At 40.5% G+C, this 72,089-nt stretch overlaps 1 protein-coding gene across 1 annotated transcript; it reads right to left on the bottom strand.

Annotated features, from left to right (window-relative positions):
* Positions 1–39,168: 39,168 nt before the first annotated feature.
* Positions 39,169–70,509, bottom strand: LOC115462892. Its single transcript, XM_030192963.1, has 10 exons — positions 70,438–70,509; positions 69,605–69,652; positions 64,745–64,978; positions 61,789–61,995; positions 57,212–57,442; positions 53,703–53,820; positions 52,105–52,154; positions 46,831–46,944; positions 42,717–42,860; positions 39,169–39,976 (listed from the first exon to the last, which is right to left on the bottom strand). The coding sequence occupies exons 1-10, from the start codon at positions 70,471–70,473 to the stop codon at positions 39,749–39,751; spliced, it is 1,410 nt and encodes a 469-aa protein (XP_030048823.1). The 5' UTR covers positions 70,474–70,509; the 3' UTR covers positions 39,169–39,748.
* Between the last annotated feature and the right edge of the window lie 1,580 nt (positions 70,510–72,089).

Here is a 72,089-nt window from a genome sequence, read left to right as displayed (position 1 = left end):
CCTTTGACTATCATTCCCACAGAATTTAATTATCCATAATTGTCTGAATATTATTGCAATTCATTCCCAGACCAACCAGTAAAACTCCTCCAACAGCAAGAACAGAGAAGAAGTAGGATATATCACGGTATAACTCATCATTCTATTTATATTCTGGTGTCACATCAAAGACAGCAATCTAGACTGCCAAACACTGTCGTGATGCAGCACAAAACTTAACAAACAGACATGCAGAAGTGTACCATACTACACCAGCACCAAGACCAAAAACTCGAATTGCTCAAGCCCTACCAATGAAAAGCAGCACTGTAAATATTCTAGGACACCAGTACACATATAGTGGGGAAAAGAGAACAAGCTGGAATGCTGCAGATTCCAACACAGAACCCATATATTTAAAAAAAAGTCTTCACGTCGGTTACAGACCATTATCTATTAAAGAAAAAGAAAACACAAAACATGCAGACAGAAAAGTGAAAATAGGAAACCTAAGAAACCAGACTCTATGAGCAGTGGAACACTGAAGAAAAGAAACCGAAATGCATTTTCTTCTTTAGAGAACAAAACACAAAGAAATGCACATTTTCAAAGCTGGGATATTTCATTCACTGAAAACTGTAAAAAAAATTGTACCTTTGTTGTCTGATTTTTCGATTTTGGGTTGAGGTTGGTCCTGGTCTCTTTCTCCAGTTAGTTTCCCCTCAGGGCACAATGCTCAAAGATCGCCATTAAATATGGCAGCTGGGGTTGAACTTACTGATTTGCAAACAGTGACCAATTTAATGGAGGTTTCTTCTAGTCACAGAGTTAACTGTGAAGAGGAGGAGTGCTCTAAGTGGGAAGTAGGGGATCTCAGCCTGGGTGCAGGAACAGGAAAGAGCCTGTTTGGAGCCAAAGGAGGTAGCCCGGTGAGGTCTGGTCCATAGGAAAGATCACTTGCTGTACCAGGCACAGCCTTAGGTTGTTTCACCCAGAAAGGATAAATGAATGGACAGGAAGAGCTGTAAATATGTACATACTGTAGAATTTTACAAAATTTGGACTGGAGAACATACATCATACCCCTGAGTTTGACTCCGACTTAGTTGTACAAGATATCAAGTTGGATTACAAATTAAATTGGTTTATTTCTGTAAGGATTTGAACTGCCTGTTGCAGAAATTCAGTAAAGTTCTTGCTGTTTGCATACAAACCTTGGAGTGGAGGTTTTTGTTGTTGTTGTTGTTTTTTTTTAGTGAGAGTGAAGTTTATTTGCTCCTGGACTGATAACAAAAGGTGAACAGCAAGGTATAGAGAGTGAAAGCCCAGCTCAATACCCTATGGTCCTCCAGCCCCGGTCCTGGCCTGCACCCAGCTCAGTGAGTCAAGACTAAGAAAAATCTGACCCGTGAAGAGCTAGCTGGTACCCAGACTGTGAGTGTGGTGAGACAGGGTTACATGTGTTATTTGCCTTCCCCTAAACATGCCCTCAGAAATGCCATCATGTTAATTTAACTATTGCTTGGAGTAAATTACCTTAGATTTATTCATATGACCAAGAAACTGGAATCTGATGTCAACTTGTTTCTTTGGGTCATCTTCTGACAAATAGCGCTTCAGTATAACTTCAGGTTCCCCAGATTCTCTGTCAAGTTTTGAATGTCGAGCATAGACATTGGACAGTGCCAGGAATCCAACAACTACACCAACTAAGCATGTCAAGAAGCGAACCAGAAAGACTGCTGATTTAGAAAAAGAGCTTTTTCTCCACTGTAAGAGACAAAAATAAATACAAGAATGATTGCAATACATACATTAGCAAAGAATGTTAGCAGTGAATCTGAGAGATTGCAATCACCTTTAGCATACCCAGTCATAGATTAACCCATTTGGGTCACTATCCCTAATAAATGATTATTACCAAAAATGCCATCTGATTGATATATTTATAAACATACAAAAAACATATACTGTATAAAACTACATATAATTTTTCTTAAAACAAATGACCTATGTAGCTTCATTCCATTTCTTCAGATCACAGGTTCAGCAACATCAAATGCCTTTTGAAATAAAAGTTTTTAAATTCTTCTTAAAAGCATCAAGGGGGTCTTTTACAAAGGCGCAATAGCGTTTTTAGCACACACTAAGCAATAAAGATGCCCATAGGAATATGTTCTTTAATTTTCAGTGCACGCTTATTTGTAGTGCACACTAAAAACTCTAGCGTGCCTTTGTAAAAGGCCCACCTAGTTTCCTCACTGATCTTAAAGAAGATGGTAGCACATTCTACAATTTTAGGTCCAGTGATCGAGAAAATGGAGGTTCAGAAATCATCACACTATCACAGATTCCTTTAATCCTCAATAAAGAGCCAAATAAATTAGTTAGCATGTTAGAAAATTATTGTTTTTTACAAATTTTTTAAAAGAATATATTAATCATATGCAGATATATGAAAATGTAGCACATAACCCAAGGCTGTGATTATACCTCACCGAGGTGAATATATATATATATATATATATATATATATATATATATATATATATATACATATTTGGTTGTAGTTTATCTACATGATAATAATGAATTGCTTTGCAGAACTTTGCATTGCAACAACTAATTACCTATTAATTTGAGAAAAAATGTGCGTACTGAAAACTGTGAAATTTTATTCACTGCAAAGTAGAAACTTTGCAAAATGATGTGTAAATCCCCTTATCCTAGGGTTATAGTTGGCAAATTGAAATATTATTTTCCTTGATAAAACAAAACTTAGAAATCAAAATTATGGAAATGTGGTTTCAGAGATATATTTATTTTTCAAAATGGGGTACCTATGTTAATGTGCAAAAGCAGATCGTTTTTAAGCTTGAAGAATATTAGTGGAACTGACATTTTCCTCAGTTCCGTAGCTCATTACCGTTCAGTTAGTATATCAAAAGTACTAACCTGTTTTGCTTCATATACAGAGATTCCCATTTGGGACTTCTTGAATCATAGAAACAAAGTAAAGAAAATACAGCAATGACTTCTTCTTGGGGAGTGTTGCCTTTTTATACCTCAAAAACAAGGAAATGGCAAAGTGTATTTAGCATGCTCTGTATTTCTTAAGGCTAAGCTAGTTTCTGGTTTTATTCCCACCTTCTACACAAAGACACAATAAAGCTTATCTCTTAGATATGATATTTTGACATTAAATAGCATGATGATGTAAAATGTGTTTGCCAGTCAACTGAAGTACTACACATAACACATATTTGCATAGTCTTAGATGAAACTGTACCTATAGTCTTAGATTAGACTATACCTTGTAATAACAGGACTACAGGGGTATTGTGCCTTGATTGAAATTTGTTAAATGAGATTATACTTGCAGTACAAGTAATCCATCAGTGATTACTTTAAGTGCAGTGTGTTGAAATGTTCCAGGAACAAAAACAATGTTAGTTTACTTTAGTAAGGGCATTTTATTTACTATTTGTTTTAGATGTCTTTCATTTACCATGCATAGTCAAAGCAGAAGCCTGAAATGTTTCCACATGGATGAAGTGACCTGTTTTATACTGCTATGTTTCCACAACGGAAGAAAATGACTTTCAACTAGAAGCATTTCATTTTGGTACTGGGGGCTTCACTGATTCCTTGCAGTGATTGATCATGTATGTACATGCCGCCTGATATTCAAAACTACTTAACTAGCCAGGAATATTTAAATACCAAACTACAAATATTCTGTGGGAGATAACTGGTTATCACGTGGCATAGCCAGTTAGCAGTGAATATTCAATGCCAAAACAGCTATGTTGAGTGGTCAAAATAGGCTGCTTATATAGCAGGCCTATCTTTGAATGCATACTGAAGTGTTGATTTTGTACATTTCAAGGCAAATTATTTTCCAGAAATGTGGGGCACTATCAAAGGCTTTCTTATAATCGATTTCTGCTCTATGTCAACCTCAGATGTTATACTCAGGTCCATTAGAACAGCATGCAGGTCCCTGGAATAGTCTAGTGGTGGGTGCAGTACACTGCAGACAGGTGGACCCAGGCCCATACCTCTCCTTACCTGGAGGAGTGGCCTAGTGGTTAGGGTGGTGGACTTTGGTCCTGAGGAACTGAGTTCAATTCCCACTTTAGGCACAGGCAGCTCCTTGTGGCTCTGGGCAAGTCACTTAACTCTCCATTGCCCCATGTAAGCTGCATTGAGCTTGCCATGAGTGGGAAAGCATGGGGTACAAATGTAACAACAACAAAAAATGTCAAAATGCAGATTTATGCCACTTTTTGGACATTTTTCTCTTTTAAAATGAGCCCATCTATTGACACCTATTGCAAGGACAGCTTATAGTTATCATTTATAATTTTTAGGAATATTACTTGGATCTTCGTTTGGAAGAAGTGTTCTTCCCAATATCAGCCAATGTGGTGTCAGATCTGGCTGCCTGATCAATTGATTTTTTTAGTTTGCTGTGTCTTGGTCTGTTTAAGCCAAAAATTGATCACTCCCTCTGGGCTAGAACCTCTCCAGTCTGGGGCTCTTTTTAACCTGTTTTCTAGTTCTTTCGCTGTTACTTCTTGACATTCTGTAGGGGTAATATTTACTTATTCCAAATTGTCCTATATGCAGGGTAGTATTTCTGCATCCTGGTTATGTTCTTCAGGGTCCTTATATAACTTTCTTCTGAATGTTTCTGTCTCAGCTTTAGTTGGCGGTGTTTTCACTGTACAGAGTTCCCTGTAGAGAGGTGTGGTAGCCGTGTTAGTCCACTCTTAAGGTTATCAATAGAAATCAAACAAAATAAAACATGGAAAAGAAAATAAGATGATACCTTTTTTATTGGACATAACTTAATACATTTCTTGATTAGCTTTCGAAGGTTGCTTATTTCCGATCTGAGGAAGAAGGGCAACCTTCGAAAGCTAATCAAGAAATGTATTAAGTTATGTCCAATAAAAAAGGTATCATCTTATTTTCTTTTCCATGTTTTATTTTGTTTGATTTCTATTGATAACCAGTTCCCTGTAGAATTGTTTTGGATTTTCTCTAAATAATTTGTTTTGATATCTCTCTTTTCTGTTTCTTCATATCTCTGCGGTCTCTTCTGTGCTTCTCTTCTTGTGTTCTTTTGAAATTCATGAATGCCACCTCTTTTGCCATTATTTTATCAGTTACTTGTTTGGTGAACCATATTGGTTTCCTTTTTCTCTTATTGTTTACCTTCTTTATATAAAGATCTGTTTCTAATTTTTTTTTTGCTCCTTTCAATTTGAAGCACAGATCCTCTACCACTCATGTCCTTCCATCCCACCAGCTCTTTCTTCAGGTAGTCCCCCATTTTAACAAAGTCAGCATGTTAAAAATCCAGGATTTTGAAGTTTGTGTGACTGCATTCAACTTTAGCTCCTACATCAATCCATACAGTATGATTATTACTATTGACCATGTGGCCACCCACCCAGAATTTGGACACACTATCTTCATTTGTGAGTCCAAGATCTAGCATCGCTCCTCCCCTTATGGGTTCTGTTACCATTTGTCTCAGCAGTATACTTTGAAAAGAATCTAAAATCGTTCTACTTCTTTCTGATTCCACAGATGGGACCTCTCATTCTGCATATGGCAGGTTGAAATCCCCTAGCAGCAGCTTCTCCCCCTCCATTCACAACTTTTGAATATCTATGACCAAGTCTTTGTCCAACTTCTCTGTTTGAATTGGAAGTCTTTAGACAACACCCGTGTGGATGGAGGTTCCATCTTCTCTTTCTAAGACAATCCATATTACTTCTTCCTCTCCCCCAAGTCCCCTGCATTTCAGCTGCCTTAATATTGTATTTCACATATAAAGCTACCCCTCCACCTTTCTATCTCTATTTTTCCTAAATAGGGTATAGCCCAGTATGATTACATCCCTTTCATGGGAGACATTGAACCTCATCACCATGATAGAAATAATATCCAAGTCTGCCTGTAACATCAGGGCTTCCAGATCATAAATTTGTAGCCAATTAGAAAAAAAAAAAGAAGAAAAACAAAAATTAAACACAAAATATAACATTTACATGAGAAATAAATTCCCAAAATGAAGTTATAATAACATAATTGAAACAATCAATGGTGTCAGACATACAGAAACGTATATGTAACATCCCCCAAATTCTATAAATTGCACACAAAGTAAGGCACACAATTTCTAATTTGTTGTGTAAGTATACATTATTATACCTTTATTCACGTTTAGCCATCTTTATTGTCTATTCTATGTGACAGTGATAAGCTGTTAAAGCTTCAACACATAAGAAATGCTGCATTGTGGAAAAAAATTATCCTGGATCACCAGTTCTTTCAGTTAGTTGAGAATGTAGTGTTTAAAAGGCTACTGTATCTTTTGGCCTCCAATTACCAAGTGCCCTCCAGGGCAATTTGAAATAGGCAAGTGATCCCCAGACTATATAATCTGTGCTTTGCCTTGCTGCAGGCAGAGACCAGCATTTCACCAGTGACATCTGGATAAGTCAGAATACTATACATTCCTACCTTTAGGATAGCACACTGATCGAAGCTGAAGAAGGCAGGTTCAGGCTATAATAAAAATGGGGGTACACCTGAGAGAGGGCACAAGTGGGTGACCTCTATGTTTAAAAAAAGGTTCATTGGTTACCTGTTAAATTTTGAATGCTTTTTAACGTGTAGACTTTGATTCATCAAAGGGTTTATGCTACAGTTCCAAAATATTTTTTAAATGCTTTACCAGTATATCAGCCAAGCCGGTCTCCACGTTCAGAAAATATTAAACAATTATGTGTTTCTCCTTGTCGTTTGGTAGATACACATAAGCTCCTTTGACCAGGGACTGTCCTTCGCAGGTGGGGGAAAGAGGGGGTGGTGGTTGGGAAGCGAGGATAGGGGAGGGCAGACTTATACGGTCTGTACCAGAGCCGGTGCTGGGAGGCGGGACTGGTGGTTGGGAGGCGGGAAATACTGCTGGGCAGACTTATATGGTCTGTGCCCTGAAAAGGACAGGTACAAATTCAATTCAAGGTAAGGTATACACATATGAGTTTGTCTTGGGCAGACTGGATGGACCATGCAGGTTTTTTTCTGCCGTCATCTACTATGTTACTATGTTACTATGTTCTTTGTTAAACTGTACAGTGCTGCATAACCCTAGTAGCGCTCTAGAAATGTTAAGTAGTAGTAGTAAATCTTTTTCTGTTACAGGGGCAACTTTATGCAGTGGCGTACCAAGGGGGGGGGGCGGTGGGGGCGGTCCGCCCCGGGTGCACACCACTGGGGGGGTGCCGCGGAGCACGCCTGTCAGCTGAGTTCGCTGACTTTGCTAACTTCGCTGCAGCTTCCTTTGCCCCGGAACAGGTTACTTCCTGTTCCGGCCGGGGCAGAGGGAGCTGCAGCGAAGTTAGCGAAGTCAGCGAAGTCAGCTGACAGGCGCGCGCCACGGCACCCCCCCCCCCAGCGGCATGCACCCGGGGGGGTGTCATTTCGACGTGGGGGGGGGGTGCATCGGCGATCCGCCCCGGGTGTCATGCCGGCTAGGATCGCCACTGACTCTATGGAATAATTTGCCAGGTTATTTGACATTATGGTCTGAAAAATTACACTGGCTTCCACTAAAAGATCGAATTACATTCAAAATCTTCACCCTGGTTGATAAAAAGGGACATAATCGAACGCGAACGCCCATCTCCATGGGCGTCTATGTCCAAGAACGGGTACATGAAGGGGCGGGACAGACTGTATTTTTGAAAAAAAAAAGGGCGACCATCTTTTTTTCGATAATACGGTTTGTTCCCGGCAAATGCATCAGATTTGTGCGGATTTGAGCTGGGCGGTTTCATTTTTCAGCGATAATGGAAACCGAAGGCGCCTAGCTGAAAAATGTGGGAGGGGCCAGGATTCGTAGTGCACTGGTCCCCCTCACATGCCAGGACACCGACCGGGCACCCTAGGGGGCACTTGTAACAATTAAAAAAAAGTTAAATACCTCCCAAGTCCATAGCTCCCATCCCTTGGGTGCTGAGCCCCTCAAATCCCCCCCAAAACCCACTGCCCACAACTCTACACCATTACCATAGCCCTTATGGCTGAAGGGGGGCACCTATATGTGGGTATAGTGGGTTTTGGGGGCGGTTTGGAGGGCTCCCATTTACCACCACAAGTGTAACAGGTAGGGGGGATGGGCCTGGGTCCACCTGCCTGAAGTCCATTGCACCCACAAACAACTGCTCCAGGGACCTGCATACTGCTGTGATTGAGCTGGGTATGACATTTGAGGGTGGCATACAGGCTGGCAAAAAAAGTTTTTAAATTTCTCTTTTTTTGGTGGGAGGGGGTTAGTGACCACTGGGGGAGTCAGGGGTGGTCATCCCCGATTCCCTTCGGTGGTCATCTGGTCATTTAGGGCACTTTTGTGGGACTTGTTCGTGGAAAAAAAGGGTTAAAAAAATGACCCAAATTCACGCTAAAAATGCCTTTCTTTTTTCGATTATCGGCCGAAGGCGCCCATCTCTCCTCGGCCGATAAACACGCCCCAGTCCCGCCTTCATCATGCCTCTGACACGCCCCCGTCAATTTTGCCCGTTTCCGCGACAGATTGCAGTTGAAGACACCCAAAATCAGCTTTCGATTATACCGATTTGGGCGCCTTTGCAAGATGGGCGCCCATCTCCCGATTTGGGTCGAAATATGGGCGCCCAACACTTTCCAAAATAAAGCTGAAAGTCATTCATGGAGAGGCCTTGATATATATGTCAGACCTCATAGACCTACCAGGAAGGAACATAAAACATTTATCACGCACTTTCTTAAACCTCCATTACCCCAACTGTAGAGGACTTAAATACAAATCAATACATGCATCTAGCTTCTCCATCTGCACGCAACTATGGAAGCACTACCGAATGCCATAAAAACAACAGACGATCTGACAGCCTTCCGGAAGTTACTGAAGACTAACCTGTTCAAAGAGACTTATAAAAAGAATCCTTCATAAAAGACTTGACATCAAAACTGTACCAGAACAAGCTAACATTGATCTCTTTTAATTTGGTTACTTTAATCACATTATTATTATTGAACGTTATATCTTATCTTGGTCTCATATACCTGATATGAATTATTTATTTATTTACTTCTAATTTACTTGATACTTTATGTACCTTAGTTGTAAATACTCTGTACTTCTCATTCTGTTAATGGCGATCGCCATTGCGGCATAATGTAAGCCACATTGAGCCTGCAAAGAGGTGGGAAAATGTGGGATACAAATGCAGCAAATAAATAAATATATTACAATTTAAGAAGCTTTCAAAAGCATATTTTTTGTGATGCATTTTGGTGATGAATGATCTCAGAATAGATATGAACTCTTCTTCCAGATTTACAGTGCTATGTTAGATATTTTTTTAAGTTTATAATTTTATATTTTTAGGTTGTTACATTTTATTGATTTTATGTATGTTCTTATTGTAATCTGTTTTGGATTAAAAGCAGGATGTAAATATGAAAGATAAATAAATGGATGTATCTTGGCACATATCTTTAAAAATCCAAGGTGAGTGTTGACAGCTTGGCTGAAGAAAGAGAACTGTGCTTTGTGGCTGTTTACTAAGAGATGATGATGAGAAGAATTTAGTTATTTAGATATTCCATGGCATCTGACTCCCAAACCATGGAGAGCAAAGGGAAGAGTCAGCCCTTTCCTGAAGCCACTGATCAATAAATGCAGTGGGAATGAACGGGGTATAAATGCTACAAATAAATAAATAAATAAATTGTGACCTATTTCCACTGGAATGTGAAGGGTGGGTATAAGTTGTGCCAGAAGCAGGGAGCAGCAAGTGCACCTGCTCATTCAAGATATTGGAACTAGATGTGGCAGTGAAAGGAGGAGCAGCAAGACTGAGGTTGGAGCCACAGGAGAGAGAAATGATAGAGGAAGCCAGCAAGGCACATAGGGAAAGACTTATTTATTTATTTATTTGTTACATTTGTAGCCCACATTTCCCCACCTATTTGCAGGCTTAAGACCAGGGGATGGGAGGGGGGTTTCCTTCCTTGTCAGGGGGATGGGAGATTGGGGACGGGGAATCGGAAAGAGAGAGGCTGTTTTGGTGGCTGTAGGAAGGATCAAAGAAGGGGGATGTTCCAGGGGCGGAGGGGGATCAGAAGGATGGAGGGGCTATTTCAGGTGGGTGGATGGGGGATCTGAAGGGGGGACATTCTGAGGGAAGAGGGATTGGAAGGGCTGACTACTTTAAAAAGTTATGCCGGTACCAGCCGATATTCATCCAGGGCCCACATAGCTAACCTCCCCAATTCCACCCCTTGAACTGCCCCTGAACCTACCCACTTTAAATGTGGACAGTCAGAGCCAATATTCTGTGGCACAGCCAAGTTAAGTGCTGCTGAACACTGACAGTTAGGCAGCCCCAAGAGATTTAAGTGGGCAAAAGCCTCTCCTGCCTGCTTAAATCGCTTTGAATATCAGCTCAAAAGGTTAATGGAGGTTGGCCATGATAAAGAGGACCCTGTCTGATTTCGAGTCCCTGAGAATGAAAGTGGGACAAGTCCACTTTGTAACAGTGGGAAATATTGGCCATCTAAGTTGTGAAGTATACATTTTAGTAAAAAGAATGAGCAATGCCTGAATCAGCTTTCATCTGTATGTGTATAGGTATGGACATGACCCAATTTTTCTTTTAAGTCTTTAGGCGATAAAGGCTATTAATCAGTGCATAGCTGAAATAATATGAAAAGTGGATGTGGTCCACATCTGTTTTGATGGGCTCATTTGAGACTTTGAAAGTAAAAATTGGTTAACACAGGAAATTACACTCAATTTAGATTTTACACCTCTTAATAAAAAATGTGCTACCCTTGTTTTCAGGTCAGACTCAAGGTGAGAATGGGATCAGGGAAAGGGAAGTGATGTAGAAATGAGAACTTGATATGAATGACATTTAGTAAGTGTGTGTCTGGGAAATTTTGGGAGAATGGCATGTGGGAAATTTGGAAGAAAAAATTGTATTTGCTTAATATATTTATTAATTGATAGGTGAGAAAGTGTTATCTCTTTAAATGCCCCTAAAGAGAAATGTACATAGTAGCTAGGAATATTGCTTACTTACGCCAAAGCAAGCCTTTTGATTAGCGTAACCTTGACAATGGGTAAAAAGGAAGGGAAAGTAAGTAGATTAGCCAAGTAACAGGTTGAAAACTTAATGCAAAGTGACTGTTTTAGAAGGTACATAAGTATTGCCATACTGGGACAGACTGAAAGTCCATCAAGCCCAGCATCCTGTTTCCAACAGTGGCCAATCCAGGTCACAAGTACCTGGCAAGATCGCAAAAAGGTAGCTGGTTTTTGTTTCGTGGGCAGGGCAGGCATGAAATGAAATGTTGCCAAGGTTTAAAGCTCTTGCCTAGCTTAAATGTATGAAAATAGGTTTGAAGAAAAATTTCAGAAACAGCACCTGGTTGAGGTTATTAAACAGCTTCTTCTTTTTGGTGATATGGAAGGGACTTGAGCACACTGATAGTTTCAAGTGCTTCATGCTTACTTTTTGTTTTGCTGACTCTCAGCTGTTCTTCCATCAACCCCCTCTGGCCTCCACCTGTGAAGCATGGCCTCCCCCTGCTTCCTGAAACTATGCTATTGCACATAACTAATCATTTTTTTCATAGCCCATCTATAAACTCAAATGTTCTGAGCATAGTTCCAAGCTGCTTAGCTTCTTGATGCAGAGTATATGCTTCTAGTTGCTTACAGGATTCCTTATAAGATCAATATTTTGTCACATCAAATTCAGGGGCCTTTTTACTAAGGCGTGCTGAAAAATGGCCTGCGCTGGTGTAGGTGTGTGTATTGGACGTGTGCAGGTCCATTTTTCAGCACGCCTGCAAAAAAGGCCTTTTTTGATGCCAAAAATGGACAAGCGACAAAATTAAAATTGGTGCGCGTCCATTGTGGGCCTGAGGCCTTACCGCAACCCATTGACTTAGCGGTAAGGTCTCATGTGTTAACCGAGCAGTAATCGTCAGCGCACTTACGCTGCCGAGTACCACCTGGTTAGCGATACACGGTAGAAAATAAAATATATTTTCTGCCGCACATATTGGACACGTGTAAAAATTAGAATTACCACCCAGGGCATGCGGTAGCCAGGCGGTAATTCTAATTTGACATGCATTGTGCACGCATAAGCGCCTACATGCCTTAGTAAAAGGGCCCCTCAGTCTAAAGGTCTTCCGTCCTTCTTAGCTAACCTCTTCCTTTAGATTGTAAGCTCTCTTGAGCAGGGACTGTCCTTCCCCATGTTTAAACTTGTACAGCGCTGCATAACCCTGGCAGCGCTATAGAAATGCTAAGTAGTAGTAGTAGTAGTAGTAGTAATTCCCTATTCTCCAACTCAGTCTCTAAGATATGCTAAATTTTATGTTAAACTGTACCTGCTGTACACCACCTTGGGTGAATCTCTTCATAAAGGCATTTAATAAATCCCAATAATTAAAATAAACTTTATGGAAGCCCTTCCATTTTATTTGCGACAAGAAGGTTTTCTTAATAATTTTCAATCTAAATTGAAAACTTACTAGTTTTCTTTAGCTTTTCCACCTGACATCGTATAGTGTTCTAAACAGCACACTACCACAGGATGTCTCAGCGAGTCCAATGGCAGTGCTTTTTGGCATGTGCCTACTGAAGCTTAGTAAAAGGACCCCCCCCCCCAAAAGCTATATTTTTAATTATAATTCAAACAGAAAAGTGGCTGAGATTGTCCTAAGCCTCATAATTTGTATAACCCTTCCTTCCCTTATTATCCTTTGTTTAATATTGTAACCTTTCCTTTTTCCCATTTTCCTTATGTGTTTGTGTTGTTTTTAGTCCATTGTGTTTTCCCTCCCTGAATTATTTTAGCCATTGTAAACCACTTAGACTTCATTAACAAAATGTTTGGTATTTGAACCTTGAACAATGATTTCCAAGGCTGGATTGGAAAACACATTTCTACTTGTCTGAGACTTCCCTTTCTGGTGGCTATGGCCCCGAAAAAAAACTGATAATTGCTTTGGTGTTGAATTATGTAAAGCAGGATTTTTAATTATGTATTTTATTTATTTCCAGCACTTGCTATACCTCAAATGATCCATGTAGGTGACATTAAGTTTTAGTATTTGGCTATTTCTCTTGCGAGATTTGATCCAGATAGAAGATAGTTGTTCACAAAGTTCTGAACAACCTTTATACTCCCTATTTCCCCAGTTCAAGGTATTATCTAGAACTCTGCACTATAAACAGATTACCCTGCTCAGTTCTACTAAAGCTAAACAGTCCACTCATAAACCCTGGCTTCATGCTGGGCTAGGATTACAAGAGCATGGAGCAAACATAGATCTTCAGACCACTATAAACAATGCAAGGAATGCTATGTTTTCTACCACTTAAGGATCAAACAAGAGAAAAAGAAATACTAAATATCTTTAATAGTTAACTCCTAACTTGGGGGGGGGGGGGGGGCAAACTGCAACCCGAAAACTGGTCACATAGGCGGGAAGCAGGAAGTTACGTCAGAGAGAAGGCTCTGGGACTGGCACGAGCAGGCTACATGAATTGCTGCTCACTGTCACTGACTGCTAGAGACACGAAAATTTTCAAAAGGTACCTTCCTCCTTCTCTGTGAAGAACCACAGGGATCAGTATTAGCCTATCTTCTATTTAACATAATTTTATGTCCCATAACTCTGTTTAAGAATCAACTAAATAAAGATATTTGGTGGTGTGGAGATGAATACTACTTCAAAATATTAGAACTTCCACCTAATACAAAATTACAAAATTATAATGGTGTATGGGGAAAAGCCTCAAAGAGCTCCCAGATCAGGTATCAATCTGTCGGAGCTAAAATAGACCATCCGGTCTTCTCTTCATCATAGGCAAAAAAACCCCTTTCAGGTGGCCCTCGATGAAGTTCTATAGGCAAAAACCCCTTATAAGCAGCCCTACGTAAATTTCTACTGGGACCGCAATGATTTATTCGAAATTTTTGTTTCTCAAAAAATAAGAATTTTGTTAAGGAAAAAAACATATTATGCTGCAATGCACTTAGCTTTATTGCTTGAAATTCAATGCTACTCTTGCTTCATGCTGTGTTGTTCCTTTTTGAGTTACCCGAGCCGACGTTGGCCAGCGTTTCGCTGCTTTTTTAAGGTCTCGGGTACTTACAAATCCAGGATGCTACTGCATAGACTTCCCTATCGAGCCAGTAATTCACAATGGAAAAACGTTTTTCCATTGTGAATTACTGGCTCGATAGGGAAGTCTATGCAGTAGCATCCTGGATTTGTAAGTACCCGAGACCTTAAAAAAGCAGCGAAACGCTGGCCAACGTCGGCTCGGGGTAACTCAAAAAGGAACAACACAGCATGAAGCAAGAGTAGCATTGAATTTCAAGCAATAAAGCTAAGTGCATTGCAGCATAATATGTTTTTTTCCTTAACAAAATTCTTATTTTTGAGAAACAAAAATTTCGAATAAATCATTGCGGTCCCAGTAGAAATTTACGTAGGGCTGCTTATAAGGGGTTTTTGCCTATAGAAATTCATCGAGGGCCACCTGAAAGGGGTTTTTTTGCCTATGATGAAGAGAAGACCGGATGGTCTATTTTAGCTCCGACAGATTGATACCTGATCTGGGAGCTCTTTGAGGCTTTTCCCCATACACCATTATAATTTTGTAATTTTGTATTAGGTGGAAGTTCTAATATTTTGAAGCCATAACTCTGTTTATACAGGATCTTGGTATCTTGGAATTCCATTATGCTGAAAACATAATACTAGTTTATTAGTAGCACAGTGACTTCTTTCACCCAGGTTTGTCAGAACTCCAGTCAGTAGTAGATTCAGTTTCATTATGGCTACAAAATAATCACCTCGTTCTCAACCATGCAAAAATAATAGCAACCTGAATCACAGGACACCTTTATAACCCTTCCCTAACACACAACCTCTGCAATAACCCAATCTCCTTGGTCTCTCAATTTTAATACTTTGATATCTTTTTAGATCAACAGCTTACATTTGAACCACAGGTCAATGAGATAATAAAGAAAGGCTCCATGCCCTATGAAAATTGATCTACAATTATTTCAACAATGCTTCCCAGTTAACCATACCTTATTCGTTAGTAGCGTAACAACTAGATTATTACAATATGTGTACTCTGGTATTGCTCAATCTCATACTCAGCACCTACAATCCATTCAGAATGAAGCCATTAGGATTCGCTTGTGTGCAAAAATATTTGATCTTGATTGCTACCATTAGCTTTATGTCCACTACCGAATCCAGTTTAAGATCTTTGCACTGATACACAAACTTTCAGTGGCATCCCTCAATACCTATCTAACTTAACCATTCCATACACACTGACTAGAATTCGTCTGTACCTTAACAACTGTTGATTACACATTTCTCCCAAATCCCACACGAGATTAGGTCCTACCTGCTTCTACACAGTTTACTACAGAGCACCTGTCCTCTAGAACTCTCTTCCAGCTATTGCTTGTCTAGAATAATGTTTTAAATAAAATCTAACACTGTACTCAAAACCCTGTAGTGACCGATAGACAGCCATGACCATGCCTACTATAAACTGCCTTCTTCAATCTTCTATCTCAATCTCTACTTTGCTATCATTGAATGTCATTTTTTTCCTGTCACTTTAAATTTTAACTATTGTGAACTGCCTTGTCATGCTGCCTGGAAAGGTAATATATTAAGAAATAATAAACAATAAAACATGCATAAATACATAATAAATGCTATTAAGGAATATATCTTCACTGATATTGGATATATTGGTGTTATCAGGTTTGCACATGACAAGGGAACCAACTGAGAACAATGCTTGCTGTACTATGAAATTTCTATTGAGCTCTAAGAATTTAAGTTTTCAAGAATACATCTTCCTTCATCTCCTTCCAGTGGTTCTTAGGCATAGCATGATCCATGACTAAACAATTCTTCTCTGCAGGAAAAACTCAGATATCAGTCTGAGGTTCCTTTGTGTCTTCTTACAAAATACTATGCTGTGAGTTGCTACTAGCTCATTGCTTCCTAGATGAATTATCAAAATATCAGCAGCTGGTCCAAAAACATCCCTTGGGTTCCAGGCCACAGGAGGTATATACCCTAGTATTCTAGACTGAGATATTTATCTGTCCAGTTCACAGGAGCTGAGTCTGCACTGGTCCATGGATACCTGTTCCACATGAGACAAAAGAAAGAGAGAAAAAAAATAATAACTGTGGTGAATTAAGTCTTGAAATGATAGGACAGCTATCTGCCTGAAGCCATGATTGACTTCTAAGACATATACAAAACTTAGGTGGATATGGATGGCCTTCTCTACATGAAATAGGTACCATTGAACTTACATTTGAGTCTGGTGCAAGTGTTGGACCTTACTTAGGTAATGCCATTTCAGTGGTGTACCTAGGTTATTTGACACCAGGGGCCGGTCATTTTTTAATATCCCCCTCTAAAATCCAGTACAAGGCATACCGAGAATATAAAACACTCAGGACCTATAGAGCAATTCTACCATACTATACTACATAAGTAGTAATTTCTACATGTCACACAAGGGTGTACCTAAGAAAAGGAAGCATCTTAAACATTGCAGTGAGCAATAGAACATCAATTCACCTATTGTAAAACGAAGATCATCGATCCTGCACAGTCAGTGCCAACTGAAAGCCATGTCTTTTTCATAGATACACCCTAATCCACTATAGAATAAGTAACCATAAATGTTCTATTTAGACAAAAATTAAACTGAAGCCCCCATGAAGCCAGAATCTGCATTCAGTGCAACACCACAGAAACAGAAAATGTCCCCTAGTACTGTGCAAAATATAAAGATATCAGATGTAAATATCACCACTTTACAAATTAGCAAATAGAAATAAAACAAATATAGAAAATAAAATAATACCATTTTATTGGACTAATACATTTAGCTTTCAGAAGCCAAAACCTCCTTCCTCAGGTCATTACAGTATACTGCTGTTACAGTATCCTATCCTGACCTAAGAAAAGTTTTATTCTCTGAAAATTAGTCAAAATGTATTAAAATTAGTCCAATAAAAAGATTACCTTAGTTCCATGTTCTATTTATAAACATTCATTAAAACAGCTATAATACTACATTATCCTAAAGCAAAAAAAGAAAAAAAATTATTTACAGTTTGTTGTCTCTGGTTTCTGCTTTCCTCATCTTCTCTTCACTCTCTCCCGTCCATCCAGCATCTGTCTTCTCTCTCTCGCCTTGCCATCCAGCGTCTGCCTTCTCTCTCTCCTGTCCCCTCCATCCACCATCTGTCCTCTCTCCCCCTTCCATCCACCATCTACCCTCTCTCTCCTTCTGCCCCTTCCAACCACTATCTGCCCCCTCTCTCTCCCTTCCATCTAGCATCTGCCTCTGTCTGCCCTCTTTCTCTCTCTCCCCTTCCATCCACTGTCTGCCCTTTATCTCCCTTCCATCCACTGTCTGCCCTTTCTCTCTGCCCCTTCCATCCACCATTTGCCCTCCCTCTCCCATCCATTCAGGGTCTGCCTTCTCTCTCTCCCTGCCCCTGCCATCCAGTGTCTACCTTCTCTCTCCTGTCCCCTCCATTCACCATCTGCCCTCTCTCTCGCCCTCTGCCCCTTCCAACCACTATCTGCCTTCTCTCTCCCTTCCATCTAGCGTCTGCCCTCTATTTCTGCCCCTTCCATCCACCATCTGCCCCTGTCTGCCCTCTCTCTCTCCCCTTCCAACCACTGTCTGCTCTCTCTCCCCCCCCTTCCATCCACTGTCTACCCTTTCTATCCCTTCCATCCACTGTCTTCCCTTTCTCTCTGCCCCTTCCATCCACCATTTACCCTCCCTCTCCCATCCAACCATTTACCCTCCCTCTCCCATCCATTTAGGGTCTGCCTTCCCTCTCTCTCCCTTCCATCCAGGATCTGTCCTCTCTTTCTCTCCCACTGCCCCCTCTTTTCAGCCCCCAATTTCAGCCCCATTATCCCACCTGCCCCTAGTTCCAGCCCCAGCCCACCTGCCCCCCTTTTCAGACTCCAGTTCTATCCCCATTATCCCACAAGTCCCCAGTTCCAGCCTCAACCCACTTCTCCCATCTGCCCTCCTTTTCATCCCCATTCCAGCCTCATTATTCCACCAGTCCCCAGTTTCAGCTTAGTTTTAGCCCCAGCCCTTTTCTCCCACCAGTCCCTGAGCTTCAGCTCCAGCCACTTTCTCCCTGTCCCCTTTTCAGCCCCCAGTCCCTATAGTTTAGCCCCTGCCTTTTTTCAGCCCCCCAGTTCCAGAACTAGCCCCCTTATCCCACCTACCCTCATTTTCAGCCCCCAGTTCAGTCCCTTTCATCCACCTGCCTAGCATTCTGTCCCCCCCTTTTCAGCCCTAGCCCCATTCCCTCATGTGCCCCCCCTTTCTAGCCCCAGACCCATTCTATCATCTGTCCCCCCTTTCCAGCCCAAGACCCATTCTCCCACCTGCCCTGCCCCATCATGGCCCCATTCTCCCTCCTGCCCCAGGCATGGCCCCAATTCCATCTCCAGCCCCTTTCTCCCATCTGATCCCCCCAACCCAGCCCCCACCTGTCTATTCTCAGCTCCCTTGACAGGTCCCTTCTCTCTACCACCTGGCCCCCTGTAATGCATTTAAAAAATATCTGAATCGACAGTGCAGCGCCAGCGTGTAGTGCTTCGCGTCCGTCTGTGAAAGAAGCAGATCGCCTCAGGCCTTCACTCACTGTGTCCCGCCCTTTGCTGAAATAGGAAGTTACATCAGAAGAGGGCGGGACACAGTGAGGGAAGGCCCAAGGCAATCTGCTTCTTTCACAGGCGGACATGAGACACTGCACGCTGGCACTGCGCTGCCGATTCAGAATATTTTTTAAAATGCATTGTAGGGGGTGGGGTGGCAGAGAGAAGGGGGCTGTCAAGGGCGCTGAGGGTAAATGTGGAGACTGGAGATTGCGGCGCCAGCAACATGAATAAAAAACAGGACGGGGTGGGAGCGGCGGGAGCAGAGCACCCCCCATTTATACTTACACCCGGGGAGGACTGCCCCTACCGCCCCGCCCTTGGTACGCCACTGTGCCATTTTCAGAACCCTATAGAATCAAAAGATAGTAGAGATAGACACCACAAGGGACAATTCTATAACTAAGTGCCTCCAATTAGGTGCCTGGAGTGGACGTGGTAAGAGTCTATTCTATAATGGAAAGTAGGTGCCTACTTTCCATTATAAAATATTAGTGTAACTAGGCATTAGCATCAGATAAAATGACAGCAGTATGGTACTAACTGTGTAGTTAAATTTCTGGAATTCGTTACAAAAGAATGTGGTAAAAGCAATTAGCTTAGCAAGGCTTAAAATAGGTTGTGAAAATTTCCTAAAATAAAAGTCTTAAGTCATTATTAAGATGAACTTGCAAGAATCCACTGCTTATTTCTGGGATAAGCAGCATAAAATCTGTTTTACTGTTTTGGGATCTTGCCAGGTATATATGACCTGGATTGGCCACTGTTATAAGTGGGCTTGATGGACCTTCGATATGCCAGTATGGCAATACGTATGTTTTTAAATAGTTCACTGGAGATAAGAATCACCCAACGTGGCCTTGTTTCAGCCTGATGCCTGCATCAGTACAGAAGTTCACATCCAGAAGACACATTCAACAATATATTCAAATATAACTTAACAGATGACACATTCAACAATATATTCAAATATAACTTTTAACAGATGAATCGACTCTTAGCTGTGTATTCTGGCAATTTTGATTCTTGTTTCCTGAATGCAAGGAATTCTGGGCAGGCTTGATCATTTCTGCCCCGCCTCTGGGCTTGTTTCCTGTTGCTTCAGTGTTCTTCAGTTGTGCCCCACCTCGGTAACACCCATGTTTGCTGGGAGATCCTATAGACATTTTTTTAGATATGTTAATAATAAGAGGAAGTGCAAAAGTGGCATTATGAAGGTCAAGGGTGGGAAAAGGGATATGTAGAAACTGATAAAGATAATGCAGAATTGCTTAACAAATATTTCTGCTCTGTGTCCACAGATGAAGGGCCTGGAGTAGGACCACAGAAGACAAACACAAATAGAAATGAAAGTGATTACCCTGGAATGTTTTAAAGGAAAATAAGCACCTACTTTGCTGTATAGCAGTGGTTTTCAACCCACCCCTCAGGGACCTCCTAGCCAGTTGGGTTTTTAGGATATCCATAATGAATATGCATGAGATAGCTCTGCATGTAGTACTTTCTTGGTATGCATATTCATTGTGGATATTCTGAAAACCCAACTGGCCAGGTGGAGATTTTAGATCATTCCTGGATTTAGGACAATCCATTCTGAAACATTATGGAACCTGCAGCTCTGACCTCAATGAATAGAATCGGGAATTATAAGTACCTCACTGATTTGGAATGCAACTTCAAAAAAGGACTGGTCAAAAAATAATCTCCTTCTGAAACTAGGTGATAGTTTTGCATCCAGGTCATCCACATGGCAGTACATGGTCCTTTCCACTTAGTCACTAGATCAACCCAACTGGAATGTATCTTAAACATATAATTCCAGGAATACATTGGTTACTTACTATTGATTTTTTTTTTTTTGACCTGGCTGTTCCCTTCTGCTTCTTTGTCATTTCCAGCTGAATTGGAGCCATGACAGGGATTTGACACTAATAGCCTTCATTCATAGCTCCCTAGGGATCCCCATCCTCAGCCCCAGCTAACCTGGGAAATATTTGATTTATTAAAACTTATATACCACCTTAGTAGCTAAAAGTCAGTCTGCCTAAGGGTTCTACCAGGGACATTTTTCATGGTACTGGAGAGCACGACAGCTATCAGACCAGTCTCAACTAATATTTCTTAACATACAATAGTTAAAATCATACTATTATACTGCAGAATACTTATGCTGCTTTTCATGATGCCCAGTGGCAACTAATTTCACCAGTATCTGCCATTTCATCAGTACCAGTCATCAGTCCTTTTGGTGTACCATTGTGATTCAAGAAAAATTTGAATCGCACGGAATGATGATCACCTCTATTGTAAATGGCTGGAAATGTTAAGCATTTATGTACCACACCTAGTAGTATAAAGTCATGCAGGTTAACCTCTTCATTTCACTTTATAAGGAACTGATGAGTCAATCCTGGTTTTTCCACTCCTTTCTCAAAATTATACTTGGCAGAAGTAGAAAACAAGGAGTGACTTACAAGGAATCAAATGGTCATATGCATATAGAACATAGAATCAGGTGCAAATACTGCTGGATTCTATATATCGTGCTTAATTTCCAATTGGAAATCAAAGCGTTTTCTATACTAATGTGCGTAACTTAATTGGTTAACTAGCTAATCAGCACTGTCAATTGGATGTTAACAAGCAATTATCAACACTAATTGGCATTAAGATTTACGTGCAGAACTCAATAAGCATATTCTGTAATATGGTGCATGTAAATTCTAAGTCACATAGTTGAAAAGGGGGCATGGCCCGTGGGCAGGGCGTGGGAATTTCTAAAATCTATGTGCATTCTTATAGAATATACCTGCTGTGTGCTTAATTTAGGCATTGGGATTTACGCCAAGTAAATTGTGGCGTAAACGGACGCAACTAAATTTGGTTGCGTGGAGAGGTACTCAGTTTAATTCTATATACCATGCAGAAATTTAAGCCTATTCTACAAAATTTAGGCATACTTTAGAGAATACACCTAGGTGTATTTTTTTTGCTGCATGGAATATTTAGGTGCCATATATAGAATCTAGCCTATATAATGTTGATAGATTGAGTGGGCTATAAACTTGTAAACAAATAATAAATAAAATGTTGCTTTAATGTAGCTAAGGAAACACATGTGAATCCAGTCATACAATCCAGGCTCATAAAGTTGACTGCTCCATGGAAAAAGTTAACTTTCTCAACATTACAGTGACTATCAACAATGGCCTTATACAAACATATCTGTTCAAGAAACCAGGTACCTTTACAGTTACATCTTCAACCCTTCACATACACAAAAGTCCATTATACACAGTCAAGCCACACATATAGGACTAAATTCTATGTATGGTGCCAAAATAATGGCACCGAAAAAAACATTATTCCATAAACTGTGCTTAAAGTTAGGTGCAGTTTATGGAATAGCGCTTATGCTCAGGAATCATGCCTAACTTTAGGCGTAGCCATGTTCACCAACTAAAACGTGGTATAAATACCTGCACCTAAATTTAGGCGCAGATTCCCTTATTTTATAACTACATGCATAACTTAAAGGAACGCCCCTGATCCACCCATAACCTTCCCATTTCCACACCCCCTTTTTTGAGTTGCGTGTAACATTTTAATTTGTTGTGATTAGTGCCAATAATTGCTTGATTCAAAAATAATTATCTGTGCTAATTAGCTCATTATTCAATTAAATTGTGTGCCCAAATTGGGCACTCACAGATTCTTTTTTTTTTTTACTGGTGGTATCTAGTATATTGGTAGTCATACCTGGTGGAATGGGGTCAAATCAGATAGTGACCACTCCCTCACTCTATATGAACAGTATCATTGAAAAAAGGAAAAAAAGGGAAATCTTTACCCCCACAAAGGAGTAATACCACTATGACAATATCACAACAATTCAGAGTTATCATTTATTAATTTGATATATTGTCCCTTTTGAGCATGATTTGAGGTGGTTTACATACAATTGCACAGGTACTTGCACTGTCCCTAATGGGCTCACAATCTAAGTAGTATATCATACCTGGGACAATGGAGGGCTAAGTGACTTGCCCAGGGTCACAAAGAGCTGCAGACAGAGTTGATTGTGGTTCTCCAGGATCTCAACCCACTGCTGATTGTGAGGCAGCAGTGGGAATTGAACCCTGTTCCACAGGTCTGCAAACTGCTGCACTGTCCATTAGGCCACTCCTCCACTCCCAGCTAAAAGACAGAAGGGTATCAGAAATCCAATTATGATGGGCCATTGGATCTTCTATACTGCCAGCTATTCCAGATCCCAGCCTAGAAGATAGAATTAATCACTTGCTGCTTACTGTCTTAGTTGGAATATTCAAAACAATCAATATGCTATTGGTTTTTAAGTTTATTTTTGTGCTAATTATGTATGCATGACCTCAGCATACATATAAGAATGCTTGATAAAGTAAGTTTTCAGATGATGTTCAATGTGATACATGTGTGAAAGAGGAACCCGAACTATAGGTACGTGATGCAAGGTTCCACGTTAGGAGTCACCGACCAGGAAAAGAATCTAGGAGTCATCATTGACGACACTTTGAAACCCTCTGCTCAGTGTGCTGTGGCAGCAAAGAAAGCAAATAGAATAGTAGGTATTATTAGGAAAGGAATATAAAATAAAAACAAGGTTGTTATAATGCCTTTGTATCGCTCCATGGTGCAACCGCACCTTGAATACTGTGTGCAATTCTGGTCGCCGCATCTCAAAAAAGATTTAGTGGAATTAGAAAAGGTACAGAGAAGGATGACAAAAATGATAAAGGGGATAGCACAACTTCCCTATGAGGAAAGGCTGAGAGGGCTTGGGCTCTTCAGCTTGGAGAAAAGATGGCTGAGGGGAGATATAATGGAGATCTATAAAATACTGAGAGTAATGGAACAGGTAGGCATGAATCGCTTGTTTACCCTTTCCAAAAATACTAGGACTAGGGGGCACGCAATGAAGCTACAAAGTAGTAAATTTAAAACGAATCAGAGAAAATATTTCTTCACACAATGTGTAATTAAACTTTGGAATTCATTGCCAGAGAATGTGGTAAAAACAGTTAGCTTAGTGGGGTTTAAATGTTTGGATTGGTTCTTAAAAGTCCATGAACCATTATTAAAATGGACTTGGGGAAAATCCACTGCTTATTTCTGGGATAAGCAGCATAAAATGTACTGTACTGTTTTGGGATCTTGCCAGGTGCTTCAGTCCTGGATTGGCCACTGTTGGAAACAGAATGCTGGGCTTGATGGACCTTCGGTCTGTCCCGCTATGGCAACACTTATGTACTTATGTACTGCAATCACCGCGTTTTTATGAGAGTCTGATCCCAGAATCTGTAAGTATATTGTGCACTTTTAATGGATTCATTTTAGTTTTTAGCCCTGTTAGGCTGTTTCTATCATCTGTGGTGTTTTTGTTTCTTTTTTAGAGCTTGCTATGTTTAACAATATTAAGGGTGTTTGTCTCAAAAGGACAGATAAACACCCTTAATATTGCAAATACAAAAATGTAAGAAAAACCAAAGCGACCAGTTATTTGCAGTTTGCAGAGTGAACGCTGAAACAGATGCCTACCCTTCTACTTCTGGCGTTTCGATCTAACAAGACCTGCATCCGGGGTTGTCAAAATAGGTTGCTGAAAATCACTTAAATGGCAAAATGACCGCATTAAAAAAAACTGCAGCTCAGACTATCTTCTGGTCTGGCCTCTCATAATTGAATTTCTGATGCCCTTCTGTCTTTTAGTTGGAATAAATCTGAACTGTCACTGTTGTGATGTTGACACGGTGTTATTACTTCCTTGTCATTTATGTGTGGTGTCATTGGCAGCATTTGCTGGGCGTTTGTGACTAATTGCATAATGGAAGGCCTCTGGTAAGGTCATTTTGATGTCGGTATTAGATGACAGATGTAAGTGTGATGACTGCGAAGAATACCTGACTCACATCATTCATGCCTATGCACTGTTTTGTAGTTTAGCATAGAACATTAGTGCATGGCCATTAATGGGAGAAACTGAAAATCAGCCATTTTACAGCCATGGTAAAAATAGCCTCAATGCACAGAAATAAACATGTAAAGGCACGCTAAGGCCTCTTTCTACCACAGCTTAGTAAACATACATCTAAGTAAACCAGCAATATAGTATTTTTCTTTTTAAAAAAATACATATTGAGGTATATTAAGAATGGAATCTCATATAAGTGGTGGGAAATTGTTTCTCTCAAGTAAGTGGTCAAAAAAAGCCTAAAATAATTTTTTCTTACATTTGTACCCTGCGCTTTCCCACTCATGGCAGGCTCAATGTGGCTTACATATTATATACATGTACTTATTTGTACCTGGGGCAATGGAGGGTTAAGTGACTTGCCCAGAGTCACAAGGAGCTGCCTGTGCCTGCAGTGGGAATCGAACCCAGTTCCCCAGAACCAAAGTCCACCACACTAACCACTAGGCCACTCCTCCACTAGCAACATTCCATGTAGAACCTGCCCTTGCAGCCATGCAGGACGTCAGACTCACAGAAACAGAAGCCTGTGCGCGACTGTAAGGGCAGGCTTCTACATGGAATGTTGCTAGTGGAATAGCAACATTAACATAACATTCCATGTAGAATCTGCAATAGTAGCAACATTCCATGTAGAATCTGAAATAGGGAAAGGGAACTGGGACTTGATATGCTGCCTTTCTATGGGGTTTACATAGTATATACAGGTACTTATTTGTACCTGGGGCAATGGAGGGTTAAGTGACTTGCCCAGAGTCACAAGGAGCTGCCTGTGCCTGAAGTGGGAATCAAACCGAGTTCCCCAGGACCAAAATCCACCACTCTAACCACTAGGCCACTCCTCCACAAAATGTAGATACAGCAATTACTAATGACTATAGCACACAATAAACATCTACTGCTGTTACAATAAATCAAACACATTTGAATTCAGTTACACAATCCAGCTTGGTGTAAGGGGTGAAGAACTAAGTAATCTATTTTGAGACTAAAAGGGGCTTGCCTTGAAAAAGCGGAAGCAAACCACGTGTCAGTGTATTGCCCCTTGAGAACTATATGCAGTGCTGGATTTTAGGTCCCATGAAACTATTCATAAGTACATATATCTTGCCAGCTCAAGAATTTATGAAATGTTTTCAAATATATAAAAATTGGACCAATGATGAGAATCCCACTTCAGGCACAGGCAGCTCCTTGTGACTCTGGGCAAGTCACTTAACCCTCCATTGCCCCATGTAAGCCGCATTGAGCCTGCCATGAGTGGGAAAGCGCAGGGTACAAATGTAACAAAAATAAAAATAAAAAATAAAATGTGGAAATTATTATTGAACCACTAAATAAGTTGTGGAGTACCACCTCTGATGGTCTGAAAATACCTTCTTGTGTGAATTGTCTTTTGATTTATTGCAACATTAGTAGATCTATGTTGTGGAATCAAAAAGCAGCAAGGAAGATGGTCCACCAAATCCAATATGGAAGATAAAACAACAAGGCGGACCTTGTATCAAGGAGGAGTGGCCTAGTGGTTAGGGTGGTGGACTTTGGTCCTGGGGAACTGAGTTTGATTCCACTAGCAACATTCCATGTAGAACCTGCCCTTGCAGCCATGCAGGACGTCAGACTCACAGAAACAGAAGCCTGTGCGCGACTGTAAGGGCAGGCTTCTACATGGAATGTTGCTAGTGGAATAGCAACATTAACATAACATTCCATGTAGAATCTGCAATAGTAGCAACATTCCATGTAGAATCTGAAATAGGGAAAGGGAACTGGGACTTGATATGCTGCCTTTCTATGGGGTTTACATAGTATATACAGGTACTTATTTGTACCTGGGGCAATGGAGGGTTAAGTGACTTGCCCAGAGTCACAAGGAGCTGCCTGTGCCTGAAGTGGGAATCAAACCGAGTTCCCCAGGACCAAAATCCACCACTCTAACCACTAGGCCACTCCTCCACAAAATGTAGATACAGCAATTACTAATGACTATAGCACACAATAAACATCTACTGCTGTTACAATAAATCAAACACATTTGAATTCAGTTACACAATCCAGCTTGGTGTAAGGGGTGAAGAACTAAGTAATCTATTTTGAGACTAAAAGGGGCTTGCCTTGAAAAAGCGGAAGCAAACCACGTGTCAGTGTATTGCCCCTTGAGAACTATATGCAGTGCTGGATTTTAGGTCCCATGAAACTATTCATAAGTACATATATCTTGCCAGCTCAAGAATTTATGAAATGTTTTCAAATATATAAAAATTGGACCAATGATGAGAATCCCACTTCAGGCACAGGCAGCTCCTTGTGACTCTGGGCAAGTCACTTAACCCTCCATTGCCCCATGTAAGCCGCATTGAGCCTGCCATGAGTGGGAAAGCGCAGGGTACAAATGTAACAAAAATAAAAATAAAAAATAAAATGTGGAAATTATTATTGAACCACTAAATAAGTTGTGGAGTACCACCTCTGATGGTCTGAAAATACCTTCTTGTGTGAATTGTCTTTTGATTTATTGCAACATTAGTAGATCTATGTTGTGGAATCAAAAAGCAGCAAGGAAGATGGTCCACCAAATCCAATATGGAAGATAAAACAACAAGGCGGACCTTGTATCAAGGAGGAGTGGCCTAGTGGTTAGGGTGGTGGACTTTGGTCCTGGGGAACTGAGTTTGATTCCCACTTCAGGCACAGGCAGCTCCTTGTGACCCTGGGCAAGTCACTTAACCCTCCATTGCCCCAGGTACAAATAAGTACCTGTATATAATATGTAAGCCACATTGAGTCTGCCATGAGTGGGAAAGCACGGGGTACAAATGTAATAAAAATAAATAAAAAAAACACAGTTTATATTAATAGATTAAAAGCTCTCAGAAATTGAATATAAAGATTAAAAGCTCTCAGAAATTGAATATAAAATGCTCAACATGGCCATGCTTTGCAAGTATAAAATGGTCTGTCAGGAGCAGTGGCTCACTGTAAAGGAAAATAAAATCATTCAGTATCTAATAACAAAATCCTATAAGATCATAATAGATAAATAAATAAATAAACTATTAAAAACACAAGCGGAACTCTCAGAAGAACTCTTAATAACATCACCATACTAAAAATACTTAATGTCAAGGTGCTAAAATAATGTACAAGGTTAAAACAATAAAACAACCAGAGAGGCTTACCCAACTGATATAAAATTCCAAAAATAGTCTGGTCAGTGTAACTGTTAAAATATAGCAAGCTCTTACAAAACTTAAAATACCACAGATGATAAAAACAGCCTATCTGGGCTAAAAATGAAAATGAATCCATTAAAAGTGCACATATACTTACAGATTCTAGGATCAGTCTCTCATAAAAACTCTGTGATTGCAGTGAATGCAAACTTGTATCAACCAGTTTATATGTATACTGAGGTCATACATACATAATTAGTACAAAAACGATCTTAAAAACCAGTTGAAAAAAAGCAATACTTGGTTAAAACCTAGTAAAAACATATGCATGAAATGCAGAACCACTAAACACAGCTTGAGAATGTCCTTAAACCGAAAAATTGCCAGTGAAAAAATCACAAAAATGATTGGAAATAAAAATGTTAAATGAACATCATGAGATGTTCTAGGATACATTACCACTAAAATCACTGCAAAAACACTTCTTAAAAGGTCCTTAAAACAGAAAAAATGATTTAAAAATGTAGTGGAAATGAGCTTAATTATGTGTTCCAATGATGTCGATGCATTTCAGCGTTGTCATCACATGTTCCAACCATGGAAGAAATCTCAGATTGACAGAGAATCCTAAAAACGCATGTAGAACATTTTAAAAGCTTCTAAAATGTACAAAAACAACTAAGAATGAGTTAAAACAGCTAAATTTGGATCCTACCAGCCCATAAGATGAAAAATAAGAGATGAAAAATTGTGATTAAAAAACAAGGTAAGCCATCTCCTATAATCATATTAAAAATTCCAGTACATCTAAAATGCATGGTATGTATTAAAAAATGAGGAAACCAACAGGATAGTCCAAAACGCCATAAACAATACAGTTGTAATACTCTATGAGCAGTGCCAGACGGAGACTGCAAGAAAAGTCCATCAAGATTCACAGAAATACAGTAAAATCAAGTTCTTGGTTCTGACTTATATATAAATCTTTGTTCCGTCTATAATAAAAGCTTGTTCAGATAAGCTACTCTCCGTGAGGGGTGTGGCATACAGAGCACAAAAAAGTTAAAATCTTCAAATTCATGACTCTTTTCCACACAGTACTTTAAAAAAAAACTTTTTGAGGTATATTAAGAATGGCATCTCATATAAGTGGTGGGAAAATTTTTCTCTCAAGTAAGTGGTCAAAAAAAGCCCAAAATAATTAAAAAAAAATTTTAGATACAGCAATTACTAATGACTAAAGCACACAGTAAACATCTACTGCTGTTACAATAAATCAAACACATTTGAATCCAGTTACACAATCCAAGTTGGTGTAAGGGGTGAAGAACTTAGACCCCCTTTTACGAAGGCGCACTCATGTTTTTAGCGTGAGCTAAAATTGGGCGCATGCTAAACATTAGAGACGCCAACGCATTCCTATGGGCATCTCTAACATTTAGCGTGCACCCAATTTTAGCACACTAAATACGTGAGCTTACCTTAGTAAAAGACCCCCTCAGTAATCTATTTTGAAAAAGCAGAAGCGAACCACGTGTCACTGAGATCTATATGCAGTGCTAGATTTTAAGTCTCCTGATACTCTTGATAAGATGAGTACATATATCTTGCCAGCTCAAGAATTTATGAAGTGTTTTCAAATATAATCATAAAAATTGGACCAATGACGAGAAAAGGTGGAAATTATTATTGAACCATCAAATAAGCTTCTTATGTGAACTGTCTTTTGATTTATTGTAGATTTTTATTGTGGGAAAACTTTTCTGCCACCATTTTCAATATTCATATAGCCTTTGCTGGAGTACCGTGTTCAGGCTGGCAATACATTTCCATTTCAACAATGATATAGAGAAATTGCAGAAAGATCAAAGGTGGAGCAATCAAAATACCTAAAGATTTCTAGATAATGACCAAGCACGAATGGTTAAAGGTCAAGGAGTTGCACTTAATTAGAATGGAAAAGCATGACTGTATTGCACGGTCAACCCAGGACACACCCAGCGGGTCTGGTATTCAGAATATCCACACTGAATATGCATGAGAGAGATTTCCATACATAGGAGGTATTGCATTCAAATCTATCTCATGCATATTTTAGATTGTAAGCTCCTTCGAGCAGGGACTGTCCTTCTTTGTTAAACTGTACAGCGCTGCATAACCCTAGTAGCGCTCTAGAAATGTTAAGTAGTAGTAGTAGTATTTACTGTGAGTATCTTGAAAACATGGCTGAGTGAATGTGTCTCAAAAATTGGGTTGAGAATCACTGCTTTATAGCAATGTAAACATGCATGAAGGATACTGCTCTGCCATGATAAATTGCAATAGGGTAGATTTCATTTAACCATGAACTTATATAAATAGTTTAACAAGTTACCTGTGGAGTGGTATCATTTTGGTCTCATGGTTTTCTAAGTCTGTTTAACAAACATTTCTCTGTGGATGCAGATGATAGAAAATGCGTGTTAAGTCTATTCTTGATATAAATCTTATTTGTTAAATTTCCCCTTTATTTCTAAACATGCCCCCCTTTATCTTGCTCATTTGTGATTTAAAGAAGACATTTAAATTTAAGATGGTCACAATGGTTTTCTATGGATGATATAATCCTAAGTTTATTTCTTGTCTGTTTTTCTGAAACAAGATTCTCTTGTAAGGTTAAAATATGGAAATTATAAACAAAGAATTAAAAAAAATAAAATAAAATCTACATTTGCCCCTTTTATTAGATTCTCTCTGAGTATGATACCATGTTATATTAATAATCAAAATTGTGATATGTTATCTGTTATCTATTTAATTTCTTATTATTTTGGGAAGACTGGTAGAGTGAGTCAAAGGGTTGACAGCATTTTAGATAACTCTAAGTCCATGTATTATATGTTATTTAAAATTTTTATACCACTTGTCTGTTGCACCCTCAATTATCTCAGCAATCCTAGTATTGAAATAGTGAGTGTACAGCAATGTATACATTACTACATTAGGGGCCCTTTTACTAAGCCACGTAAGCGTCTGCGCGTGCCCAACATTCACCAAAATGGAGTTACCGCCCGACTACCTTTTGGATCTTGCGGTAATTTCATTTGTGGCATGCGTCCGATACATGCATCTGAAAAATATTTTTTATTTTCAGGCACGCACAACGGAGGTGTGCCAAGTGGCATTTACATAAGTACATAAGTAAGTACATAAGTAATGCCATACTGGGAAAAGACCAAGGGTCCATCGAGCCCAGCATCCTGTCCACGACAGCGGCCAATCCAGGCCATGGGCACCTGGCAAGCTTCCCAAACGTACAAACATTCTATACATGTTATTCCTGGAATTGTGGATTTTTCCCAAGTCCATTTAGTAGCGGTTTATGGACTTGTCCTTTAGGAAACCGTCCAACCCCTTTTTAAACTCTGCTAAGCTAACCGCCTTCACCACTTTCTCCGGCAACGAATTCCAGAGTTTAATTATACGTTGGGTGAAGAAAAATTTTCTCCGATTTGTTTTAAATTTACTACACTGTAGTTTCATCGCATGCCCCCTAGTCCTAGTATTTTTGGAAAGCGTGAACAGACGCTTCACATCCACCTGTTCCACTCCACTCATTATTTTATATACCTCTATCATGTCTCCCCTCAGCCGTCCCTTCATTACCACCAGGATTCTTTACCGCTAGGTTAGCGGTAAGGTCTCAGACCCAAAATGGACGTGCGGCAATTTTGATTTTTCTGCATGTCCATTTTTGCCAAACAAATAGAGGTCTTTTTATAGCCACGCTAAAAAATGGATTGGCGTGCGCCCAAAACCTGTGCCTACACTACCACAAGTCATTTTTTAGCGCGCCTCCGTAAAAGGACCCCCTAGAATGGCAAAGCTTATGAGTAACTGTTTTTGTTGATGAAGTTGTTGTTGCTGTTGTTTTGCTTAGTCAAAGGATTACTGTGCAAGTTGCTGTTATTTTTTTAATAGTTTCCTAATTAAAAGTTTCTCTGACGCAGACTTGTGACATGCTTTAAAAAAAAAAATTGGAAGCAATTCCTAGCCTGGTATTAGTGTTTGATATTTTCTAAGAGCCCACTGTCAAACGTGTTGACTGATTCAGTTAAATGCATCAGTTTTAATCTTCATAGTGATTGTACTAGTATTGCTAAGCACTGAGCTAAATGACTTGACAGATACCTGGCTATTGTTTAATACCTTTAAGCAACAACAAAGCGATTATGTTCCAAGCTACATTACTTCATGTGGTCTGCTTCTTATCCTGTCTGTCCAGGATTAATGATTACTGTGCCTACATCAAAGATGACAAGGCCCAAGGAATTAGTAAGGGAACAATACTGTTTTATGCTTTTGTTTTTTCTTAAAAAAAATATATAGGGCTTTTACCAAATGTAAGATAACACATATTAATGCATATTAACAAGAATTAATGCACATTAAGTAATGCAGGCCCCATTGTTCTATGCATTTAAGGGAGCCCGTGGCTTATAGCGGAGGGCATATAGGAGGAGATTCTATATATGGTGCTTAAAAAATCGGTGCTGAAATCAGTGCCAACTAACCATATTCTATAATCGGCACCTAGATTATGCTTAGTTGAAATTTCTGCGCCGATATCTGCGCACATCTATTTACGCCAATGAAAGCCTGGTATAAATCTCAGCATGTAGATTTAGGTGCACTGGGCCATATTCTATAACTAGGTTCCTTAAATTTTGGAACACCCATGAAATGCTCATTTCCCCGCCTATAACCACATCCCTTTTTGCCTCCGCGCTTTAGAAGTTCGGCATTAAGTTACACACAGTGTTATAGAATCTGAGCCGATTTTGGCGCCTAAATCTAAGCACACTCTATAGAATCTAGGGGATAATGTCAGCCAAGCAGAGATGTGTAGTATCTTAGGTTGTTTAGGATTGGCTAGAAATGTGAGGATGGATAAGGTTAAAAAATTGTAGGTAATTGGATGGAGTGTGGAAGTAGCGTGGGAGGAGTTTATGGAGGTGCTTTGTTTTACATCTGTTTTTGGTAGGCAGAAGGCATTCTGTGGAGGGGGTACCTGGGAAGGAAAATATGTGGAGGGATTAGTTTTGTCCCACCCATCCCGCCCTGGGTATGGTTTGGTTTAAGGTTTTAGGGTATTGTGGGTGGTAGTGTGGGTTGATCGCAGCTCAGTTTGCAGAATTTTGGGGTGATTAAAACAAATGCATTGGGGTTTATAAAAGTTTCCAATTTCTGAATGTAACAATTGTGTTTGTTTGTGGCACCACCGCAAATAGTTGGGGGTCCTGCAACACTGCAGACCTCTTGGGGGGGATTGGGAATGATATTGTAATTTTAGGATGGCGCTAGTTCTGCACTGACTAGCTTCATGTGGGATGTTTATATTGTATTTGTGAGTTATTTACTGATGTTATATTTTGAGGTATAACTGTTTTCATGTTGAGTCATTTGGGATGAATAAAGCTGTGGCCCATTTATTTGCCACAATTAGAATTCTTGTTATGGTATATTTTTATATATATTTGTGAGTATGTGTAGAACACAGCAGTAATGCAAGTGCTGACATTATGTGAATTAATGCATTACCAAGTTAAGGCAGCCTATAGTTAGGAATTAACTTGATAAAATCAAGAACAAAATCTTAAACAACATGACCAAGGTAAAGTGAAATCACAAATTCTATGTCTCTGGGCCTTTAGAGTTGTAGGTCCAATCCTATGGAATTCCAACCCCACCCCTCCCCCTTGATATAAGAAAAGATCAGTCTTTTTTCTAAACCTAAAGAAAGTTTTAAAAACATGAGTTTACCAGAAGGTTTTTAATTAATGCTCTGTTAAGAGGTAATGCTTAAATAGACTGATCGGGTAGCTGGGATTTTAAGAAAAAATGTATTTGGATATTTCTTGGGTTATTTATTTAATGTGACTCATTTCAGGCTCATTGATGAAGTGAGAAGTCAAATTTTATGAAGAAACATAGAATATGGTGGTATATAAGCAGGGGTGTGCTGGTAAATTTTTAACAACAGGCTCTTTCTCCGGACGTAGCCAGCTCTGCAGTTGGAAGGGCCAGAGGTGGCCGGGGGGGGGGGGGGGGGAGCAACACTTGCCTCTCTCCTCCCTCCCTTCGTGGGGGCATACTAGGCATACCTTTGCTGGCAGCCAATAAATGGACTGCCACCACCCCCAACGTCTTGCTCTGAGCAGCATGCTGGAACTTCTCTCATATGCTCGAGAAGTCCCAGTCTGCTGCTCATAGCTGGAAACAAGGAGTGGGGAGCAGCATCAGTCTATTTACTTGACTGGCAAGGCTCAGCATCCCCACCAGCAAAGTAAAAGAGAATTCAGCAGGGGGCCCAAGCCCACATTTTGGAAGCCAGTTGTTAAAGTAGCCATGGAGGGCCCTACTTTAACAACCGGCTCCCAAAATTCTTAAAAACTTAACAACCGGCTCTTGCGAGCCTGTGAGAGCCTGCTCCAGCACACCACTGTATATAAGAGTTAAACAGGCCCATTTACTCTGTCCACGTTTAAGCCCAGGTGATCTCTGTCTGCCTCTTCACTCTTTTGCAACTGAATGTGCTCTTTGCTTATTCCACATTTTCTTGAATCCTCTCTTTATATTGTTATTCCCTAGGGCCCTGATGGCGAACCTATGACATGCGTGTCAGTACTGACACGCGTAGCCATTTTCGATGACACGCGGCCGCATGTGGCCGCATACAGAGAAGCAGCGGCGTTCCTTGCTGACACCCAGGCGGATCGCCGATGCGCCCCCCCCCAAGGTGCAGCGCGACCCCCCCCCCCCAGCGAAATCACCCCCCCCCCCCGGTGCATGTTTACCCGTGTGCGCTCCTATTGGCTCCCTCCGAGTCCTCCGCTCGTTCCCTCCCTGCTGCTCCCTCTGCCCCGGCTCCTGCACGGCCGTTTGACCTCACTTCCGGCCGGCGGAGCAGAGAGCAGCGGAATGCCGTGGGGGACACATCTCTGAGGGCCCTGTGATCGCCATTACCAGCAACTACATAACCACAGCAACCATCATCCAATCTACTGTTCTGGGGTGTCGTGGATTTCTAATTGACCATCATTACTGAGATAGGTGAGGGGGAGGCTGGGAGAGGCGAGGGCATGTGCTATGGGTGCCATTTCCCGCCATTAGAAATAGCAGCAGCCATCTTAATTTACATAAGGTGGTCAGTTAGGCTAGTTAACCCCTAATTGCCTGCAGGGCTAACAGGCTATCTATAATTCTATCTTCTGTCACTGCCCCCCCTGATGGAGAACCCAAAAAATAAAAAACCAAGGTTAAGTAAAGGAAGTGGTAGTAGCAGTAGCCGACCCTTTCAAGAGACATGGACCGAGATGTATGGCATTATAGAAAAAAATGGCAGATCATTTTGCGTTCTATGTACTGAAACGGTAGTAAGCAGAACGTGGAATATAAATAGACATTTTGAAACTAATCATTCCCAGCTCTTGAAAAAAAGTGAGGATGAAAGGAAGGAATACATTTCCAGGGAGCTACACTTTTATAAGAGCCAATCTAATTCCATCCTTACATTTGTAAAAGGTTCTACAAATTTAACATCTGCAAGTTTGAGCATTGCTCACTCCATAGCTCAGCATGGAAAAGCACTCAGTGAGGGAGGATTTATTAAAGAAACTCTCCTAAGATGTGCACCAGTTCTGTTTCACGATTTGCAGAATAAAGATGCAATTATTAAGAGAATATCTGAGTTACCAGGAGATTTGGAGTGCCTGGATCCGATTACCAGACACTTTTAGCACCCTGAAAAATATAGCAATGTTTACTCACAATTTTTCCCTCTACGTACTTTTGTGAAACCTTATTCTCAGCGTTAAATAATATCAAAACCAACAAAAGAAACAGATTGAAAGATGAAGTTAGTAGCACTTGCTTGGGCTTGAAGTGTACAAAATACCAACCTTCAATTGAAGATTTAGCCAATGAAATTCAGCAACAAAAAAGTCACTAATAGGCAGATTAGTTAAAGAATTCCCCCTCCCCCTCACTTATCTTAGTTCACGGCACCCCACACAAGTTAAATAATATCAAGACCAACAAAAGAAACCGACTGACAGATGAACAAAGAAGTCACTAAGCAGGTAAGTTAAATAATTAGGTTTTGGTTTATTAAATACAGTTACATAAGTACATAAGTAGTGCCATACTGGGAAAGACCAAAGGTCCATCTAGCCCAGCATCCTGTCACCGACAGTGGCCAATCCAGGTCAAGGGCACCTGGCACGCTCCCTAAACGTAAAAACATTCCAGACAAGTTATACCTAAAAATGCGGAATTTTTCTAAGTCCATTTAATAGCGGTCTATGGACTTGTCCTTTAGGAATCTATCTAACCCCTTTTTAAACTCCGTCAAGCTAACCGCCCGTACCACGTTCTCCGGCAACGAATTCCAGAGTCTAATTACACGTTGGGTGAAGAAAAATTTTCTCCGATTCGTTTTAAATTTACCACACTGTAGCTTCAACTCATGCCCTCTAGTCCTAGTATTTTTGGATAGCGTGAACAGTCGCTTCACATCCACCCGATCCATTACAATTATACATTTCTGTTATTTAAACTATAAATATCGCAAAATTATGGTTTTTTTTCTCGAAGTGACACACCACCCAAGTTATGCTCGGTTTTTTGGCGAATTTTGACACACCAAGCTCAAAAGGTTGCCCATCACTGCCCTAGGGGGTCCTTTTACTAAGCTGCGCTGAAAAACGGCCTGCACTAGTGTAAGCGTATGTTTTGGGCACACGCAGATCCATTTTTCAGCGTACCTATAAAAAATGCCTTTTTTAAAATTTTGGCCGAAAATGGACGTGCGGCAAAATGAAAATTGGCGCGCATCCATTTTGGGTCTGAGACCTTACCGCCACCCACTGACTTAACGGTAAGGTCTCACTCGTTAACCGGGTGATAATGGTCAATGCCTTTTACCGCTTGGTTAGCGCCACATGCCAGAAAATAAAAATTAACTAAATAGGTGGTGGTGGTAACGGGCTCCCAGGGTAATCGACATGCACGAATGGGGAAATTAGCATGTGGCGATTAAAAACAAAAGCCGACTGTGGCCATTTTTCAGCTACGCTAGAAAGTGGCCAAAGCGCTTGGGAAAACCATGCGCTAATCACAGTGCCAGACGCTTTCTGGCGCACCTTAGTGAAAGGACTTGCTAGTCTTGTTGTCCACTCCTTTCATATTTTTGTATATCAAGAAACATCAAATTGTTTAATTCATATGTTTTTTTATTGCACAAGAAAGGACTGGTTTCAATTAAACAACGATATAATGGTAGGAACTTCCAATTTTCATTAAATAATTTCTCAACACATACAAAAGGGAGCAATCCCCTGTTTTCATTGTCTTTGATGTCAATACTAAATAACAGGATAGGTTTCTCCTAGTATTCAGCTACTAATAAGACTTAGGCAGTTTATAGGACTGAGACAAGAATGCACTGCCTATGTTCGGGGTAGTAAAATTCATTGTATGAATGCAGCAAATAAGAATGTTTTAGGCACATTTTATGATTATGTTCATGACACTTAGGGGTCCTTTTACTAAGGTGCGCTGAAAAATGGACTGTGGTAGTGTAGGCGCGGATTTTGAGCGCATGCAGAATCATTTTTCAGCTCACCTGTAAAAAAGGCCTTTTTTAAATTTTTGCCAAAAATGGACATGCGGTAAAATCTAAATTGCCGCGCGCCCATTTTGGGTCTGAGACCTTACCGCCTGCTATTGACCTAGTGGTAAAGTCTCACGCGCTAACTGGGCAGTAATGATCTGTGCGTGCCAAATGCCACTTGGTGCGTGTCCAATATGCGCGGCAGAAAATAAAAACTAGTTTTCATCCACGAATATCGGATGCATACCAAAAATGAAATTACGGCAAGAGCCACGCGGTAGCCATGTGGTAACTCCATTTTGGGTGCACGTAGAACCTTATGCGGCCTAGTAAAAGGGCCCCTAAGAGTTGAAAAAGAGTTCACGTCCCTGAGAGAGTAAACAAAATGAAGAGTGATCTACGAACGCTCAGAATGGTCACTGTAGTGCCGTACATTTGTGTTACAGAAAGGAGCAGTACCTGATAGGCCTAAAATGCTGGTGTGCCTCAAGCAGGAGAGCTAATTTTATGTTCCAAGGTTAGGAAAATAGTGTAACAAGACTATAGCCAGACTCTACCAGTAGACCTTCAGCAGGAGGAAGAGATTAAACATTGGTAATAAATTGTTGAGGATCCTGTATAGCAGTTTGTTAATATTTGATTTAATATTATGTATGTAAAGGGGCCAATTTTCAATAGCCTCTAGTTTTGGAAAGTGGGTACTTTTGTAGTCATGAGCCTTGTAGCTAGTTTCCAAATGGTATCAACACAGGTAGTTTCCTCTTGAAAACTGACTACAAGGTGGAAAAATAATGGAGTGATTTTGAACAGTGAGGTTACAAAATTTGAAGTAGCATTGTTTAACTGGAAGGATGACAAATCAAACATCTAATTGATTTCTCCAGGTAGGTAGAGATTTCCTGAGCCTTACTGGTAGCCGAATTTAGTTTTCTTCTGCTGGAAACAGCACATATTTTGGGTCAACTCAGGATATTCAGTTCTGTGTCAGGCAATGATTTACCTTTCTCTGTAATGTTTTGTCATCTTCACACCCCAAAGAAGGGAACCATCTATGTGATCAAAAAAAAAAAAAAAGCTCCCCCCTCATTCTATAACAGGTCGGTTAAAGTGAGGCATGAATTGTGCATATAGGGCCAATATTCAGACCGCGGGAGGTAGCCGGGATGCTTCTCACGGTCGGCACCGAGCCCGGATATTCAATGTCCTGTGACCAGCATTGAATATCTGGGTGTTTTTTGGCTGGTTTCAACTTAATCAGCCAAGTCAATAATCAATGCAGGCCAGTTAAACTGAAACTGGCCAAAGATAGACCTGATATTTCAGACCTAATTTGGTTGCCAAATTTAGCCGGCGATGCAATGAATATCGGCAGATAGCCGGTCATATCACGCGTTATAACCAGCTATCCACTAAGTGCTAACCAGCAATATTCAGCGGGAGATAGTTGGCTATCTCCCACTGAATATCACAGGATTAGCCCGTTCAATGCCATTTAACTGGCCAGGAGCCATTCCTGGCCAGTTAAATGGTTTTAAATTTGGCCGGATAAGTTATAGAATACTAGCACATATGCCTGTGACTGTTACAGTTACACACACAAGTGCTAGCAGTACGGTATCCTACAACATAGGTGAACTGCCTTAGCGTGTAAATGCAAGGGGTATTCACAGGGGGTGGAGCACGGGCAGGGCATAACAGCTGCCATTACATACTTAACTTACAGAATACTATAAGTTGCATGCATATTTATGCCTGCTATTGACATGGTATAAGTGGACATACCTAAATTTAGGTACATGTAATGGTGTTATAGAATAAGCTCACAGTCCATATAATTTGGGCATCTAACCTAAAGCGCCCAGTTACAGAACTGCCCTGTGCACACTGTTGCTTCTATTTAACAAACCATTAAATAAATACATAAATAAATGAAAAAAAATGCATGCAAGCAAACATACTACAATATATCCGAAGAGTTAGAATATTTGAAAATATGTATGCTTAATTTTATTTTAAAAAAATACGAGTATAATCTTAACATGTTTTAAATATATCATAGTTTTCGCAAATTGGATAGAAAATAGTCTAGTAAAATACAAAATGGTACAGTAGAGTAATGGCTAGTATAATAGCCATGTCAATGCCAGGGGTGCAGTTCATGACGCTGACAGATGATGATGCAACTATATGTTCTATATTGTCCGTAGGCAGAACGCCAGTGTTGCCATTAGGATCCTGTATTGTGACGGTGGCTTGGACCGTGGTAGCATTTTCTACTCCTCGGATGTAATCATCAAGAAAGATGAATGCCAGCTGTTACAAGCAAGACCATTAAAAGATTAGTACAAATTTCTAGCAACATCGAAGCTTACATTATTGACTGCCAACCCACATAGAAGCACAACCCAAAACGTACGTGCATTGTGCGAACAAAAGTGCAGACAAATCGCTCCATTGAGGGAGAGCCAATTTAAATGTGGTAACTGCTATTTATCTGCCTCAGAAATCCATGCACGCTTTATATCGTTGGATGTCCGAATTGCACAATTTCTGTAGGGGTTAGCAAGCAGAGTCAGGAATGAGCGAAAACAGGGGCCTGGAAAAAATGGCCATAGTTCAACCCTGGCACCAGAGTTATAGTGTCAGAGACAAAGTTTTGTGAACGCAAACATTTCTGAACATCAGCCTTTTGAGTTAATGGTGTCCTTATGGCCTTGCCCAGGGATAGGCAACTCTGTTCCTTGAGAGTCAAAGGTAGGTCAGGTTTTCAGGCTATCCACACTGAATATGCATGAAATAGATTTGCATACACCTGAGGTAGTGCAAGCAAATTTATCTTATGCATATTCACTATGGATATCCTGAAAATCTGACCTACCTGTGGCACTTGAGAACTGGAATTGCCTATCCCCGGCCTAGCTGATTGCATTAAACAGGAGTAAAAGATGTTACTTAAAGTGAACATGATCTTCTGCTTCTGGTCTCTACTGTATTCTCCTCCATATGCTCAACCTTTCACTACACGTCTTTGCTTTCTGGCTTCCCTCATAATTTGCACTTTTTCGGCTACATCTTCACTAAAACTGTGCTAACTATTTTATCATTGTTCTCACTATTATCATATTGTGTTTTTAATAATCTCTCTAAACTCTCAGTCAGATTACAGATCATACACACATTACTATCCATTACCTTTAAATGCATTCCTCCCCTCACTTTCACCTATATCCATCACCTCTATCCACGTTGGCTTATATTTTTCAACAGCATTTTGGAAAAGAGGGCACTATATATATATATATATATATCCATAGTGCCCTCTTGTGGCCATATAAATTACTACATTATGTTAAAATTCATAGGGCTCCTTTTATTAAGCTGCATTAAGCACTAGCAGGTGTTCACTGCAGTTTAAAATGCTTATCACAGGATGCACTGAGACCCGGATGCACAAAGGCAGCTGTAAAATATGACTGCCTTGTTAAAATTTAGCAAATCGCTAACAGTCAGCGATGCACAAAGGGGATTGCATGCAAATGAACTGCACGGATCCCCCTTTGTGCATCATCGTTGTTTGCAAGTTTGAGCTCCCACACTAAAAAAAAAAAAATGAAAAACATTTTTTTGCCAGCCTCTATGCCAACCTGAAATGTCATACCCAGCTCCATGACAGCAGTATGCAGGTCACTGGAGCAGTTTTAGTGGGGGCAGTGCACTTCAGGTAGGCGGACCCAGGCCCATCTCCTCCTACCTGTTACACGTGGTGGTAAATGGGAGCCCTCCAAAACCCACCCGAAACCCACTGTACCATGTAGGTGCCCCCTTTAACCCATAAGGTCTATGGTAGTGGTGTACAGTTGAGGGGAATGGGTTTTAGGGGGGATTTGGGGGGCTCAGCACCCAAGAGAAGGGAGCTATGTACCTGAGATCAATTTGTGAAGTCCACTGCAGTGCCCCTTAGGGTGCACGGTTGGTGTCCTAGCATGTGAGAGGGACCAGTGCACTACAAATGCTGGCTCCTCCCACAACCAAATGGCTTGGATTTGGCCGGTTTTGAGATGGCTGGCCTCAGTTTCCATTATCGACAAAAACCGAGGTCGGCCATCTCTAAGTCCGGCAAGGTTGACCTAAATGTTGAGATTTGGCCGGCCCCGACCATATTATCGAAACGAAAGATGGACACCCATCTTGTTCGATAATACGGTTGGCTCTGCCCCTTCCCGGGGCTGGCCCCGGAGATGGGCGCCCTTATAGATGGGTGCCCCCATTCGATTATGCCCCTCTAAGTGTATGGCATTAGTTTGTGCAACTGGTTAACAGAATTAATGTGGGAGCATTTAGCGCCTCCTAAATAGGAGGGCTGTAAGTGCTGTTACATTAACTGTTTTCAGGTATTGTGTATTAATGCGAATATTAGCATATGGCCTGAATTATGCCTTAAATAGTGATGTGTTAGAAATGGGCTTAGTGTGCAGGAATGTCCCATATTAAAACACAGAGCCCATTTCCTAACACATTTTTAGTAAAAGGGCCCTTAAAGATTAGGTAATGTTTAGATTATTTGAGATTGTGTAAACTCTTGGCTTTTTACTGAAGCATTCAGGGGCCTGAATTTATTTCATTTATGTTCTTGTTGGGATTTTATAGTTTTTATGATTATTTATATGTGTTTTGCTTATAAAGTTTGTTTTGTTTTTAAAATTATTTTCCATATGTATTGGAATGCACTTAGCGTGTTTCTTTGGGCAGATGCTTCATAAAACATAAAAAAATTATATATATATATATATATATATATATATATATATATATATATATATATATATATATATATATATATATATATATATATATCCCTTAAATCCAAGCCCAACTGGATTTCAGCCTGGCTTGAGTTGAACAGGAAAAGAACTGTACAAAAATCTGAGGTGTATTACCGCAAGGGAATTGAGTTGAATGTTGTGAATCACTTGAAAGAGCTGTAATGATTATCACACATTTCCCATGTCCTTGGACCCTCAAAAGAATTACGTCTATAACTAGGAGGACTCACCGTGTTATTGGTGCTGTAGGCTATGTTTAGAGTCAGAGGTCCAGCACCTGTGTTTTTGATGTAGTGTTGTGTTCCAGCAGGAAAGAAAAACACATCTCCAGTGCCAATGTCAAACTCTTCAACTGTGCAACCTATAATTCCCATCTGAGCGAGAGAAAAGAAACAGGGATCACTGAAAGGAAAAGTGCACAACAGAACTACATCATTAAAAAAAACACCTCCAAACCCAAAGATATTGGAGAGAATGAACATATTAAAAAGATGGAGCAGCTTTAATGCCAGTGTTTTTCCCTCTCAAAACATGACATTTTTTTAAGTTATAGCCATGACTGTTGACTAAGCAACAAGTTGTGATTTAAAACATGGATTGGTGATGCCATCCATCACCCATGTAAGCCTGCCAGGATAATGTCAGGCTCATTTGTCATTTCTGTCTCTCCTTTCTAACTTTCTGCACATTTCATCTGCTTTGCCATCCAGAAAACCAACTGCATTTTATTTATTTATTATTACATTTGTACCCCACTCATGGCAGGCTCAATGCGGCAGGCAATGGAGGGTTAAGTGACTTGCCCAGAGTCACAAGGAGCTGCCTGTGCCAGGAATTGAACTCAGTTCCTCAGGACCAAAGTCCACCACCCTAACCACTAGGCCACTCCTGGTTACAGGAGAGCCAAACAACCCTCTTTCCAATCTTGAAGAGCAGTTAGGCAGGGGCAATAGTTAATTTGTCCTTAGAGCCAGGCATTTTATATATACTGAGGTTAACTCAGTGGCAGAAAGAGAGGACTGAAGTTAGAAAAAGTTAACATATGGCCTATCCCAGAGACCCAGAAGCAGCAATTTTTGTTGCTTCACCCTTGTGTTCTTAAATGGGTGCATTATTTTATCTTAAATTTCCTTGTAAATGTATTGTAAATCTTCAAGTAGAGAAATATAGTTTCTTTTTTTTTTTTGGGGGGGGGGGAGCCTTCTCATTTGACTACCTTTTGGGTTACCAGGAGGACATCTTGGTCCCTTTTAATGGAATGACCACCTGGAGGTGATAGATAAGCTACTTTATTAAAGACCATAGATGTTTGCTGTTTTCCTTTTTGTAGCTATTTTTCTTTTAAACACCTACAAATGGTTATTGAAACCTCAGTTTTATGAACTTGTGCCAATTAATAGTTTCTAAACTTTATTCTGTTAGGTCACAATTGGGGTGATGTTTTCCCTTCCTGTTTACAAGGCCGTGCGATTATGCCAACACAGCCCATTCACTTTGAACGGGCTGTGTCGGCATTGCCGTGCAGCAGTTGCAGTGTGGCTTAGTAAACAGGGAGGTTTGTTTGGCTTTCTATATAAAGTAAGGGGAACGGGGCTTAATATACTGCCTTTCTGTGGTTTACATATTATATACAGGTACTTATTTTGTACCTGGGGCAATGGAGGGTTAAGTGAAGCTACAGTGGGAAGCAAATCCAGTTCCTCAGAATCAAATTCTGCTGCACTAACCACTAGGCTACTCCTCTACTCCCAGGTGTTAATTGAAATATCATAAATTTAAAAAAATAATAAAAATATATTGCCTACCCCTTATTTATTTATTAATTTATTGAGATTTATTAACCGCCTTTTGAAGAGATTCACCCAAAGCAGTGCACATACAGGTATAGTTTAACATAAAACTTACAATTTTGTTAGCAGCATAACAATAGTAAAATAACCAAGTATAAACACAAATACAATAAATAAGGTAAACTTGAAAACAGTAAATTGAAACCTAATAATAGAACTACGATGAAACAGTATCAAAAATAAGCACATTTAACAGCACTGGCGTTCAAAAACCATAGATGTAATACAATGTTAGCATAATACTAATGATACGCCTAATAAACATGCATTAGAACATTCAACTAACATAGATATGATGCTAATGATTTTCTACAATAAAGGTTACCATATAGCTGAGGGACCAATGTGCAGATATATGATGGGAACAAGATGTGTGGTACAGAGTCAGTTGGGATAATTAGATAGCTAAACTCAAGGCAAGTTATTTGTATAGAATCAGGGTGGAGTGCAATCAGGGCACTCATGTATGCACAAAAATGATAAAATACTATACTTTGGGGTTTTTTTTTGGTTTTTTTGTTTGTTTTTTTATTTTTTGCAATCTAGGCATGAGTATTTACACCAGCTATATGGCAGGTTGTGGTTAAAATATTAGTGCATATTTGCCCAGCTCCAAATAGGCAACTTTTTGGCACCCAAAAATAGGTGCCCCTTTATAGAAACATCCTTTTCATGGCCTCTTCACTAAGCTGGTTTACTGTAGTTTTTAAACACATGCTAATTGGCATGTTAAACACCTAACAAGGAAATCATTAGTAGGGGTGTAGTATGGGTAAGGAATGAGCGAGAGCTGTGCATGCAGTTCTTACTACACATTAACCCCCTAATTTTATAGAGGGTGCTTTGAGATGCATGCGTAAATTCGGGCACATGCCCAAATTGTGTGTGCATCTTAATTGAATAATTAGCACCAATAATTGGCTTTTTAACAAGCTATTATTGGCACTAATTGGGATCATTTAAGATGCATGCGTGTAAATTTGGGCGCCTGATCTGCTCCTCAATTTTATCCATGTCCTGAAAAAGGGGACCCGGAAATAGGAGAGTCATGAGCGGTTTGGGGTGGATCATGGGTGTTGTTTTTTAGTTACACATGCAATTATAGAATAAAGGGGGGCTCTGCACCTAAATTTAGGTGTAGAGATTTGCACCACATTTTCATTGGTGCAAATGAACGCACCTAAATTTAAGCCTGACCCCCGGGACTTAAGTGCTATTCTATAACCCATACCTAACTTTAGGCATGGCTTATAGAACAACACTGAGCGGGGGGGGGGGGGGGGGGGGGTCAGCAACATTTATAGAATCTAGCCCTAAATGCTGTTCAAAAGTATATCTGACTGCATTCCATGTTATTTGCCATGCCATTGACACATGAAAGTGATCACTGCTCTGCAATAAGGGGCCTTTTTACTAAGCTGCGGTAGGCATAGCATGCGGGTAGAGCATGCCAAATCAACACTACTGCTGGGCTAGCACGGGCACCCAGTGGTAGGCGCACACTCTTTCCCACGGTAGAAAATATTTTTTCTATTTCCTACTGCAGAGGACATTCCCGGCAGTGATGGGCAGCACAGCCACATTGGCACATGCTGCATGATTACCACGTGAGTAGCATGTGAGCCCTTACCGCTAGGTCAATGGGTGGCAGTAAAGGCTCAGGCAGTAAATATGAGTGGAGGAGTTGCCCAGTGGTTAGAGTATCAGTCTTGACATCAAGAGGTGGCTGCTTCAAATCCCACTGCTGCTCCTTGTGATCTTGGGCAAGTCACTTAACCTTCCATTGTCTCAGGTTCAAACTTAACTTGTGAGCCCAATACTCAGTGTACCTGAATGTAACTCACCTTAAGCTACTAGTGAAAAGGTGTGTGCAAAATCCAAATAAATAAATAGCCACACACTACTTCTAATTTTAGTGCAAGGCTATTTACTGCCCCAATAAAAAGCCTGTTTCCCAGCTGCGGTAAAAAATGGCCCAGCATGCGCCAATTTCACGCGTCCAAACTAACGCAGGACATTTTTTACCACAGCTTAGTAAAAGGGCCCCTAAGTGAATATTTGCCTCCCCTAAAGTGCTGGGAAGCCCCGATAGTTAATGCAGAGGTTTTTGTCATCTAAAGTGCTTTAACTTTGGTTGTTAATATGCATTAGGTGCAATACTTATAGACCCCTTAGCTCAGGGGTAGGCAACTCTGGTCCTCGAGAGCCGCAGGCAGGTCAGGTTTTCAAGATATCCACAATGAATATGCAGGAGATAGATTTGCATACCATGGAGGCAGTGCTTGCAAATCTATCTCCTGTATTTTCATTGTGGATATCCTGAAAACCTGACCTGCCTGCGGCTCTCGAGGACTGGAGTTGCCTACCCCTGCCTTAGCTGATTAAATTGAAGGAGGAATTTATTATCTGATTAGATTTAACCAGATAATTCCTGAAATTACCTGGTTAAAATTTATGACATTTCATCCTGTCCATTCTTTACTTAAAAACTTACCCTTCCATAGCCACTGGTGACATATCCCATCTCATTCGCATTGATGGTAAAACTGGGTACCAGAAGTGCACCTGGGTTTAATACAAGTGATTCCAGAGTTAGGGGACCTCCAAACTAGAAAGAAACACAAACATTCTTAGAAAGGTAACTCTTAGAAAGCTAGTTTCATACAAAAGATATTTTTGCAATTTAGACTAAGGCAGTTAACCCAGCCAAAGGGACACACCCGACCAATCCGGTTTCCAAAATATCCATAATGAATATTAATGAGATGGATTGCATATAATGAGAGGTACTGCATATAAACTCTTTGTAGATATATTGCATGCATTTTATTTACAGATATCCTAAAAAACAGACTGAGTATGTTCTAAGCACTGGGTTCAGAACAGAATTAAAAAAAAAATGTTATCTGCGTTTATAATAATGTATAATATTACCAGAAGCATCAAATGTGTAATGAAAAGTGCACAAAGAATCATGAATGAAGAAATAATAAATTACACAGTGTCAAAATATATGCAGGTTTATATATTTTAATTTGTTTAGTTTGATTTAAAAAACACCCATCATCCACCCTCCTCTCACACAATATTTCACAAACAACTTACCCCCTATAATCCCAGCCAGCACACCTACACCTCCCAATGTATCATTCATCACCCAGAAACACCTGTTTAAATAACCAAGTCTTCGCATTATGATGAACAATAGATGATCTCCGCAGAGTTTTATCCCTTCCAGCAAGGCCTCTCACTGAGAAAAGCCTAAATAACCTGCTCCCTACCTTCCTTGAACTTTATCTAATTCCACTATACATCTTTTTTGAGATTCAGTGACCACAATTGCAAATAATACCCTAGGTGAGGTCACACCAATGAGTGATACAGAGACATCATAATATTCTTCGTCTTACTTTCCATCTCTTTCCTAATAATTTCTAGCATCATTTTTGCTTTTTTGGCCACCACTGCACACTAGGCAGAAGATTTAAGTGTATTGTCTGCAATGGCCCGTGGATCTTTTTCTCGACTACTGATTCCTAAAGTGGACCTTAGCCTCAGGTAACTATGATTTGAATTATTCTTCCCAATGTGCATCACTTTACATTTGTCCTCATTAAATTTCATCCGCCATTTGGATGCCTATTCTTCCAATTTCCTAAGGTCTTCCTGCAATTTTTCGTAGTTCGCATGTGTTTTAATAACTTTGAATAGTTTTGTATCATCTGCAAATTTAATCAGCTCACTCATTCTGATTTCCAGATCATTAATAAATATGTTAAATAGCACCAGGCCCAGTCCACATCCCTGTGGTCCCTCCACTATTCACCCTCCTCAATTGAGAAAAATGGCCATTTAACCCTACCCTCTGTTTTCTATCCGTGAACCAGTTCCTAATTCACAACAGAACATTGTCACCTACACCTTGGCCTTTTAATTTTCTCAGGAGTCTCTCCTGAAGGACTTTGCCAAAAGCTTTCTGAAAATCTAGATATACTAGACACATCCAAAGAACATTTGCATTTCTATAAGTATCTCTCTTTTCAGAAGCATTTTCACTGGAAAAGTCCATTGATCATTATTAAATTTTGGGGGTTTGCCAGGTTCTTGGGGCCTGGATTGGCCACTGTCAGAGACAGAGTGCTGGGCTTGATGGACCTTTGGTCTTTTCCCAGCTTGGCAGTGCTTATGTGCTTATGTACTGTTAGAAATTTATTTAAACTGTTGTTCTCTGCAATCCCTTTCCTTTTGTTTCAGTTACTGTCTTGACTTTTCAGCTCCCTTTGGTTGATATGTTTTAATTATCTGTTGTATTACAATTTTTTATATTCAGATTTTGCACATCGTCATGAAGTTGTTTTGCAAATGACGATATTATCAAATACTAATAAATACAAAATTTGAAAAATAGAGAGCTGCAACATGAGAATCATGTTTCTATGTACTAATACAAAAGCTAAAGGTGGAGAACTTCATTCTACCTTAGGGGGTCTTTTATTAAAGCTTAGCTCAAGTTATCTGCAGCAGGGCCCATAGTAATAAAATGGGCCCTGCTGCAGATAACTCGAGCTAAGCTTTAGTAAAAGACCCCCTTAGATTCCAAAATCCATTTTATTCAAGATGCTGTGCTATCTTTTCCTTCAGAGATACCTCCATTTTTTTTTCTCACCTACAAAGTCAGATTCACTAGTCAGCAACTTTGAACCTCTTCCCTATTACTCTCTACTACTTCTTTAATAAAAAGGGACAGCTTATACCGTTCTCTTCTCCAGTGGAACAATTCCTGTCTCTGATGGTGTACTGACAGCTCTGATGAGTACAAAAATGTAGTGTCCTTTCATAAGAACTGCCACACTAATTCAGATCAAAGATCCAATCACAGAAAAGCAGTGTATTAAGAACCTAATCAACATAAACAAGCCCAGTATCCTGTTCCACCATGCTGCTACTCCTCCACCAGACTGCACCTCCTCTGCATTCTCAACCTCAAGATTGCTTATCAGCCCTCTCAAGCCACTATTTCTCCATCATGACTATTGCATCTCCGTCCACATGGAAACCAGAGCTCCTCCATTTTATCTTCTAGGCTATTGGCCTCTCTTACTATCACTCCCCCCAACTAATCCCCTCCCCCATCCCGTTTAACACCTTTACCTCCCTCATCCTTCATTCCCACACTGCTTTTCTTGCAGAGGCACCACAAGCTACAGTTGCCAAAATGTGCCACATCTCTGGAGAACGCATTGTTTAACTTTATTTTTGCACTCAGAGGAGTATACACTTCTCTCACACAATACAGTGATGCATAAACCTATTCCCAATGTAGGAGATGCTTTTATGAGTCAACTGAATATAAAATCTCACCCAGTTTAATTACCATAACCACCACTTTGATCATTTACTATAAGAGCAAGGGTGTACCCTTATCTGACTAAGCACGTTTCTAAAACAAGGAGAAACTGTCATGCACAGCTCTGAATGTACATCTTTTCCTCAAATGGATTTTACTTTTTATTTAGAAAACGTAGAAAGAAATAATTAAGCTTCAGGAAAATACAACTTCACTCTCACTCAGGGTGACTGGGAACTGACTCAACTATGGAACCAGTTACAAATATTATTCAAGTGAATCAGACCTTTTACCGGCTTCACAGCTTTGTCGTTAAGAAATTGTTTTGCAGAAGGTGGCAACTTACTCAGAAGAATCGTAAGTGCAAAAAATGTAGTTGTACAAGCAATAAAAATATTACTGTGTAAGCACCTACTAGAGTTCTACAGTGTGTGTTTTCTGTATGTAATGAAAAAATATGTTGAACTTTGACTCTAGAAAGAACCTTGCATGCTGAAGGAGAGATGTTTATATTCATTTTCTAGGTGTTCTTTCTTTAAAAATGTATAACTTTCAAACGTTGCTGAATCAAGAAAATACTCCATGAAACTAACATCCAGCAGACTGAAAAATGTAGATTTTTTTTCATGGAGTGGACGAGCAAGTTATCTTGAATCTATTGCCAAGGATCGCAGTAAAAGTGACCTAACATAGGGGCCTTTTTACTACTCAGCGGTAGGGCTACCACTAGGTTTCCACATGGTAAATCGGCACTACCGCCGGGCTCGCTCAGAAGCCCGGTGGTAGTTCCGGCTTCTGGCGCTAGAAATTTTTTTTTTTAATTTCCTAGTGGCAGGGGCATGCCCAGTTACCACTAGGTTATGGCCAGAGCCCTCACTGCCTCCTAAATAGGTTACGGAAAGGGCTCCCACAGTAAATGGTTACGTGGCAATTTTTTCATTATTGCCCCTTTAAGGAAAAACACCTTTTACCAAGTGGCAGTAAAAGGGGCCCTGCATTGGCATCGGCACACAGATTTGCCACGCGCTGATGCCACCACAAGGCCCCTTTTACCACTGCTTGGTAAAAGGAGCCCATAGTGGAGTTTAAGGAGGTTACTAAAGCTTAGCTCAAGTTATCTGCAGGAGGGCCATAGGAATAAAAGAAGTTTGGATAAGTTCCTGGAGGAAGCTCCACAAAATTTTTTATACCTAGGTCAACTTGGGAAATCCATTGCTTATCCCAGGAAATGAGCTAAAAGAAACGTTTCTACTCTTTGAGATCTGCTTAGTATTTGTGACCTTCCTGACCAATGCTGGAGATAGAATACTGGGCTTGATGGACCTTGGTCATATTCAGCACGGTTTTTCTTAACTTCTAGTAATTATGTACCCCAGAAAGTGACAAAACAATATACTATTGATGCTTTACTTTGAAAAGGACAATTTTATTTAGGCTTTTAATACTTCTTATGTGTTTTTGTTCAGTTTTAATTATCATTGTCATTCATTGAATATCTGTGTTCATTGTTACCCGCTGAAAACATGGTGGATTGGGTAGGCTGAAAACATGGTGGATTGGGTAGGATATAAATGTATAAGTACATAAGTAATGCCATACTGGGAAAAGACCAAAGGTCCATCAAGTCCAGCATCCTGTCCACGACAGCAGCCAATCCAGGTCAAGGGCACCTGGCAGGCTACCCGAACTTACAAACATTTTATACATGTTATTCCCGAAATTGTGGATTTTTCCCAAGTCCATTTAGTAGCGGTCTATGGACTTGTCCTTTAGGAAACCATCCAACCCCTTTTTAAACTTTACCAAGCTAAACGCTTTCACTACGTTCTCCAGCAACAAATTCCAGAGTTTAATTATGCGTTGGGTGTATGAATAACCTTTAAAATTCATCTATAAAAATTAATTTCCAAACTTAGAGGCTCTTTTACTATACATGAATTATTGCATGCAATTAGCACACACACCTTCACTATATGCAAATCTCTGTCATACATATTCATTAGGGATATCTTCAAAAGTTGGGCATGAATAGCACTGCCCTAAGTCATAAGCTCACTATGAAAATGTCCCTGGAATCATTCCTTTTTCAACCAGTTAAATTTGACCACCTTATGACTGTCAAGGATTCCGTTAAATCCTGTGAAGATTCACCCCAGACATCTTATATTTGGAAGATAGCACATGCCCCCAAATTGAAACATACCTCTAACACATCTACTTAGACACTAACCACCTCACATGATCTCTCCAACCAAATTGAAAGACTTTATAATTGAAAGGTTTTAGCTTGAATGGAATAAGATAAGAGGTTTGTAGTATATATGAGATTTGATAGTACTTCGTAGCTTGCAAGTATAATTCAGGAAATGTCATGAAATATCTTTCTTTACCGAGCTTAGCAAATTTCCGAAATGCACTCACCGTAGGGACCCACTGTGCTGACCCTCCTGCATACATAATCGTCCTTGCACCTAGAAAAATTAAAATGTTGTCCTTAGACAGATACAATGACATCCTCTGTATCTCATTTTTGATTTTGAAGAAATACTTCATAGTTGAAAAACAGATTTCAAATACAAGTGACTTAAGATGTAGTTTACTAACTGACCGTGTTGGTGGTAAGTACACTTTGGGGCATGTTACTAAAGGGTATCAAGTCCTAATGTGCAGTTAGAGCACACAAACAGGAGCGCACTATATATCTTTCAAAAATGTTTTTCATAGGGGGTGGGGTTAAAAAATAAATATGTATTCTTTATATGTATGTCCAAGCAGATTGACATCAGTATTTACATAAACTACCTGGGACATCTAGGTGTTAGAAAAGCTCTTGTATTGAGCGGTGCTTTACTGGAGCAATTAGTGGAGTTTGCCCCCCTTAATCCCCCAGTGGTTTATGTTCCCCTGCCCCTCCTCCACATAACAAAACTGGGAAGGGATACCAGGCTCTGTGGCAGTTTTAGAAAAAAAAATGGCTGACATAAACATGTATTTTCTGGCACATACAGGTGAATGTTGAGATTTCAGAATATAGGCTTCTATATGCTTGCACATACCCATTTATCAGGCTGCGTTGACTCCATTGATATTTTAGCCATTTATGGTTATAAAATGGATGCTCCCGTCACATGTAACCGGTGCATGAACATTCATTCTTCAATCTGTTTTAGAACACACTCTACATTGGCAAACACTAGCAGAACTTAAGCATCCTGAACTGGATGTCTCAGTCCCAATTTGAATGTGCTTTCTAAAATCCAACTCCGTGTCTTTATAAAATAGCCTCTTAACTTGGCACTCTGGGCCCGATATTCAGCTGCCAGCAGGCGGCTCTTTGACTGCCCGGCACCATTTCTGGTGACCAGCATTGAATACCTGGTATTTTTTGGACGGTAAAAACTTACCCGTTAAGCTGACATTCAGTGGCTGACCAGTTAAGTTATAGCGGCCAAAGATAGGCTTACTATTTATATGGTCCATTTTAACTGCTAATCTTATCTAGTCTGGTGCTGAATATCTGCGCCTAACCAGACAAATCATGCGATATAGCCAGTTTAGCGGTATGCACTAACTGCTTATATTAAGCAGAAGATAACCAGTTATCTCCTGCTGAATATTTGTGGTTAGCCACAAAAATTGCCCCATGTAAGCCGCATTGAGCCTGCCATGAGTGGGAAAGCGTGGCGTACAAATGTAACAAAAAACAAACAAACCAGTATTTATCTTGTTGGGCAGACTGGATGGACCATTCAGGTCTTTATCTGCCGTCATTTACTATGTTACAGTCAGCGGCTATTTCTGACCGGTTAAATAGCACTGAATATCAGGGGGTCTGTTATAAAACTAACCACCAAATGACTTTCTGATGGTAATTGCATTTGGTCACTACAAACCTGAGCAAAATGTGAACAATGGCAAAGACAAATGAGAGTAAATCGATTTTAATACCTCTTAGACAGCTCCTTGTTTTCTCATGTTCCTGGTAGCACATAGATGCCATTATATGAAACACTGTTTACCTGTAAGACTGAAAAAGTAATTCTCCGCAGAATGTAGAGCAGGTATCCCCCCGGCGATTTCAGGTGCGAGAATTATGATTTCAGCTGTATTTGCTGAACTCGGGGTGGTAAGCCAATTCTAAAAACACAAAATTAGAAAGGTGAGCTCATAAGACAATACTAAGAAATAAAATACTGAAGTATCTCACTTGAAGCACGTGAATGCAAATGCTTTTCAAATTAATTTTAGATTAAAATATATGCACGTCATATTGAACTCTCTGTAGCAGCACCTGTTACCCAAATAACTGGAGCTAACAAGGGTTCTCTCCCAATTTTCAGCAGTTCCAATGAAAATCATTGCAGACCACCCTGGCACTATCTGGACAGCACCAGAGTACTCCATGAACTGAGCTGGGATAGAGTTCACCAGTGTTCAGTTAACGGTGATGTTTAATACACTAACATCAATGCTTTAGGAAGGTCTCACCAAGTACAGGGTGGAGGAAAGCAGCAATCAGACCCTATATCCTCAAGAACTTACAAGAAACTGAGCAGCTGCCTAGAAGAAGCAGGAATTATTTAAAGTTCTCTAAAGAAAGAAATCCCTTTACATATTAGGAACATCCCCTTAAGTCAGGGAATTATATATCTCCCTACCTGTAAGAGCCAGGAAGCTGCTTGCTCCGCAGAGAAAATAAATACCTCTCCAGTTCCTGGAGGGAGAGGGGTAACCGTGGGCTATATAATCCTTATACACCATAAGAGTTCAAAGGCAGACCAGCCAGGCACTCAGGGAAAGGTAATGGTAAGGGCAGGGACCAGTAAGTGATAGGGATTCCTATGATGCCTTTCCCAGCATACAGGAAAAGGGAGGGGCTCCAGTTACATGTGGATTAGGGCCAGACAGGAGCAGACTGACCATTTGGGCAACCGGGCAGTGCCCGAGTGCCCAGAGGCTCTGCCAGGATGCTCGGTGCACACTAGAGCCCTTCCCATTCCTACCTTGAAAGGCGTTCCGCTGGTGATCTAGTGGCCTCTGCGGACAGAACATGTTCTTTCCTGCCTAGCCCACTATGCTGCCGCTATCCCCCCACCCCCTGCCCAGCACCACCGTATTTTAAAAATGGCATCTGAGACTCCCTGTGGAAGTCTCGCGAGACTGTCAAGACCACAAGACTACCACGGGAAGTCTCGCCGCCATTTTGAAAACACAGCATCACCGGCAGGCAGGGGAATAGCAGCAGCGCAGCAGGCAGAAAAGAACATGCCCCCCACAGAGGCCACCAGACCAACATGACCCTTCAGGTAGGACTGGAGCAGCAGGAGCAGCAGCTGCAGCAGCAGGAGGGTGCAGGGCAGCAGCCACATGGGGGGCCCAGACCACCCCCAGCCCACTCCCGGGGCCACAGCCCAGAAAAAAACCCCAGGGAGAGGCAGATAGGAGAGCAGTCACAGCCCATAGAAATAGAAGCTCTCCCCAACCAGAGCCAACAAACACAACAGCCTCATTGTCTGAAACTACATCAGAAAGATATGGGCTTTGATTTATAAAGAACAGAATCTCAGGAAGTTATACAAAGTTGTTTTGGTCATGAAAGAGGGGTGGCAGCCACTGAGAAGATCTTTATTTTTGTTTTGCTTAAAGTTTGGATTTGAACTGGAACTTTAAGGAAAAACCCAAGGACCATTGAGGCCCAGATTGGCCAAGGACTACAGCTAAGCTTCATGAGATAGTATATATACAAACCTTTTTTCACTGTATGAATATCTATCTTATGCATATTCATTAGTGATATCCTTAAAACCTGATCTGAATAGTATTAGTTTCTAACCTCTCTTGGAGGCACTATTTTTCTACAGCGTCTAATAATTAGTCCATACTTCCCTCATAAGCACTTTCTTTTTGGTCTGTATTTGATACACAAAGCTGGTATACTGAAAAGGTCAACAAATCGCAAATATGAATTGACAATGACATGCATATACCAGAACTGGACATAACCAAACCCCAGATACCTGCTTGCCTTAACAATGATTACGAACGAACGTTAGAACTGCTATACTATATCTTTGATTTTGATAATGTACTCCCTATAATCTGCTTTCTCTTATGAACATGTATGCACTACCAACTTGTATTTCCTCATGCCGGAAATGGTGATCGCCATGACAGAACAATGTAAGCCACATTGAGCCTGCAAATAGGTGGGAAAATGTGTGGTACAAATGTAATAAATAAATATAGGCGGTCTTTTTTTTCCTGTTTATCCTCTAAATATGTAATGCAATAGATGTGATTAGGAATTCTATTGTTTTAATTAATATTTGTGTTATGGTGTACTCTGCCTAGAACATTTGATAGATGGGATATACATTTGTACATAAATAAGTAGATACAATAGGAGGAATCAGGCCCAACCACTTCAAAAGCAACAACAAATGTTTGCTTTTTTTTTTGCCCACTAGGTGTCACCATCAGGATAATATTGGACTCATCATTTGCTCACTGTGGCTGCTGATTCAGCAACAGTCCCAAAATTTACAAGACTAAACTAGAGATCATACCAGGTATTCCACCATGCAGAATAGATAATGTTCAACTGGACTATCCAGTTGATACCATAATCCCTTGCTCTAAAGAGGGAGAGTAACAATATGAGGGACTAATTTACTGTTACATCATGTTACTACCATTGAATCATTTCATTATAAGTGCTCAGTTTTACGTACTACTGAATATTTAGCTCAGCAAATATTCTTTGTTGAAAAAGTCCTATGCTTTAACTAAGTAGAGAAGTAGCCTAATGGTTAGTGCAGTGACCTGACAACCAGGGAAATGGGTTTCGATTCCCACTGCAGCATCTTGTGACTCTGGGCAAGTCACTCAACCTCCATTACCCCAGATTCAAAATAAGTACTTATATATACTGTAATATGTAAACCACTTTGACTATAATCACAGAAAGGTGATAATTCAAATCCCATCCCCTTAGAAAAAATGTACATAGCATAAATGGTTTTCTGAAATTGGAAACCAAGGTTTAGAAGACATTAGAGGACCCTTTTACTAAACTGCATTAAGGTCTAACATGTGCTTTACAGGACAAAAGGCTTACCACAAACCATTTTAAAGCATTTTGCAGCAATTTGCCTGTTAGCACACGCTACCGCATGCATTAGGTATTTTTAAAAAAACAATATTTTTGAGGGGCTTCCCATGGGCAGAGAACGTGCATGGAAGCATTAACCAGAATGACAGTTCACGTTAGTGCACTAGGTTAACATGGAGTTAATGTGTGAGCACATATCGCCTCCAACAGGAGGCAGAAAGTGCTCTCGTGTTTAACTTTATGATAATGCAAACATTAGTGCACAACCTGAAAAAAAATAATTGAAAAAAATGCCTTAAATATTGCCTCATTAGAAATGGATTGTAACAAGGGACTTTCCCACACCCTTATCCCACTTCCCCTGCAAGAGGTAACTGTGAAAGTATTTTCTCAAGCTATAGATCAGAGGATACAAACCAGCTGTGCCTGTTCCAAAACGTCTGCAGGGATGAAGTGAAATACTGAATTTATATTTATATTGAAAATTTCATCATTTGTGCTATAAAACAGCACGATGATGGCATCTCCATCTCCGGTGTTCTGTATCCAGTACAGGTGGCTTTGAGGAATGAAAAACACCTCATCAGCTGCAGCCCTGAATATGTCTTCTACAGCACCATCAGCAACCACACCAATCAATACGGTACCCTAGAAATATGAAGAAAAGAAAACAACATAAGCCTGTGCAGTTGGGGGTCATTTTTTGCACATACGTGGCCAAATGCATAAGTAAATTATGTCCGGTGTTGACATGATGGCATATACTTTGCTAGTGGGAGTGTACAAGGGCGGAGTCTGAGCAGACTATGAGCAGAGTTCACACATATGCACGTACTTTAGAAAATATGCAAATTTGCACGCATACTTAACTAATCTAGGTATAGACATTTACACCTGCTGTTGGGCAGATGTAAATGCCCATGTCTACACTGTAGGTACATTTTCTGTTACTTAGGGGCCCTTTTACTAAGCTGCAGTAAAAAGGGCCCTGAGCTAGCAGCGGCGGCCATTTTTGCCATGTGCCGAGGTCCTTTTACCACAGCGGGTAAAAAGGCTGAAAAAAGAAATGGTCATGCGGTAAGATTGATCTTACTGCGTGGTCATGCGGGTGGAGCACTTACTGCTACTCATTGAGGTGGTGGTAAGGGCTCCCGCATTAATCCTGCGGTAACTGGGCAGTGCCGCCGGGTAACCCCCTGCAGAAATATTTTTCAAATATTTCCTCTAGCACCAGAAATGCTGCATGCCGGGGGTGGAACTACTGCGGATTCCTGAGTTGGGCCGGTGGTAGTTCCGGATTGGCGTGCGGTAAGCCAAGTAAAAGGGCCACTTAGACTAGTATTTTATAAAGACATATAGGTGCTACGAGGGTAGATTTAGGTGTGAGGAAATGCCTATTTGAAGCCTGTTCTATAAAGCAGACACCTACTTTTTTTATAGAATAGTAGCAAAATTGGATAAAATTTGGCTATATGAAAGATACAAGCACAACAGCCATAAGGATCATGTTAATGTTCATGCCTAGAATACATAAGACCAAACATAGATTATAAGAATTTTTAATGAATCCCCGATTATATAAAGGACGCAATCCTTGGGCACTAACAATCAATTATTGATGTTAGTTTGGATTTGCATGCACATCTTGCTATGTGGTATTCTATAAATCTGCATGCCCAAATCCCTTAGTGCATAACCCAAAAGGAGGTGTGGTCATGGGAGGGGCAGGTCGGGGCATTCCAGAAATTTGCTCACAATGTTATAGATTACCATGGAAGCACCCAAATTGGGTGCCAGGAATTACACCTGGTTTCAGCAGGTTTAAGTCCTGGTGGCTAAATTTCTACTATTACTACTACTATTTAGCATTTCTATAGCGCTACATATTCTATATAGGGCACTCAACACAGAGTGTCCTTTATACAATAGTGCTGGGTGATGAATTTTTTCTGGTGCCCAAATGTGGGCATTATTTACTGAATCTGGTCCTATGTTTTCAAATATGCACCCCACCCGTATGAACACCCACCCATCACATCTAGGCAGGTGTTTACATAAATGTTGCTTAGCCAAAATCTTCTCATTTACACTTTTACATGCTCACATATGTCCATAACAGTGGCGTAGCTACGTGGGGCCGGGGCCCCCGCAGATTCACCCCCGGACCCCCCTCCCGGCGAACCCGCCCCCGCCGCCGCCTACCTTTACTTTTGCTGGCGGGGGATCCCACTCCCCGCCAGCCGACGTCTTCTCAGTCCTCCCTGCTCTTCAATTTGTTTGCTGACGTCCTGAACGTGCAGGACGTCAGACTCAGAGAACAGTTCTGTTCTCTGAGTCTGACGTCCTGCACGTACAACGTGCAGGACGCCAGCAAAGAAATTGAAGAGCAGGAAGCAACTAAGAAGAAGACGTCGGCTGGCGGAGAGAGTGGGATCCCCCGCCAGCAAAAGTGAAGGTAGGCTGCAGCGGCGGCGGCTTCGCGGCGGGAGGGAGGGCGGCAATGTCAGGGGGGGGCGGCGCCGGGGGGAGGGCTAAAATGTGCCCCCTCCCCCCGGGCTCTGGACCCCTCCCCCACGGAAGGCTGGCTACGCCCCTGGTCCATAAATGACTAGAACATCACCATTTACACAGTTCTTGCCACCTAGAACTAGTCATCTCCTTATAGAATTACCTCATGTGAGTCCATGAAATAGCGCTTTAAGTAGGCATCTACTTGCTTCTTAAAACAGTCATTAGAAAATGACTCTGCACATGCAGTACATAGACATAAATCTGAGCCTGATTCTTGTTGAGGTAAGCAAAAGATTTAGGGGATTATTTACTCTTAGTGTGCGTTAATACCATTAACATGTTATGCAATGCACATTATTCAATGGCGTTATGTTACATGCTTGCGCATTGTGCAATGTGTCCTATGGCAAATAATATACTTTGTTATTGATCAATGGAGTAAGCATGATATTCAAGGGAATATTTCCCATGAGATGTAATAAAGCTTACAGATCTGTGAATTTATGGTGACAATATATGTTATATTCTATTTAGTGCATACCTATTCCTCTACCCAAGGTCACATTCCACACTTCATTCATTTCAGTTACTCTGATAGTTCATTCTCTAAGATGATGTTGGCATAGATAAATCCTCCAGTGGCAAGTAAGATTGTTCTTGTACTAGAAATGAGCCATTATGAGAATTACCCTTAGAACTAAGTGCAGTGTCTACACTTCAGATTCTTCTAACTCTAGTAAACAAAAAACGCAAACACGTGTTTTTATAAATAATCTCACACCTAAATTGGAAGGTGGGAAAAAGACTACATTTCTATGTGAGAAAGAAATCTGTACATATTTAGGTTGGCTCTGCCTCAGGTGGCATAAAGAGAAGCCACTTACGATCCAAGATGGCGACGGCATGTAATTGGTGAGAGCTGCTCGTTTTCAGCTTACAATAATGCCGAAAAGACGGGGTAAAACAATGGCTCGAGTCCCAACATTGTCAAACCCTTTACCTGTAGGTCCTATGGACCGGTATCTGAGCACTCCAGGACAGAGCCAACGGGTTACGGGTGAAGCTGTTGGAAGTGCCGGTGTGTTGCAGGATTTTTCGGCACTTTCAAGCCTGGAGACAACTTTAAGCCCTAACCAGAAAACTTCTCCTGTGCAGCCGCTAGTGACTAGCTCCCACCTTGTTGGGCCGACAGGAAGTGTGCCGAGGAGCTTCTCTCCTGAGGCTGGGGCTCCTGTACTATCCAAGGAGGTTAGAGACGGGCAGAGTTTCCTGTCCCAATCAAGCAGTCTGGTGTTAGAAGCTGCAGGAATGCAAGAAACAGAGTTCCAGAGTCCTTTACGAACCTCACTATCAGCACCAGAGTTTGTATTGAAGAAGCCGGCAGAGGTAACACTGGACTCCCTTTGGGACCTTAGCTCTCAATTTATGATGACCATGTCTGTTAAAATGAATGATTTTTCTGAAAAAGTAATTTCTATTGAAAAAAGAATTCTGGTAAATGAAGCTGATATAAAAGAGATCAATGAAAAACTGGAGAAGTTAGAGACTAAAATTACATCTACTATAGAAGTTCAAACGGTAATGATGAAAGATTTAAGTAATTTGAGAAGGAAAGTGGTGGTGTTTGAAAACTACACTCGAAACAATATAAGACTGATTAATTTTCCTAAATCGAGACTTATATCACCAATTGATATGTTGAAACGTTACCTGCGAGAAAATTTAAATATTCCTGAGGAAAATTATCCACCACTCAGTCAAGTTTTCTATATTCCACAGAAGAATACCCTACAAACTGGGAGAGATTTAACAGATTTATCAGAACTTCTGGAAACCTCCGAATTGGAACAAATACAGCCTGCTACTTTGGTAGCCACCTTAGTTCTAACTCCTGATAAAAATTGGCTTTTTAAATTATTTTTTAAAAACCGAGAGAAGCTTTTTCTCTGAAGGTAAACCTGTTTCCAGACATAGCCAAGGAAACGCAAAAGCATCGTAGGGAGTTTCTTTTGCTGAAGCCAGCTATACTTCAATTAGGAGGGACATTTCATCTACATTTTCCCTGTAAATGTGTTGTTAGACTGAGTCAAGTAAAATATGTATTTCTGGAATCTCAACAATTAACAACATTTATATCAGCTAGAAGACGAACAGCTGGAGTTTAAATTTATGCTCTGTTCATATATGCCGCATATTTTGATTTAGAGACTTGTGACAATCCTGCATTTGATTCTTGGATCCCCTTATTTTTGGACTTGAGTGTTTATTTCTTTAAATTTATTTCACTTTGTACTGTTGGTGTTGTAATTTAACACTTTTCTTAAACAAGATTTTTTTTCTTGTAAAGTAATTTGAAATATCAATAAAAAAAAAAAGAGAAGCCACTTACATTTTGATAAATATTACACAGCCTAATAATCCCAAAAATGCTGCACTGCAGCAATTGTACACAGGATGAAAAGGTTCTTATATAGATGATGTACCTCTATTACGAACCCATAGAGATTGGCATTCACATTCCAGCTAGGCACAAGTAGTCCTCCATGTCTGAGCGTCATAGTACATGGTGTGATGCCTGACTGAAGATTATAGATATTGGCTCCAAAACGTAGCGCTGCTAAATCAGGATATAGACTTGCATTTGCCAAGAATCCTGCACATTGTATAGTGCCCCCTGGGTAAGTAGCACCCTATAAAAGACATATGAAGAAACGTGTTAACAGTGTATCTTTAAAGAACTGTACAATGTCCTATAAGCACCAGCTAATATACTCTGTGGAGAGAGGCATATTGATTCTTCCCCTATGAATCTATATATGTCTGCTTACAGCAACTATCCTCTAGCATCATTGATACTATTATGTCTTTGTTACTACCTATACATTCAGTTCTCAGTTTCTCCTTTTGATCCTTATCTCCTCTATCAAAACAGCCTTAACTTGGTTTACTGTCTTTCTTACAGAATGCTGTCAACAGCTTCAGTTTCCCTGACCACCATTTATGTTCAACATCTCTTTCCAAAAATCCCTTCCTTATCAATTAATTATTTCAGTCCATGTACAGATGTTGAAGGTTTGTTCATTCGCTTTTCACACCATCCCTTGACTCTGTTCTCTTTCTTCTCCTCTGGATTCTCTAACCCGATTCCCGCTCTCATGGATACCTTGCCTCACCAATATTTAGCTTCAACTATGCATGTGTTACCCAAGTCTTGAAATATTTCTTTAAATTAACATAGACTTTATAATGTCATATTGTCTGCACTGAACTAAAAGATAGTTGCAGAATATAAGCGTATATCAGTATCAGAAACTTGTCCTTTTGAATTGTCAGCTAAGAATTATTGGGCTCAATTTTCTAAAGGAATTATCCAGATAACAGCAGCCATTATGCAGATAATTCCCTTAGCTGATACTTTCTATGGACAGTCAGTGGCACAATCTAGATAGCTCTGCTGAGTATCCTCACAGACTGCTTAGGCATTATCCAGCTAGTAGAACAAAGGCGGAGCATGGATTGCAGTCATGGTCAACTCACTATTTGGGTAGATATCTAGATAAAGTTATGAAGGCAAAAGAGAAGTCAACTTTGGGGTCCTTTGACAAAGCTGTGATAAAAATTGGCCTTAACAAGTCGTTATGGGTATTTCCCATGCACTAAGGCCATTTTTACTGTGTCCATAAAAACCTATAGTCCTGCCAGTGGGGGGGATCCATTCCACTATGACATTTTCAATAGGGAGGGACAAGCAAGCTCTGTGGGACTCCCTAGGACAAGCAAGCTCTGCCTGTCCCTAGTGGTTGAGAACACAGTATTGTAACACTGCCCCCCACTGGCAGCAATGCAGTTGGAGAAACAGTGATCGGCACTATGCAGAATTCTATAAAGGGCATACACCCTTTATAGAATAGCACTTAATTATTTTTTTTCAATGCTCAATTTTGAGCCCATTTATAGAATTCCCCATGCCCTTAGGGGACCTTTTATTAAAGGGTTGGTGTGCAGCAATGGGCTTGTAGTGCACCATTCCAGAAGGAGTCTGATAGTAGTTCCTATCCCCAGCATACGCCATTTTATATTTTTGTAGAGCTGTGGCTTACCCAGTGGTAATTGGGCAGTACCGTGAGCTGCCCGGTTACCCTTGGGGTAGCACAGGAGCCCTTACCACCACCAAAATGGGTAGTGGTAAGTGCACCCTACCCCCGAAATGGCTGAACAGCAAGTGATTCACTTACCGCACCACACTGGAACTTTTTGCCAGCGGATGTAGTAACAGCGGTTAGTGTATCTGGGTTTTAAAAAGGTTTGGACTAATTCCTGGAGGAAAAGTCCATAGTCTGCTATTGAGACAGACATGGGGAAGCAACTGCTTGCTCCAGGATTGGTAGCATGGAATGTTGCTGCTAATTGGGTTTCTGCCAGGTACTTGTGACCTGGCTTGGCCACTGTTTGGAAAACAGGATACTGGGCTAGATGGACCATTGGTCTGACCCAGTATGGCTACTCTTATGTTCTTAAGAAGGTGACTGGAATTCATTTCCAGAGAATGTGATAAAAGCAGTTAGCTTAGTGGGGTTTGAAAAAGGTTTGGATAGCTTCCTAAAAGAAAAGTCCATAAGCCATTATTAAAATGGACTTGGGAAAATCCATTGCTTATTTCTAGGATAAGCAGCATAAAATGCATTGTACTGATTTGGGATCTTTCCAGGTACTTGTGACCCAGATTGACCACTGTTAGAAACAAGATGCTGGGCTTGATGGACCTTCGGTCTGCCCCAGTATGGTAACAATTATGTACTTATGTACTTAATTTATTTATTTATTTTTTTTTAACCTCAGCCTTTTACCCGCTGAGGTAAAAGAAGGCCTCAGTGTGCTTCAAAAACGTGCTGGCGCTAGCGCAGGCCCCCTTTTCCTGCAGCTTAGTGAAAGTGCCCCTTAGGCACCCTGCTAGTGTTCACTTATCCATGAAGGTGCTAGAGTTCTGTAAATTTACGGGAACAAGGTGCACATAACTTCAGGCACCCAGTAATAGAATTGCTCTTCACAAGCATAACTGTATTTTTAAATGTATGGGTATATTCTCACCTCTCATTCTCCTCCCAAAGAAACAGCAGATGCAAAGTACAGATGTGCTTTTGTAACCATGTGACCCACACAGGTTATTCAACATCTTCCCCAACTCATACATATCTCACCATCCTTTCTGTTATTGGCATTTGGGACCTGATTTACAAAGATGTTTGCCTCCTTGTGACACACAGAGGAGAAACACCAAAGTACATCAACCCCCAAATGATTTTATTTAGGAAATATTACTTTGTGAATGATACATCACATTCCTAAAATTCACAAGGAAAAATATGTTGCCAGCTTTTGCAACTACTTCTGATTCATTACTCGACTATCCTTAATTGAGTTATTAAGTTTGTGTGTTACCGGTGTTGCCCTCAGATGATTGAGATACAGAGACACTGTGTCACCATTTATATTCAAGCATGCTGCTTGTACGGGAGCGGCAGGGACTGCTTTCACATTCAATGGCGCTTCTCCCTTGGGCTGAAAATGCCCAGAGTACAGCAGACCCAATATCAGCAAAATTATAGCGGTGGTAATTAGACTCGCTGCAAGAGCCGTCCAAAAAGCACAGCAAAAGGACCAGGGCCTTCTCTCCTGGAAGAAGAAAAAAAAATAATTAAATCAAAAAACAAGAAATAGTTGTTCTTGAAAAAGCCTCACTTAACCGGTCAGTACTTTTCTGTGGAATGATGCTTAAGTATCTTAATTTGTCCCTGTAGATGTCTGTATCCATCACTTGAAGATTAAGATGTATTTTCAGACCGCAGGAATTAGACTGGCTAAACCCCACAGTTGGCACTGAGAAAGGATATTCAATGCCAGGCCATTTCCAGTGACCGGCATTAAATATCCGGTTTTATTTCTGTCTGGTCCGACTTTGACCAGTCAAACTGATATTCAGCACTGGCCGGTTAAAGTCAGACCGGTCAAAGATATACCAGGGTTGCACGTTACCAAATATAGCTGCCAAACTTGGCTGGTCAGACTTTAAAAAGTTGCCATGTACCATGCACCGCTGAATTTCGGTGGATAGTGGGTCAGTGAGCTTCTGAATATCGAGGGGAAGGGGAGTATAAGAATTTGGGGCCAAATTCAAAGGGAGTTATCCCAGAAGGAGCGGTTCCTACCCAAAAAACCTACACTGACCTGGATAGTGGTGTTAAAAATCCAGGCAGTCTGTAGCGGTTAGTGCCAGGACAATTTGGAGGCAAAGTCAGGGTGGAGCTGTATGTTGTTCAGGCAGTGCTGATACTCAGCAGCAGTAGACGGATACCTACCCAGTTAAGTTAGAACAGAAAAAATGCTCTTCTAAGTCAACCTGCTAGCAATCCAGGTTCTACCTCTGATTATCAGCAGTGCCCGGCAGAAGTGTACCCAGGTTGTGACATCAGGAAGCATGGACTGTGTAAAAAAACAGGTGCCAGCACGAATTGATTTTTAAAAACCACATAAGCACCATTTTTGTTGGAAGTCTGTTTGGGGGAGTGGTCATTCGCCTGGAGCCCCCCCCCCCCTCACCAGGTAAGCCTTTGGTACCCAGGTAACTCCTGGAGACTCCCCAAGACCTGGATATTCAGTGCTGATTTCCAGATAAGGGCTTGAACCGAATATCCAGGTCTAATTCAGCTTGTCCAAGAAAACAACAGGGCAGTTTATCTGCAAGATCCAAGTTGGCGACACAAAAAGCAGAACAGATGAAGAAATCTATATGAAGATGAATTTATTCAACCAACAATACCCGATACAGGCCGTGTTGGGCATTGTTGGTTGATTAAATTCATTTTCATATAGATTTCTTTGTCTCTTCCGCTTTTTGTGTCACCTAATTCAGCCTGTGGCAGCCAGCGTTTTTTAAAAATGCCGACTACTGGTGACTGCATATTGACTGTTCTCTAACTTGGTCTTTCAACGAGTCATTCTCCCCTATATTCAACATTATTTAACCGGCCAGGAACGACACCTGGCCAGTTAAATAGCCTTGTTGGCTAAGTGCTAATCTTCACCATAAAGTAGCTGGCAAACTTGGCTGATTATTACCACTTACCCCCAGATTCTATATAGCACTCCTAGAGATCCGTGCCAATTGTATAACAATGCGTGTAACTTAACAAGCTAATGAGCACTGATAACATCACTTAAAAAGCAATAATGAGTACTAATTGACACTGATTAGAATTTAGGCACACAAGTCACTATGCATATTCTGTAACAATGTGGGCCAAACCTCTAATGCACGCAGGCTAAACTGGGCATAGCTATGGGTGGAGAAATGGGCATTTCGTGGGTGTTCCAAAATTTACGAGCCTAGTTATAGAATATGGACAAGTGCACCTAAATCTAGATGCTGGGATTTACGCCACATTTTCGTTGGTAAAAATGGATGCGTGTAGATTTAGGCACTGAAATATCAACTAACTGTATTCTATAATTGGCACCTAAATCTAGGCATCGATTACAGAATACATTTAGTTAGTACTGATTTCAGTACCGATTTTTTAGGCACCAAATATAGAATCTCCACCTTAGCAGATAGTCCAGTCACCAGCTATGTCGTGCAACATAGCCAGTCAATGTTGATATTCAGCAGCTGGCCAGCTAGTTTGGTGGCCAAATTTGGCCACCCAAATAGCAGGCCTATCTTTGGTTGCTATGAATTTAGTCGGCCAGCACTGAATATCGACTTGACCAGCTATGTTCATAGCGACCACAAATAAGCCAGATATTCAATTCCAGTCATCGGAAATGGCCTGGCACTGAATATCTAGCATCACCGCCGACTACAGGAGTTTGCCAGGCTTACTCCTGCAGTCTAAGTATCGGCCCTATTAAGTTATATTGACAGGATACAAAGTTTGATGTGGTAACACTACTAACAGTTAACAAGTTATTGAAGGATTCTCTATTCTAAACCTTATCCACCATTAACGTTCATAAAAAAAGTGGGTTTATATGTGTAAGTCATACAGGTATAAGCAGGGATTTTAGAAAAGGTGCATCTTATCTATACATGGCAATACACAGGGATTTAAACATAGGAAATGAAGACATGTTTTAGGTAGGTTCTAGGTGAGCCTTCAGAGTGCATATGTATGTCGAATTTCACAATGGCTGTGGATGTACACCACAGAAGTTTTACTCATTGGTATTTACAACCACTGATCCTGACAAAACAATCCTTTTACCAAAGCTTAATGCACGCTGAGTGCAACATGGCCCATAAGTATAAAATAGGAAGTACAGCATACATGGCCCATAAGTATAAAATAGGATGCACAGCATTTAGCGCGTGCTAATGTTCACTAGTGCATTCTAAGCTTTAGTAAAAGGGCCCAAAGTTTGTTTTTCAGACCTAAGCTTGGTGGATTGCTTCAGGGTAGGGATTTGTACACATCCCCCAAAGTATGACTTCAGAGGAAGGATCCTTAACTACTAGATAGATAGATAGATAGATAGATAGATAGATAGATAGATAGATAGATAGATAGATAGATAGATAGATAGATGATATCACTTTCTTTTATAAATGTACATTTATGTAATAACCCTATTTTTATACATAGCATCATATATACATGTATCTTTCATGAAACTATACATCTACTATAATAAAACTCACCCTCAACGTTCTGAGGACACTGACGTCAGTGAAGCCAAGCCCTGACTTCCTTCAAAAAGGTTCGAAGGTTCGTGGTGGTGAAGCCACCAAAATCGCTCCGGGCCCTGCCCTCGAGGGTGGAGCAATGGCAGAACAACGAAGGGGTTGGCAGGGAGGGAGGCAGGGAGGCGGAGGGGGGAAATCGCTCCGGGCCCCGCCCTCGCGTCAAACATCATGATGTTGGGGGCGGAGCAATCGCAGAACAACGAAGGGGTTGGCCAGGGACAGAGGGAGTGTGTGTGGGGAGGTGTTGGCGACGAAAACCTTGCTAGTGCCCGTTTCATTTGCTCAGAAAAGGGACTCTTTTACTAGTATTTCATAAAAGGTTCGGTGCTTCTCGAGCCTTCAGTAAAATATTTGCATAGTTTTAAAACTTCCAGAATTAATATGACTCTTTCTCTATCACATAAAACCCACATAAAGTTATCCTCTAAACCAAGCTTGATTATTGCAGCAAATGGTCCAGATTTTTAGAATACCCACAGTAAATATGCACGTGGTAGATTTGCATGCCTACCACATTGGCTCTATGCAAATCTTTCTCATGCATATTTATCAGGGATATCCTGAAAATCAGGCCTATTTCTGCTAACTTAAAAGAGAGGTATGTTTATTATACATGGTTACTTTACTACTCCATTTAAATGCACAGAAAATGCATTGAACCATTTATAATTGATGCTTTTCTACTAAGCAAGTCTAATAACTTTTTAATGGGAGGCTGCACAAGGCTCGAAATGCAGCAGAACTTTGAAAATAAGTCAAAATATTAGAGATGTGAATTCATTGGCATGCATTTTGGGCTTCTTTTACAAAACCGTGCTAGCGATTTCCATGCGGCAAATGAGACTAAGTCCATTGGAATTGAATGGGCTTCCTTTCATTTGCCGTGCAGGAATCTCTAACACGGCTTTGTAAAAGAAGACATTTATTAATATGCCTTTAAAAACTGGGCAAATGCTAAATTGTTTAGCACACATTGGGCTCCTTTTTCCAAAGTGGTGCTACCGATTAGTGTGTGTTGAATGCGAAGAAGCCCATGGGAATTGAATGGGGATTTTTGCATTCAGCCGCTAATCGGTAGCGATGCTATGTAAAAGGAGCCCATTGTATCTCATGAATGAATGTGCATTAACTGAATTAACATAAATTAAAAAGCTCTACTGTGTGTGAAAAATGTATCAAACTAAAAACAATAGCCAAAAGTTAAGCACAAAGTCCAAAACTTATACCAAAATGTGCTAATCCCTACAACATTTAATAGGTTAGTCCAGCAAAAAAAGGCATCACTGGTATATAAATAACATCCTTAGTGAAAATAATCATGTCTAGTAAAATTAATCATAACTAGACAATACTGTTTGTATGTATGTTGTCTAACAGAAAGATAAAAAAAAGTTCACACTATTGAATTATGAGCAATATTAAAATTATATAAATAAATCAAAATGATGAGTTTTGAGATATGCAGGCATACAGTTAATATATTCTGATGTTTCTACCCAATGTTAAATCATTGGGCACAGCTTTTTTTTTTTTTTTACAGGTTGGTTTGTGTTACTTACTGCGCATTGGTCACGTTGGCATTGTGATTGCTGTTGTTGCGATGGTACCTAAAATAAAGTATTAAAAAGTTAAAAGAAATTCCCTGGTTAGAGTTTTAAAAGTTTATCAGGTGGATATTCAGCGCTATTTAACCAGTCTGGGGACAGGGTCGGGGCAGACTAGAAGCTATACTGGCACCACTGTTATTCAGTGACAATGCCCAAAAAACTGTGCCAGTCCCCAGATTAGATCCAGCACTGAATATCAACGTTTAAGTCAGCCTGCAGCGGTCAGCATTAAAAAAAAAAAAAAAAACTCTGACTGCTGTGAGCTGAATATTGGCCCCTATGGGTTTAGGAGACAAACCTTTTGAGAAAAGGTCTTATATTAATGACTTGATTCACTAAACATTCCCCACCCCCAAATACACATAGAAGGAAGACCTGATGAAGCAGGCTCAATGGGTTAAATTTTCAGTCTCTGACACCTTTTATTTTGTTAAACTGTAGTGTGTGTATGTTTTAACATATACAAACCCAACATTCAAACACAATGTATACAAGTACCATGTATGTGAAAATCAGCTTTAAAGTACCCTTAAATGTCCAAAGCTTAATCCCCAAAGCATCAAATGCTATAGAATGCAAGTCTTACAAGATGTCTCTCAGATAATGCTTGATAAGGTCTGAGTATGCTGAATTTTAACTGATGCGTCAAGTGGAACGCATGCATTTCAAGTTCTTGTACCAATAAATGATTCTGATATATTTTTTAAATTACATCTGTATTACATAGGCACTATCAACCCACATCTCTAAAGTTATGATATATGTTTATAGACCCTTATACTCACATGTTGCCCTTCAGAAAAGGATGATAATTCTGACATTTTAAAGCAGCTGTATACACACACAACACACCGAAGAAATGTTCAATAGATTATGATGTCTGCCTACTTATAGCTTCTGAACCAGGAAACACCTGGCCTAATTAACATGAAATTGTTTCTGTATGATACATATCCCTGTGAATCAACTGGAAACAAGGTTAGCCCTTCACCAGACACTTTTTAGAGACACTGCCTTGCTTTAAGGGTTACTCAGCCAGCAAAAGCTGATTGCTGATGACTAGTCCCAAAAGTTATCAGAAAGAAATCTATCCAAAGTGAAGATTTGTCAGATACTGTTTCTATATTTGACAGTTGATTCAAACATTTAAGGACTTTTTCCTTCATTTTATTTTCACATATTTCTAAATACTAGCACTTATATGTGGAAAGATCAACCAGTATGCTGTAATAGTGCTTCAATGAAATATTGTGAAAGACTGTGACCCCTGATGTAGACATTATTGCCAAAACCCAGCCATTTTGGGTCTTCTTCATAATAAAGCCTTTGGTGAGGATTTGGTTTTCTTCTATCATTTATCTTGCCCACCTCTGTACTTGACTCACAATCAGGCTTATTTTCGAAAGAGAAGGGTGCCCATCTTTCGACACAAATCAGGAGATGGGCGTCCTTCTCCCAGGGTCGCCCAAATCGGCATAATCGGAAGCAGATTTTGGGCATCCTCAACTGCTTTCCGTCGCGAGGACAACCAAAGTTCATGCGGGCGTGTTGGAAGTATAATGAAGGCGGGCATGGGCATCCTCGGCCGATAATGGAAAAAAGAAGGGCGTCCCTTACGAACACTTGGCCAACTTTACTTGGTCCTTTTTTTTTTAATGACCAAGCAACAAAAATGTGCTTTAAATGACCAGATGACCACTGGAGGGAATCGGGGATGACCTCCCCTTACTCCCCCAGTGGTCACTAACGCTCTCCCACCCTAAAAATTATATATATATTTATTTTTCCCCCAGTATCTCTCCACACTCATCCTTTCCTACACCCCTTCCCGTGCACTCCGCTCCATGGATAAATCCTTCTTATCTGTTCCCTTCTCCACTTCTGCCAACTCCAGATTTCGCGCCTTCTGTTTTGCTGCACCCTACGCCTGGAATAAACTTCCTGAGCCCCTACGTCTTGCCCCATCCTTGGCCACCTTTCAATCTAGACTGAAAGCCCACCTCTTTAACATTGCTTTCGACTCGTAACCACTCGCTTCCACCTACCCTCCTCTCCTGCTTCCTGTACACATTAATTGATTTGATTTGCTTACTTTATTTTTTGTCTATTAGATTGTAAGCTCTCTGAGCAGGGACTGTCTTTCTTCTATGTTTGTGCAGCGCTGTGTACACCTTGTAGCGCTATAGAAATGCTAAATAGTAGTAGAAGTAGTAGTAGTAGTTTTCCAGCCTCTATGCCAGCCTCAAATATCATACCCAGCTCCATGACAGCAGTATACAGGTTACTTCCTGTTCCGGGGCAGAGGGAGTTGCAGCGAACGAGCAAAGTTAGTAAACTCGCAGGAGGCGCACGCTGCGGCACCCCCCCCCCCAGCGGCATGCACCCGGAGGGGGGCTCTTTTGTGGGGGGGTCTTTCGCCGCGGGGGTCCGCTCTGCA

This window comes from Microcaecilia unicolor, chromosome 2 (genome assembly GCF_901765095.1).
Source record: "Microcaecilia unicolor chromosome 2, aMicUni1.1, whole genome shotgun sequence".
Lineage (NCBI taxonomy): Eukaryota > Metazoa > Chordata > Amphibia > Gymnophiona > Siphonopidae > Microcaecilia > Microcaecilia unicolor.
This window is presented reverse-complemented; position numbering and strand designations above follow the sequence as displayed.

Coding starts and splice junctions, on each gene's coding strand:
- LOC115462892 (XM_030192963.1), bottom strand. CDS start 70,473: ATGTCAGAATTATCATCCTTTTCTGAAGGGCAACAT. Junction 61,996..64,744: donor ATCATCTGAGGGCAACACCG/GTAACACACAAA, acceptor TGTCTTTTATAG/GGTGCTACTTACCCAGGGGG. Junction 57,443..61,788: donor TCTATGGGTTCGTAATAGAG/GTACATCATCTA, acceptor TCATATTTCTAG/GGTACCGTATTGATTGGTGT.